This window comes from Cnephaeus nilssonii (genome assembly GCF_951640355.1).
Source record: "Cnephaeus nilssonii genome assembly, chromosome: 8".
In the NCBI taxonomy this organism is placed as follows: domain Eukaryota; kingdom Metazoa; phylum Chordata; class Mammalia; order Chiroptera; family Vespertilionidae; genus Cnephaeus; species Cnephaeus nilssonii.
The window spans coordinates 49,707,447-49,779,535 of NC_137079.1; positions in this window are offsets into that span (position 1 = coordinate 49,707,447).

The following is a 72,089-nucleotide window of genomic DNA, read 5'->3' on the forward strand; positions in this document are numbered from 1 at the left end:
CTGCCTGCCTGCCTTATCACCCCCTAACCACTCTGCTGCCAGCCTGTTTGCCCCCAACTTCCCTCCTCTGCTGGCCTGGTCACCCCTAACTGCCCTCTCCTGCAGGGTTGATCACCTCCAACTGCCCTCCCTTGCAGGCCTGGTCCCTCTCAACTGCCCTCCCTTGCAGGCCGGGTGCCTCCCAACTGCCCTCCCTTGCAGGCCGGGTGCCTCCCAACTGCTCTCTCCTGCTGGCCATCTTGTAGTGGCCATCTTGTGTCCACATGGGGGCAGGATCTTTGACCACATGGGGCAGCTATATTGTGTGTTGCAGTGATGATCAATCTGCATATTACTCTTTTATTAGATAGGATAGAGGCCTGGTACAGGGGTGGGGGCCAGCTGGTTTGCCCTGAAGGGCGTCCCGGATCAGGGTGGGGTTCCATTGAGGTGTGGGGCGGCCTGAGCGAGGGGCCTGTGGTGGTTTGCAGGCAGGCCACGCCCCCTGGCAACCCAAGCGGAGGCCCTGGTATCTGGAATTTATTTTCCTTCTACAATTGAAACTTTGTAGCCTGGAGCGGAGCCAAGCCTGGGGCTCCCTCTGCGGTGGCAGCCATTTGTGTTGGGGTTATAATTGAAACTTTGTTGCCTTAAGCGGGTGGTCCCGGCCAGGGTGTGCGGAAAGCTTTGCTTCCCCTGTTGCCGCCGGCAACCCTGGCCTGCTCTCTCAAGCTCCATTCTGACGCCATTTCTGTTTGAATTTGTTTACCTTCTATAATTGAAACTTTGTAGCTTGAGTGGAGGCTTAGACCTGGCAATGGCTGGCGGAAAGCTTGTTTCCCTCTGTTGCCTGGGAAACCTTGCTCTCTGTGGCTGTAGCCATCTTGGGTGGGTTAATTTGCATACTCACTCTGATTGGATGGTGGGTGTGGCTTGTGGGTGTGTCGGAGGTATGGTTAATTTGCATATTTGTCTATTATTAGGTAGGATTATTGATACATTCAATACAATTCGACATACGAGCTGCTACTGATGCTAACCATGTCAAGTCACACTCGACATCCGAGTGCAAAAGGCTAGCTGAGTGGTGCTCCAGCTGTGGGAGCGCACTGACCATCAGGGGGCAGCTCCTGCGTTGAGCATCTGCCCCCTGGTGGTCCGTGCACTTCATAGCGACCGGTTGTTTTGCTGTTCAGTTGATTTGCATATTAGGGTTTTATTATATAGGATGATAATCACATTTAAAAAAGAGAGGGGGAGGAAATGAAAACAGTTCTGTAATGGAGAATAAAGGAGACTTTAACTAGGGTGATCAAGGAGCTCTCCATGGGCTTCAGGAATGAGAGGTTGGCCTTGGGTAGCTGGGGGTGGGAGGGAGGTGAGTGTGAGAGGTGGAACGAGTCAACTCAATTGGGGAGGTGTAGATCATAATAGAGTTTAAATAACACAGCACTTTGGGAACTATATGGAAGAATTTTAAGCCATCATTTTTAAAATTCTGGTTTGATTTTTGAAGAAATCACTCTTGCTTGAAGCTGAGTGATTTTATGTGTAGAGAAAATATATTAATGTACTGGTTTGAGAGTGCTAGAGAGGGGATAGAAGCAGTTATACCACTTAGTTGTTTACTATTAGGAGAAGACTAGAAGAGTAATAGGTTTAAAAGCAGTTTTTATTATGTAACTAAATGCATTTTCCCTGAGAACATGTAAGAACTTAACTTCCTATTAGTATATCAAGGAAACATGTCCCACATAAACAGCAATTTAAATAACTGTCTCTGTCAGAAATTGATTAATCTTGTTTCTATTATTACCTTCCTTTTCCTGTTTCCTTTTTCTTTCCTAATTTGTTTCCCCTTTATTGTCTTTTAATGTGCAGGCATAATTTTGGAAAGACAAACAAACAGAACCTGATTTTCCTTTTGAACAAATGCATCAATTATACTTTTGATTATACTCGAAATCAATAGATTCAAAGGAAGAAGAGTCATTGGTGCACGTCAAATGTTCTCTTAACTGTTAGAATTTTTCAATGTTAAATAAAATATCTTTAAATAGATCTTTATAAAGACACAAAAATTAATTACCCAAACAAAATCAATACAGCTTAATGTGGCACCTGAGTTTCTAGAATCTGCCAATTTCTAATGTTTTGGAAAACACACGTTTTTTTAAATGAAGACAACTCTTCTTGCTGTATTTCTCTTGTTTATACCACAAAAGTGCTCTTCTTTTTTTTTCTCCTTCTTGCTGAAAAGAAAATGGATAAAGGGCTTTTTATTTTTGAAAAAGAGCCTGCAGTTCTGTAATGTATAAATAGTAAATGTTAAATTTGTGCTTAGATCTTTATTGCTGAAAATAAAGTATGCATCATAGAGCACTTCAGACTTGCCTGAATCTTTTTACAAATTACATCTACACTTTCAAATCCCACTCTTGCACTCTTGCATTCTCCAGAGTGATTTTTTTAAAAGCATGAATTTGATGACATTCTTTTCTTGCTTTAATCCTGCAACAATTTACTATTGGAATAAAAATAAATTGCAAAGCCCATAGTCATTCCTACCTCCCCAATCTCATTTTCACCACCTTTCTCGGTTAACTATGGCCCAGAGTTATTGGTTTGCTTCCAGCCTATTTCTTGAACACTTTCCACTCTGATCCAGGTTGTGTGTTGACCAAGTTCTTTCACCCACAGACTACAAGTTGAAAAATTCTGCATTGACAGCTACCAGCAAGCAGCCTAGTTCTTACAGAAAGTGTAACAAGCTTTGAGGAATACCTAAGTGTCAGCCTCTAGTATTAGACTACTCATTAATTGTCAATAGCCCTGTGTATTGGCATCATCCTTATCTTGCTGATGTGCTAATCCATATCTCTGTTTGAAATGCATCTTGTTTGAAGGCCTTTTCCAAACCATCCAAGCAAGATAATGCAGGTCTTATTCTCAATGTTCAACCTGTCCTAGTGCCTCCTTTTATTTTCTTCACTATGCTTATTAATATCAAAATGTGTGTCTTTCTCTTTACTTGTACATGTGTTTATTTTCTGTCTTAATGCAGGGCAAATTCAATACTCTGCTTGCCCATCTCAGTTTTGGGAGTAGGCTCAGTAAGTCGTATGTGCTTAATAAATATTGGTAGAAAGATGAATAAAGAAAAAAGAATAATTAGATTCATAATCATAATGTGAAGTTGAAAGTGGGCAATTATTTAAAAAGTATACATCTAGCTCAGAGGTGTATGAATCATAATCAGTGGGCAAATCAAGACCGCTGCCTGATTTTATATGGTCTGGAAAGCTAACAAGAGTTTTTACATTTTAAAGGGTTGTGAAATAAACAAGGAAAAATATATGACAGATTACTTACTATCTGGTCCTTTATAGAATAAGTTTGCCAACACTTTTCTAGATTAAGTTCTCAATAACGCCCAGTTACTTGAATGGATTCAGATTACTTCCTGCTTCAATTTCCTCACATGAATAATTGGGGAATTGGATCAATAGAACTCTTAATTTCATTTCACTTTAGACTTTTCATAATCCTTCTGAACTGTGAATGGAGTAAGTATAGGTAAGCACACGTACTTTCCTTAGTGTACTGGGGTGTAGGGGACAGAAAAGAGAAAGTGAATAAGAATAAGATGTGAGACTTTATGAAGAACAGTGTATAAAGCAAGCCATCTCTCCAGATAAGATGAACCACTATAGTTACTGTCTTTTTTCTTTTTTAAAATGTATCTTTATTGTTGAAAGTATTACAGATGTCTCTTTTTCCTCCCAGTGAATCCTTCTAGCTGGCACCCCTCACCCCCACCCAGGCCTTCCCTAAACTATTGTCTGTGTCCATGGGTTATGCATACATGCATATAAATTCTTTGGTTAATCTCTTCCCACCCACCCACCCACCTTCCCTCTGAGATTCTTGAAACAAACCCTTTGGAGGCCATGGTGGAGGAACAGCAGAGCCCAGTGACTGAGGGCTGGACAGCAAGCCAGGGTCTGAAAACCAGAATGTGTCCAGCAGGTTTCTGACTTTGTCAAATTATAGACCCTCTTGATATCTTAACTTCCTCATTTGCCAATGAGAAAAGTAATGAGTTTTACTACAAAATGTTTTTAAAATAAAATTATATTAGATAATATAAGTAAAACATTTAAAACAGTGACAGGTTCATCATAGGTCATCAATGAACTGTTAGCTAATATTTATATCATCCTGGACTAATTTTCTTCCCTCACATCCCATATCTGATATAACCATTCCTGCTATCCTGCTGTCAAGCAGTAGGCTTTTATTCAGTCTTCTTGTGTCCACCCTTAATCTGATTAGTCTGCTTTGCTTAAAACTTTCCAGTGGTTTCCAAATTCATTTAGAGTAAAATGTAAAGTCATTATAATGCTAATGGGAAACTACTGAACCTGGGTTCCCATCAGCCTCTGGGGTGGCTTGACCTTCGGATATGCAGGCCTTCTCATTCTGTAAGCCTTCCTGCCACTGTGATGCCTCAAGGCCTTTGCACAAGCCTTTTCATTCACCCTTAATTACAGGACTTATTTTCTTTTAATCTCCTTAAGGTACTTATTCAAAGGTCTCTTCTCCTCCAGGTCTTCCTGACCGTTTTAAAAATTATACACCACACCTAAGCACACATACACCTGCTCTGTCCAACTTACTTACTTTGATCATCTCTATAACACTTCCTTACTATCTGATACACTATTTATTTTACTTACTTAATTTTGTGTATCACTTCATCTATACTAATAAAAGGGTAATATGCAAATTGGTCACGACACCCTCACAGTAACAACCGAACAGCAGGCTGCTGAGGGACAACCAAATGACTGACCAGCAGGCTGCGTGGGGCAACCAGGCTGGCAGGGGGAGCAGTGAGGAGTGACCAGGCCAGCAGAGGGAGGCAGTGAGGGGTGAACAGGCTGGCAAAGGGGGCAGTGATGGCGACCAGGCCAGCGGGGGCAGTTGGGGGTGACCAGGCCAGCAGGGGGGGCAGTTAGGGGTGACCAGGCCAGCAGAGGGGGCTAGTGAGGGGTGACCAGGCTGGTGAGGGGGGCAGTTGGGGGTGACCAGGCTGGCAGGTAGGGCAGTTGGGGGTGACCAGGCTGGTGGTGGGGGGGCAGTTAAGGGAGATCAGGCTGGCAGGCAGAGGCAGGTAGGGGTGATCAGGCTGGTGGGGGGTGCAGTTAGGGGCGATCAGGCAGGCAGGCAGGTGAGCAGTTAGGAGCCAGTAGTCCCAGATTGTGAGAGGGATGTCCAAGGGGTCCCGGATTGGAGAGGGTTCAGGCTGGGCTGAGGGGACCCCAGCCCCTGTGCACGAATTTTGTGCACCGGGCCTCTAGTTAGTATATAAGCACCATGAAGGCAGTGAGTTTTAGTCAGCACTTTTATTGTTTTATTTTCCTGCTTTATTTACATTGTTCATAATAAATTAGGTATTTAATAAATTTATGACAAGTAAATGAATGAATAAATTATTAAAAGACAATTTATAGATTTATTTGACACATTCCCTAATCTCTTACCATATGCTAGGCCCTAGATATGTAGAGTTTAGAATGTAAAACTTGCTTTCATGAAGATTGGTATGTTTTGGTGAAAACATACCAATCTTCATGAAAGTAGTGGAAAATGTGAACCTCCTAGTTCATAAGTTGATGCTCAACCACTGACCCACACCAGCCAGGTGGTCTTTGGTTTTAAAGGTTCTTCCTCCTCCTTATTGTTGTTGTTTTTTTTTAATTTTAAATTAACTATTACCTTTTTTCTGAGCCGTTCTCTGGAACCAGTTAAGTAAATACCTATTTCTATTGTGTGGAGCCTCAGAGCAATGGAAAATCAAAGACTTTGTTCACTTGGAGGTTACAGGTGGTGAAAGATAAGTCTGTTTCATTTTTATGTATTGTTCTATGTGAGTAGACAAATGTATGAGTGATCAGAGATTGGTATAAGAAGACTGAAGTGCATTGTTAGACACTAATTGTTACTCAGGGGTTTCAGGTAGAAAAATCTAAAATGCTCCAACATTACAAACTTCAGATTCATTGGGGTGACATAAGCAGCATCTGTTTCCTTGCTGCAGAATGAGATTCCAACCTTGTTAAACAACTGGAGCTCATGTCACTCTCAGGAGATGTCTGAGCTGCTCATTAAGGAATGTAAAACCATCAGAATAAAAGGAATAATCATGATAAGGTAAAATGAAAAAATAAATTAAGGCAGGAACTAAAATCTAATTAAGACGACTAAAGATGAAAATATAACACGAGAAAATTCACATTCCAAAACCAGGAAGATTTTATATAGACATAGCCAAGCTCCTCAATGGCACAACTGTGAGCCATCAATCTAACAGGGAAAAAAAAGTACCAAGCTTAGATACAAGGTTATAAAGCACATTCCTTAATGAGGTATTTATTAAACTTTAAGGCCTTTATGGAGTGACCTAGATTGTAGCTTTTAATGCTGAGAAATTTAGATTGCTACAGTTACCAGATGGAAGGTTTAAAATGCAAGTGTCATGACATCTCTGATTATCAAATTGTACATATGGCTTTGCAACATCATTAGTCTATACTTTTACCATTAAAAATAATCTTTCCCCCTTTACTCTTTCTCATCTATATGAGATGGATTTTGAATATTTGCACCCGTGCAAGTTAAATTGATATCTGGAGCAGCCTGGAGTTTAATGGGGGCCAACAAGGCGCTCTCTTGCCTGCCCCCTTATATCCCAATGCTTACTATGCAGGATGTGAAGGGGAAGCTATTAAGGGAAAACAAATGTCATCTCCTTTATGACTCTCTGTAGTAAATTTGATGTCTGCTCCTTGGTTACTCATTCTTATCTTTCTAGTTTATGTTCTATTTGTGCCGTCGAGACTGGTGGTGGTACGAGAAGGCGCCGCTGAATTCTAAGCAGTCTGACGAGGTAACGCTGGCTGTCCTCACTGGAAGTGCCATGCCGAATCAGTCAAGGGCCTCTTTCCCCTTTGCTGGTTTTGTGCCTCCATATCTGCTTGTGTTTGTGACTCATGACCCTGAACCCGATGAACAAGGGGTGGATCAATGATCTGACCCTTGGGCATTGAGTGTTGGTGGTGGGTGCCTTTGCCCTCTCGTCTCCACACCATCCCACCTACCAAGTCTTGCCTATCATCTTGTCCCTTTCTGGCAACCCTGGGCAGGTCAGAATCTTCAGTGAATGAAGCAGACCTTTAACCAGAAAACAAACATTGGACTCTGTGTAGCTACTCACTCACTTTATGAGATATTCTCTTGATGTTTCCCTGATGGAAAGAAAGGCGAAGAGATAACTTCTTCTTCTTCTTCTTCTTCTTCTTCTTCTTCTTCTTCTTCTTCTTCTTCTTCTTCTTCTTCTTCTTCTTTTTTTTGAATCGTGCCCAAGCAAAAGGCTGTCACTTGTCTTCTTCCATTTTAACTTCTATTCATCCAGCCAAGTGGTGACAGAGGAGATGGTAGAGCTGTTTTTATTGTAATTGCGCCTATAAGATTATCCCCAAGATTTAGCTATCTCTAACAGTGGTACTTTCCTACCCTTACATCCTTGGACCCTTCACACATTTTGTTCTCAACCAATTCCAGGAATCCCACCCAGCACAACTCTGTGTACATAAATTCATTTAGTCATAACAGCAATGCATAAAGTACTATTGTGATTCTATCCTAAAAAGGAGAACACTGATAGTCCTGTAGCTAGTAAAAGATAGGTTGAGATTTAAGGAAAATTCAAGACTAATCAAACACAAGTTCTTTTCACTTTATCTTGCTATATCTGGGAACATTGGCTCAGCCTTCAGAACATTTAAGAGGCTCATATTTGAAAGGGTTGGAAAGGGATCTAAATGTGATTTCTCCCAAAGTGTGGACTTCTTCTCCAGGGATTAACAAATGGTAAAGAGAGGGATGTTTATTAATAGTATCTAAATAAAATGAGTAAAGTCTAACATGGATTTCAATTTGGGCTTTTTTTTCTATTTTTAGGAGTTGTATATTTGAAATGGGTATTTAATCTTTTTTTTGTGCTCAAGTTCTTCACTTGTAAATAGAAAAAGCAATAGTTTCTATTTCATAGGATTATTGTGAGGAGTAAATCTGTTATATATAAAGGGCTTAGAATGCTGCTGGGCAAAGAATAAGCTAATTTTGTTGTTATTATTATTATTATCACCCCATTTGTACAGAAAACGTATACTATCTTGCATACAGATGGAGGCCTGAGCATTCGGACATTTTGGTACCAACTCCAAAAATACCTCAAACTATGTGAGCTTTGAAAGGTGTTGCCTCTTTATAAGGATTAAATGGAGGAACTATAGAAGCCTACTCTATCTGTACCACTGCCCATCGTTTTAGAAATTCTTATATATTTTCTTTTCTTCTGTTTAAAAATTTGGGTCATTTTTAAGGATACAGCCTTTGTCCATTTTGGCTACCTAGTTTGGTATAACTGTGGGTTGCCGTGTTCTCATTTCCCACTACTATCTCCACAATTTCAGACCAAGCTTTCAAAGAAATTTTTGCAAGACTGCCAGTTGGAATAAGTAATTAACATTTTAGCTCAGCTCTGAAAAGGAAAAACAACTGTGGCATACGAACTCCTGCCAAACTCAGTTCTCTCACCCAGAAATGTCTGAAATACTCATCAGGGTACTTTCAATTTCACTAAAGGAGAAAAGAAAAAAGGCAAAAATGATCAAAATGGATGTTTACCTCCTTATCCCTATCAACTGTTGGACAAAACTAAGGTGGAGAAAATGAGTGAACTAAAGTAGCATGTATCTACATGGACATCTCGCTAATACAGTTTTGAGTGAAAAATAAGTTGCAAAAGTATATAGGTTATAATAATAAAATGTATTTCAAAGGTTAAATGCAAACAAAACCATACTTGGTGTTGTTTTGTGATAAATATGTAATAAAATTTAAAAACACCTATGGAGCTAATGTATGCCAAATTTCAGATAAGTTTGTGGGTTTTTTTATTATTCATTTGTTGGGTCACTGGAGGGAAGGGGGAGAAGGGGGAGAATAAGAAGGGTAAAGGGAGTCAAATACATGGTGATGGAAGGGAGTGGACTTTGGGTGGTAAGCACACAATGTAATATACAAAAGATTTTACACTGAATTGTACTCTAAAACTTATATAATGTTATTAACCAATGTTACCCAAATAAAGGTAATAAAACAATTGCAGATAATAATTGTCTTTTGTACAGTGGGGGCAGAGGAGGAGGCACAAGATAGATTTTGTCTTAATTTTTACTTCTTAATTTGGTAGGGAGTTTGTAAACTATGTTCCTTTTTTCGTTTTTCTGTGTCAAGATTGTTTTAGTTACTCTAGGATTTTTTTTCATTTACACTTAAGTTTTGGAACCAGTTAGCCATTATTCACAAAAAAGAGTTATTGAGATTTTGGAATTGCATTAAATTTCTACATCATTTTGGGGACACTTGACATGTTAATAACCTTGAGTCTTTTCATCCATGAGTGTATATATCTCTCATTTATTTAGGACTTTTAAAAGTTCATCTCATCCGTGGATTAAAAGACTGTGGTACATCTATACAATGGAATACTATGCAACTGTAAAAGAGAAAGAACTCTTACCATTTGCAACAGCATGAATGGACCTAGAGAGCATTATGCTAAGCGAAATAAGCCAGACAGAGAAAGATAAGTATTTCATGATTTCACTCCTATGTGGAATCTAATGAACAACATAAACTGATGAACTAAAAGACACAGAGACATAGAAACATCTAACAGACTGTCAAACTTCAGAGGGAAGGCAGTGGAGAGCAGGGGGGAAGAGATCAACCAATGAACTCGTATGCATATATGCATAATCCATAGACACAGACAATAGGGTGGTGAAGGCCTGGAGGGTGGGAGGGGGCTGGGAGACGTCAATGGGGGAAAAAGAGAGACATATGTAATACTTTCAACAATAAAGATTTAAAAAACAAAAAGTTTATCTCAGCCACATTTATTGTTTTTATGAAAAGGTCCTGAACAACTTTTATAAAATAAAATCCTACTAGAGGCCCGGTGCATGAAATCCGTGCACTGCGGGGGGGTGCGGGTTGTCCCTCAGCCCAGCCTGCACCCTCTCCAATCTGGGAACCCTTGGGGGATGTCCAACTGCAGCCTAAACCAGCAGTCAGACATCCTGCTCAAAATCCAGGACTGCTGGTTCCCAACCATTCGCCTGTCTGCCTGCCTGCTTGCCCCTAACTGCTTCTGCCTGCCAACATGATCACCCCCTAACCACTCCCCTGCCAGCCTGATCAACACCTAACTGCTCCCCAGACGGCCCAATTGCCCCTAACTGCCCTCCCTTGCCAGACCAATTGCCCCCAACTGCCCTCCCCTGGCAGCCTGGTCACCCCCAACTGCCCTCCCCTGCCATCCTGGTCTCCTCTAACTGCCCTCCATCCCCTGCAGGCCCAGTCGCTCCCAACTGCCCTCCCCTGCCAACTTGGCCACCCCCAACTGTCCTCTCCTGCTGGCCTGATCGCCCACAACTGCCCTCCCCTGCCGGCCATCTTGTGGCGGCAATCTTGTGACCCACATGGGGGTTGCCATCTTGTGCGAGGGTGTGACGGTCAGTTTGCATATTACCTCTTTATTATATAGGATGGCTGTGAATACTATTTTAAGTAGTATTCTTTAAATTTGTTTTCCAAATTTCCATCGCTAGCATATAGTTATACTAGGGGCCTAGTGCACGAATTCATGCACATTGAAAGGAACTGTGGGCTGTGAGGCTGCAGTAGGCACGGGGGCAGGTTTCGGCCCCTCCTGCCATGGCCACCAGTCCCCTGTCTGCTGGCAGCCCTGCTCCCGCTGCCACCGCTCCCACACACTGATGGCACTGGCCCTGCTTGAACCCGCTGACGGCGTGGAGCGATTGGGGCTGGTGCCTGCAGCGAGTGTGAGCGGGGCTGGCACTGTCAGCTGGTGTGAGCAGCGGCTACTGCCTCGATCACCCCTCAGGAGCAGGGGGAGGTGGAAAAGCCCTCAAGGATGATCAGGGCCGGAAGCTGCCACTTGCACCTGCTGATGGTGCCAAGTGATTGGGACCAGTGCCGGGCATCAGCAGCGGGTGTGAGTGGTGGCTCCGGCACTGGCTGCAAGTGGGGCCGGCACTGGCAGTGGATGCGCATGGTGGCACTGGCGCCGGCAGAGGCTCACTCCGATGACAGCGCCTGGTGCCATGCCTTGGTCTGTCGCCCTTGCTCACCTGCTCTACCATCTCGCCATGGCCAATGCCCACCATGTTCCATACATGCCCGCTGGTGATCAGCACACCTCGTAGCAACCAGTTTTTCAGTTCAGTTGTTCCGGTTGTTCCGCCCTTTGGTCTGTTTGCATACAGTAGGTCCTCGGGTTACATTGGAGATCTGTTCCTGTGGTGTGACATAATGCAATTTTTGCCGTAAGTTGAAACCCACCTACAGCACTCACATGGAGCACATACACAGCAGTAATGAAGTGAAACAGTAAAAAAAATTTAAAAGAAAGATAACAACTCCTGACCATTACTTATGGTAAATAAATAATAAAAAACATAAAGCACATATGTACATATATCGAAATGACGAAACTTTTTTTTTTATATAAATAAATGGGAGATGGTGACGTAACCATGAAATGACGTACATCGAGTCTGACATAACCTGAGGACTGCCTGTATTAGCCTTTTATTATATAGGATAATTGATGTTGTATTCTGCAACATTATTGAATTCATTTATTAGATCTAGTAGGTCTTTTCCCCTATCAATTTTAGAAATTTTTTTGTCCTTTTGTGTTATCAGTAAATAATAAAATTTTTATATTTCTTTCCTTCAACTCATTATGCCTTTTATTGCTCTGTATTGTGACTAGTAAATTTGAAAATGTAAATTACTCAAATATGACCCTTTTATCTTTACAGTGGTTCTCCCTAGGCTATCTTATCTGTCTTTATGATTTCAAGTTCAATTTCTATCTCTAGTTCAAACCCTTATTTTCAACTTTATACACGTATTTCTGACCGCTTATCACTAATCACCATCTGAATATTTCATAGCCATCTCTAACTCATTATCACAACTGAATTTACTTTCATCTCCCCAAGAACTAAATGCTTTTCTTCCCCTGAATTTAGATCAGTGTCATAACCAGTAATTCCATAATGAATTCTTGAAATACATTTTAATTTCATGGTTTACTAACACCATTACCCTTTCCACAGACACACTCTTACTCAGACACAGACACAAAGTTGTTTAGCAAACACTTTTAACTTACCCCTTAATAATTTTCTATTCCCTCCTTTTTTTCCTCTGTGCTACTCAACATAATTCATATACTTATTTTTATTTGTTTGGACTATTGACTACCAGTAGATTTGTCACCTCATCCATCCTCCATATTAGGAAAGTTATGAACAAGAACTTTTACATACAAATCTAGATGTTATTTTGTTTCCAGAAAAGCCTCAATGAACCCTATTTATATTAGAATAAAATTCCAATTCTTAACTCTGCATAGTATATTTAGGCAGGGATAACAGAGAAATTTAGAATACAAATGTCAAAGTTCTTCTTTATTTTATTTTATTGAATTTATTGGCATGACATTGGTTAATAAAATTATATAGGTTTCAGGGATACAATTCTATAATACATCATCTCTATATTGTACTATGTGTTCAATACCCCAAGTCAAGTCTCCTTCCATCACCAATTTATTCCCCCTTTATCCTCTTCTACCACCTCCCACCCCTCCTTTCCCTCTGGTAACCTCCATACTGTTATCTGTATCTATGAGGTTTGTTTATTTTTCTCTTTGATTAATCCCTTTGCCTTTTTCACCCAGCCTTCAACCCCCTTCCCCTCTGACAGCTGTCAATCTGTTCTATCTATGATTCTGCTTCTATTTTGTTGTTTAATTTGTTCATTAGACTCCAACTATAACTGAAATCATATAAACTTCACATAGGATAGTGTGTTTGGCCTCCAGATTTCTCTCTGCCATTTTCCACTCTACACCAAACACTAGAAGTGGACTATTATGGTCAATAGACCTCTTGGTCCTTTGGTTTACTGTTGGGTTTGGCTAATATGGAGATGAGGAGCACTGCTAAGACATAAGTGAAAAGATGGAGGGCAACTTTGGGTTATGTGTTCCCCAGCTTTATCCCTTGGACTGACTGTGTGCCTCACCTGTCATGTTTACCCCTACATCACATTGGCTTTGGCGCACAACACTACCTCAATGGTTGGACTTAAACCTGTCTTCACTTTAAGTAGTTTCTTTATTGAATGCTTTTCAGATTATTTAAATTGGGTGTATAATCTGCTTCCTGTAATGATTATGACACTCATAAAGGTAAAAGAAAGGTTGGAAGATAATTGTTTCTCTTTCTAACATAAATTAAAATACTAGTTGGTCACTATATAAAGACATGGAAAAGTATTACAGTTTCAGGTCTTGTTCATTGCCAAATTCATCTTATCTCATTTCTACATCAGACTCCAACCATATCAGGCTAAATGCAGACATACTTTTTGCATGCACAATATTTTACCCTCTATCCTATTTCTTTTCATAGTAGTCTGTATAAAATATGCTTAAATTACACCCTGGCCTGACACTAGCCATTAATGTTTCTCTTTAATCCATAATAAATTGAACATAACTCTTATCCCCTTATTTTCTATAAGCCAACCATTGAAGTCAGCTTTTCAAACTAGATGAGACTTTCTATTTGGGAAAAAATCAGCAAACATATTTTGACTTTTGTATAACCAACAGCCATTAAATAAATGTTAATTTAATATTCATATAGATAAGTAAATATCTATGAATTCATGTAATACAATTTTAAAATATTTTGTGAGCCCTGAATTACTAAGTTGGCTATTGATATTGAGAAACTTAACAAATAAATTCAGATATCTCTACCTGCTTAGTTTATTACAGATAGCCTTAATGAAACATATATAAGACTAGAAAAGTGCTAAACTTCTGAATTTGATAATAAAATAGAAGAGAACTTTAGAGAACATTTAAGGGCAATGCATTATATTGTTGATGAATCATAAGGTAGTGCATTTCCATGAAAGTTAGAAATGCATCAATACCCAAGAATGTTATAAGGATTCAAAATGATGTAAGAGACAAGAATAAAGAGTGAAGTCAGATTCCTGACTTCCTGACTGATTGTGTTCATTGCAGCTCTCATGTCATTCCAGTACCTGGGACAAATGCCAGCTTAGCTCATTTTATTCAGTATCCTAAATTACTCCTAAAGTTTAGTCAAACACTCTTGTGCTTGAATTGTTAGCTAACATGTTAAGCAGTCCCTTAGATGTCTGATGAGCTCGACCAGTGCCTCTTCTTTTCAATGAAGATAACAGAATAATGTAGAATAATTATAGAAAAATAATTGTATAGGTGAGATTATGCTGAGATTATAATATTCAGGGAGAGAAGCTTTGTACTAGTATTCATAATACAAAATCCTATTACTTAAATCCTATATGAATTTTTGTTCTGGTTTTATTGTTGCTATTGTTTTTAAAAAATCTTTATTGTTGAGAGTATTACAGATGTATCCTTCCTGTACATTTCAGGTGAAATAACTTCAGGCAACAAATTATATTTGAATAAATATCCTGTTTTTCATCCTTGGCCTACATAACTATAAATGACCAGAATAAATATATAACTGTTAACATATAAATCTAAAATTGAAAAATAATATACACACTCCTTGAAAGATAGAGATGAAATCCTTCACAAACTTTCAATAATAGTTATCAATCACATTATGGTCAGAGATACACAGATTCATGACTCTCAGAGTTGAAAATGATTGCAGATGGCATCTACTTCATGATGTAAATTATCCTTCCTGAACTTAATTTCTAGTGACAGATAAATTATTACTCCATTTAAATCCAGCAAATTCTTAGAAGTCTTTATTATTTTCAGCAACATTTATCTTTCTCTAAATTATACCCATTATTAATTGATTATACAACAAATCTAATTCTTCAGACATGTAATAAACTTTCAAATACTTAAAGATAGTGTTCCAGTAAAATAGTCTGAGTTCACACAAACATATATCACTAGAGGCCTGGTGCATGAAATTCATGCACTCAGACCGGGTGGGTCTCTCAGCCCGGATTGCGAGAGGGCGCAGGCCAGGCCGAGGGGCCCCACCGGTGCACAATCGGGACTGGGGAGGGACGTGGGAGGTTGGCCAGCCAGGGAGGGACCACTGAAGGGCTCCAGGGCATGTCTGGCCCTTCTCTCTCAGTCCCAATTGGCCGGACCCCAGCAGCAACCTAACCTACAGGTTGGAGTGTCTGCCCCCTGGTGGTCAGTGCATGTCATAGATGGCAGTTGAGCGGCCTTAGCATATCATTAGCATATTACACTTTGATTGGTTGAATGGCTGACTGGACGACCGAACACTTAGCATATTAGGCTTTTATTATATAGGATGGTTTTTTTATGTTTTACCACCTGACCATCATCCTCAGGACTTACTTAGTTTGTCAATAATCCACTACAACTTGGAGTCATGGAACTGATTGTTTCATGCTCAGTGTTCCAAGATTGTCTAGTGTAAGAGATATGAAACAAAATTAATTACTAGAAATTAACCAGATAAATATGTTTATTCTAACTTTTGTAGTCAATGTGTTTCATTAATGTATCCATTAGGATCCAATCCAGAGAGAAAAACCATGGTACTGAACAGGGAAAGTTTAGTATAAAGAATTGTACACTTGAAAGCTAAATCATTTTCATAACTAATGTCACCCAATAAATTTAATGGAAAAAAAAGAATGATTGATTATAACAAAGGATTGAAGTAAAGAGGTATTGGCTAGCAAAAAGTAGGGAGAAGTAAAAAGAACTCTAAAGAACATGGAAAGGCATATAGGATGCAGAAACTACCTCTAGGACTGGGCTAGAGCGCTCAAGGAAAAGTTTCTCCCATCCCTCAAAACTTAGATCTGCACTGGCACAACTTGCTGGAATTCCACCCTCTTAGTCCCAGGGAAAGCCATTCATGGGAAGGTTTCTCATTGCTGGCAGTTTGCTACAAGACCACCCAAGGAGAATGTGTTGGCCAGAGTTCTACAGACCAATCTGTACTGCAGAGCTTGGATATTGGAGTAGGTTCTGGTATGCAGGAGCCTAGAGCTGGAGAAGCTGCACGTTTCTGGAGTCTACTGTCGAAGAACTGTGCATTGCAGGAGCCTAGAGCTGGAAAAGCCAAATGCAATGAAGATGCTGGGCTCTGGAGAAGTGTGTTTGCTGAGGAGCTTTCTGAGGAGAGCACATAGGAATCAGGAATTAAGGTCCTGCAGCATTCCTCTTCTGAAAAACCATAATATGCCAGATGGAAAAGAAAAACATTTTTAAAGTTCAGCCCCACTTTTGCAGAATATGCAATCAAATTTGGATTTTGACCTGAGGGGGTAATAAATTGATAACTGGCATTCATAGGCATATAATTTTGAAAATGAATATAGAAAAATAAATGAGAGGGTCTTTTCTTCTTGGGGAAAAATCTATCAACACAGGGGGACAATTTTTTCTCTTTCTTTATATATTTATCTCTCAATCTCTGCCTTTTAACTACACCTCTCATTATATGTCTTTGTGTGGTTCTAAGGAATATATGTGTATTATATATGTATCTATACATATATATGTATATGTATATATACACACATGTATATTCCTAGATAAATAATAATCAGCGAAAAAATATAAATAAAATGAAACACCTACTTTTACTATTGCTATAGTAAATATAACAAATGTATTAATTTCAAGATATAATTTTCTTATTTCATATTTGTGTGTGTATTTAAAATACATCTATACTCTAAGTGTTGGTCTAAGAGAAAACTGGTTACTTCTTTCAGATTTACTATTTAAAATACCATTCTCCAGGGGCAAGAAAATACATTTACATATGATATATCAAAATGATCTTATGTATCTTCTGCATTTTATATTGAATCTTTCCTCCATTGGAGATTTTGATGCACCTCCTATGCGGTCTCCACCTTTAGAAATGACTGTTATAATGAGCAACTGTCAGTCCATTAGGGCTGCTATTGCAAATACCATGGACTGGATGGCTTGTAAACAGCAGACATTTATTTCTCATAGTTGTGGAGGCTGAGTCGTGCAGATGACGGTGTTGGCAGTGTTTTTGTCTGGTGATGACCTACTTTCTGGTTCATAGGAAGCCCTCTTTTCTCTGTGTTCTCAAATAGTGGGAGGGGAGAACTCTGTTCTCTTCAGCCCCTTCTAAGGGCACTAATCCCATTTATGAGAGCTTCACCCTCATGACTAATCCCCTCTCAAAGGCCCCATCTCCAAACACACCCCCTTTGGGAATTAGGTTGCAAATATCAATTTGGGGATGGGAGACTAGTGTGCTCTATCCCTCAGCTGTATTTCACACACATACTCACACACACATAAATAAATAAACATATATTTGCCCCTTAAAGGAAAAAAGCTTAAAACACATGCCTTTAGTATCCCCTTTCTCTGTGGTTGCTTTCATGTTTTATTTGTTTAATTTTAATTTTTCTTTATTGATTAAGGTTTTAGTATTTTAAATTATAATCAGCATTATGTTGATAAATTTTAATCCTGTACTATTTTTATGTAACTAAAAACAAGAACACAAATAATTTTATACTATCCTATATAATAAAACACTAACATGCAAATTGACCAAACGGCAGAATGACCAGCAGAATGACTGGTTGCTATGATGTGTGCTGACCACCAGGAGGCAGATGCTCAATGCAGGAGCTGCCCCCAGCCCGCAGGCCCCGACCAGCAGCAGCAGTGGGGGGCAGGGCTGATGAGTGGTTGGCTCCAGGCCAGCCAAGGCAGGTGCAAGCAGGGTCCTCAATCGCCCTGATGGTCACCCCACAGATCGGCCCTGATCACCGGCCTGGCCTAGGGACCCTACCCGTGCACGAATTTCCTGTACTGGGCCTCTAGTTACATATAAGGAAAGCATGGTTACTATCAACTATAGCTGGTATGTGTTTCTGATAACAAAATATTTAATTTAATTTATACAGATGTTATCTAGAATAATCCAATGTTATCCAGAATGATACAATAATACCTAATATATGTGGGTATATTTTATTATATTACATACTTTTTGCCTCTTAGTCACTACCTTGAAGTGATTATAATAGGAAGATTTTATACTACTATGACAGTGAAAAATGTCATTCCAGGAATGAATCCAAACTAATAAAACTGGTTTCTCATATAATCATATTTTTAATATCTCAAAATGTGTCAGATTCTACCTCATTTTGAGTTCCAATTTTAGGTTTAATGATCCTACCTCAAATTTATTTTAACACTCACCTTACTCTATCCCTGTAAAAATATGACCAAATTATTATTATTATGGTGAAATATTGGGCCCCTCTTATAAGCTGTATTACCTGAACTACATGTTCTCCTACTGAATGGAACCAGAATAAATCAAATATTTGCTTTGGGATCTCCTGGGAGGTCCAAGATCTGTTCAGACTTACTGTTTGAGTCCTGAATCTGACTACTTGCCTCACTTAAAGAACAATGCATGAACATTTAGGTAGTTAAACATTCAATAGTGTCATCTGTTTAAGATTTAAGGTTATTGGACAGTGGAAAATAAGAAACTGCAAGAAGGTAACACTCAGAAAAGTAACATTTTTTTTCCTTTAAAAGGACTAACACTAAAGAATATTGGTCAGAGTTTATGCTTCCTAGATATTTATGCTAAGTAGATGGACTGTGATATTTCCAGTTATTCACATCTTGCAGTTATTCTTTTTTTTTAAATATTTTTTTTTATTATTGATAGTATTACAAATATCTCCCATTTCTCCCCCTTTCTTCTCCTCCTCCAAGCTTGGACCCTCCTCCTCCTCCCAGGTCTTCACCACCCTATTCTCACGTCCATGGGCCATGCATATAAGTATATAAGTTCTTTGGTTTATCTCTTCTTGTCCCCCTGACCCCACATTGAGGTACTATGGAACACTATGCAGCTATAAAAAAGAAGGATCTCTTACCCTTTGAAATAGCATGGATGAACCTGGAAAATATGCTAAGTGAAATAAGCCAAACTGAGAAAGACAAATATCACATGATCTCACTTATTTGTGGAATCTAAACAAAATGAACTGACCAACAAAATAAGACCAGAAGCAGAGAGGCATGGAATAGACTTGCAATTATTCTTATGAATCCTATCTAGCTCAATCGTGTGAACAGGTAAAAGTATTCTAGAAACCACTCAGCTAAAAATGGTACAGTAGTTTACACATGAAGATTTTTATAATGTCTTGGTCTGACAACAAAAACTAGTGGTTGCAGTTCACTTTGAACATTCTGACAATGCACATGAAAGAATTAAAAATTGTTAATACTAAATTACTTGTCAATGATGGCTGTGAGAGCTATACTATAGCATGCAACATGTGATAGTATTTTTAAAGACATGTAACATAATACCATGCTTATTCGTACCTTTTCATATGGTGGCTCGTGAGTTAAAACTATTACTGAACTGGCATCACCCTCTTTTGTACTGATGAGGCAAAGTTATAATGACTGCCAGCAAATACAGGAAACTCTTTGGCTTTGGTTCATGTTAAGCTTGTCTCTAACCTTACTTACAGTCAGTTGCACTTCTGCTCTCCTGCATATCATAACTCTCCTGTGTACATAGCATCTGACAGATACCCTTGTAGGACAACATATGCATAGCTCTAGCAAAATTAAATTTTGATGTGCTGATACAGATTTGGTAGCATGAGTATGATGGGTCTGCTCTACCCTCTGTGCAAAGAAACACTCTGATACACAATGCATGAGAAAAGGCAACTGGTTCTGTAAAAGGACTGTCCCAGGGAGAGAAAGATCTCCCCTACTGGCCTCATAAAAGTGTGTTTAAGACTTTCTGCCTCTCAACAGTATGAAAATCACAATTGCATGGAAGTTATTACCCAGGAAGAGTGTACCACATGACTATATTTTCATACATGAATGGGGTGGCTACGGGACAAAATACCCTGACTTAAATGTTCACTTTTCTCCCTCCCTTTCCCCTTGCTCTGTGTTGAGAGGCAGAAAAAAAGATGCAGGAGTGCAGTCCAGACCCAAATCTGCAGACAGAGGAAGGTTGGATGTTGTCTAAAGAAAGACGTTGGGGACTTGGGGCACATATTATGACTGGTGAATAATCACAGATTTTTTTAAGAAAACATTTATCAATAAGAGCCTTAGCTTTTTAATATGATGTTTTCAGAAGATTTAATACTAATATTGAGGCCTATGGGTAAGAAATATATCATCTGTGTATTTAAGCAACTCCTAAAAAAAGTTTAAAAAATTGTAACCCCTACAATTAATCTAATTTGGTTAGTATTAGAGAAAAAGTATATTTATTTGAAACACAGAGCATTCAGACTTCACCCTGATGGCAAGCCTGGGAAATTTTTTTATACTTTCATGATATGGCCAATCTGATAAATGTTCCATCTACCATCTGAATCCACCTACCCATAAAAGGACAAATGTTGAAATTTTAATAACCTAATATTTTGAGAAATAGTATAAAATGGTACCATTACATCTTTCATGTATCACAAATGAGAGGCAGTGAACTTATGGGAAATGAATTTCTGAAACTATGCAGAACCTAATTTAAATCTTTGTCAAGTATTTGAAGCTCTCTGAATCTCAAAATTGTTCTCATAAAGTGGAGATTATATTTCTGAACCATGGTTATTGTAAGAGTTATACCAAATGTCTGTGAAATTTTGTCATAAGCTATACAAATTTATCCTATATAATAAAGAGGTAATATGCAAATTGACCCTCACACCCTTGCACAAGATGGCTGCCTCCATGTGGTCAAAGATGGCCACTACAAGATGGCCAGTAGGGGAGGGTAGTTGTGGGTGATCAGGCCAGCAGGGGAGGGCAGTTGGGGGGGGGACCTGGCCTGTAGGAGAGGGAAGTTAAGGGTGACCAGGCTGGCAGGGAAGGGCAGTTGGGGGCGACCAGGACTGCAGGAGAGGGCAGTTAGGGGCAATCGGGCTGTCCGGGGAGCAGTTAGGTGTCGATCAGGCTGGCAGGGGAGTGGTTAAGGGGCAATCAGGCAGGCATGCAGATGAGTGGTTGGGAGCCAGCAGTCTTGGATTGTGAGAGTGATGTCCGAGTGCCCGTTTAGGTCGGACATCCCTCAAGCGGTCCCAGATTGGAGAGGGTGCAGGCTGGGCTGAGGAACCCCACCCCCACCCCGTACATAAGTTTCGTGCAATGGGCCTCTAGTAAATTATAAATATATACAATAAATATATGCAAGATATGATGATGAGACCAAATAACACATTTTCATGCCTACATATACCATTAATCTATGCTTAAAAATTAGGCCGAATGAGACTAATCTTGGATATGGTTTAATTTATCTTGTCTGCATCACTCTTGAATGTCTAGAGGATTCATAACAGTACTGTTTATAGTGTACTTTGAATATCATACAAAAATTTGTTGATTTCTATCCTCTAGTGTCAGCTTTATATAGAAGAATATTGAAATTAGTGTGTTTTTTAAATATGTTTTTTTTTTTTAATCCTCACCTAAGGACATGCTTGGAGAGAGGGAAAGAGAGGGGGTGGGGAACATCAATCAAACCCACAACCCAGTATGTGCCCTGACTGGGAATCGAACCGCCAACCTTTCAGTGCATGAGATGACACTCAAACCAACTGAGCTACTCCAGCAGGGCAAAATGAGTACTTTGAAGGGAAAAGTCTCAAAGGAATAATTTTGGAACATGGGCATTTGGGGGAAAAATTGCAGACTTCAAATTCAGCTGACTGGGGGTTAAAACTCCACTCTGTAGCCCAGCCGGCATTGCTCAGTAGTTGAGCCTTGACCTATGAACCAGGAGGTCACTGTTCAGTTCCCAGCCAGGGCATATGCCTGGGTTGCGGGCTGGATTGGAGTGCAGGAGCAGCTGATCAATGATTCTCTCTCATCATTGATGTTTCTATCTCTCTCTCCCTTTCCCTTCCTCTCTGAAATCAATAAAAATATACTTAAAAAAAACCCAACATCTCCACTCTGCCACTTCATAGTTGTTTTTCCTGGGGCTGACCACTTAAACTCTTTATTCCTAAAATTCAGTTTCCTTATCTGCTATAAAATTATTTTTAAAAGAGAGAATTTTAATATCTCATTGAGTTGGTATAAGCATGTTATAGAAAAAAAGTCTCATATTTATCCTTTCATTCAGCAAATATTCATTGAGCCCCCATCGTATCCCAGACACTGGTTCTCCAACAACATTGATATGAAGCTCAGGATATTTATTTCATGCCTCTCTGGTGCTGTTATACATTTATAACAAACACATATAAGCCAGGATTCTCTTTATTTATCACAATAACATGGCCATAATTTTAATTATAATTTGAATGATGCTACAGATTTCAGCATATTTGCCCAAGCAGGAGCTACACAGATCAATTAGGTTCATGGTAATTTGGGTGTTATTATTAGCCTTGTTTAGCAAAGAAAAACGTATGATCTCAGGCTTATCCAAAAAGAGTACATTGGGAACTTGCATTGAACTTGTTTATATAACCCCCAGAAAGCCTAAGTGAGCAGTAGGAGGAGAGATTTTGATGTTTGTATTCTGGAGAATTGTCTTTTTCATTTCTTTATACTGTCAAGGCCCAGGGCAGCCTGCTCCAAGATATCCAAAAATGGCATATTGATTATTCTGAACTAAAGTTACTTAAGAAATTGCTTGTACAAGAAGAAAGCCCTGACCTCTCTGTCCCCCTAAAGGCAGCAGATAAATCTCCCACGTGAGACGTGCCCTCCCTGCTCCCAAGGGATGAGAGACAACCTTACCATGAAGTAAAGAGAATCAAGAGTCCCTGTATCATTTTAACCAATGTCATCCCAAAATTTAATTTTAAAAAGTCAAGAGTCAAAATGAATAAGCCTTGTTAATACCTTTACTAATTTACTACACACACCCAAACTTTGTTTAGATTCCTCATAACTAACCAATACCCAAATCCTTTCCAATGACCACCAACTCCCTTTGCCTGTCAAGTTCTCATTTCTTTGTCTAAAACCTATAAAAAGGTGTCTGGTTCCATCATTTATTTGAGCCTCACTTTATGATCTGAGCATCATGTCACGATTCTTCTGGGCACACATATTAAATGAGCTGTTCTGTTAATCTAGTCTTGTGTCAATTTTATTATTTTATTATTAGTCCAGCTCTAAGAACTAAAGAAGGGAAGCGGAGCGGGGGGGGGGGGGGGGGGGGGGGGCTGTCGGAGGGGGAGGGTTGGAATTCTGTCCCTCAACAACCACATTCAACTTGAAGAGTAAATAAGAAGTTCCGCTTTTGGGGATTCTCCCAAAATTGCAGGTGTACTTTCTGCATTCTGATTGAAGGAAGCTATTGGAATGTCTGACTAAAAGTAATTAGCGGAATACACCAGAAGAAGCCAAAGGGAATCTTTAAAGCAAATATCTGGCCCTTTAAGACTATTCTGCCATATTGTAAATGCCAGTCTTGATGTGGGTGAGCTGATGAAGGAGAGGGATTTCAAATGTTTTTCTGAAATTGTCAGCAGAGGTTTACTTTAATTCTAGTTGCAGAGTAAGCTTCTGCTGTATGAAGATTCCCTCAGAAACGGAAATGCTTTAGTAGTGTTATCATCACATTTCATCCTTCAATGAAAATCTGTATTACAACCCAACTGCATAGTGAAAACAGAATTTTTAAAAAAGGGAAGATTTTTTTTTTTACATTGATAATAACACCCCTTAGAATCAAATGCGTTTTAATTCATGGGCTTGTTCTTAAAAGTGCTAATCACTCTGTCAGGATTTGACTTTTTAGATTTACTCTTTCTAAGCACCTAGTTGCTGTAAGTATGCATTGTTTTTCTCCAAACAGACTTCATATGGATGATTAGTTTCTTACTTAAATTACTGCCCCATTCCAGCCTTGCCTCCAGAGATGATTACAGGCCACTCTGATGTGGGATTTAGGAATTTCAAAACTTTTCAGTAATAGATTTAAAGACAATTTCAGCTACTCCCAACAGATGGCTAATTACATCTATTGTGTGGTGATTTAGTTCTCAGAGGCAAACTTATTACCCAGTTCTTATTTGGAGAGAGGACAACTCACTATTTCCATGATGTTACACTAAATTTGGAAGGAGCATTAGAGATAATCTCCAACTCCCTCCTCATGAAGATGGAAGAATTTACTGATAAAGTAAGTGGGTAAATCACTTATGAGAAGAATATAACAAACTAAAATTGTGGGTCTAAATATGTGAAACAGCATACATATGTTTACATGTAGGGAGGAGTGCAACTTTAAGTTTTTTAGAATGAGGTCAAAGAAACAATCAAAACTAGGTAAAATAAAGACATATGATACATACTGTGAAGATTAAGGAAAAGATTCCTCATTTATATTGGAGTTGGGAGGGCCTGTAGGGAGAGTTCTCCTGACTTATCCTGATCACAGAGCCCAACAGGAAGAATTCTTTGTATATAACAGCTCCCCAACTTCCTCTTATCTTCTATAAAAGTGTTTCTTTTATTTCTCAGGACTTGCACATGGCTTGCCATTAGACTAATGTCCTGAATTGGCATTCTTTGTTATGGTGGGGGCGGGAGAGGGGAGGCAAAACAAAACATTTTGCTGGAGAGATATCAGTGTATTTCTACCATACAGTGATATCAATTAAAAAGGACTATTTAAATTTACAAATATCTCTTTCCATACTGGGAAAATCTGGGGTATCGGCAAAAGAAGTAATGTTTGATCTGTATATTGAAGAGCAAGTAAGATTCTGATAAGCAAAGATTAAAAAGATGTGGTAATATTTTAGGAAACAATTGTGTTAGCCAAGACATATGGGGATTTTATAAGGAAAGCACAAAGAACGTTGAGTACAAGTATCCTTGAAGATATGGCACTAAAAACTAGTGAGCTGGAGGACAAGTTCCATACTAAAGAATTTGGGTTTTATTCTATAGGAAGTTGGAAGTCATTGAAAATATTATTGAAGTAAAGGAGTAACACAATCAAAGCTTTACTTTAGAAAGAAAACTCAACTGCAAAAACACTTCCATTACATACATACAAAGAAGGATGTGGATTTTTTCAGGCTAGAGTGTAAAGCAGTGTACTGCAAATGGGAGATATTTTTGAAAACATGTTTGCCATAAAATGTCTCCTGATATTCTACTGTATAAATAACTGTGATAAATAATACTTAACAAAGTTTTGTCTACCAAATTGCTTAAAAATCATCTCCCTCTCATTGCAAGTAGAGGCACATGTTTATATTCTGTGAATCCTTGGCTAAAACACTTCAGAGTTTTTAGCTAAGCTTTAGAATAAGAAGCTAAAGTCAAATTAAAAATATGAATAATAATTGCCCTAGCCAGTTTGGCTCAGTGAATAGGATGTCAGCCTGCAGACTGAAGGGTCCCAGGTTTGATTCTGGTCAAGGACACATGCCTGGGTTGCTGGCTTGGTCCCTGGTGGGGGACATGCAGGAGGCAGCTGATCAGTGATTCTCTCTCATCACAGATGTTTCTATCTCTCTATCCCTCTCCCTTTCTCTCTGAAATCAATAAAAAATTCATTCAAAAAAATAAAAAAATGAATAATAATGATATTAATAGTAATGATATTAATAGTAATAATAAACATCAGATATGTCAGGAATTATCATGAAGTGTGTTTATAAGTCAGCATAGATATGTGCTTTTCTTGCAGGATTTAAATGTTCTCTCACAACCGTATAATAGAAATATTATTAATGTCTTCCTTTTACTGATGAGTTTACTAGGGCTTGGAGACTAGTGATATAGCCTAAGGTCACAAAGCAGCCTAGTTTGTAGAAGTGCTCTACTCCCTCCCTTTCAAACTCTTTGTAACTTAACCTCTAGGAATGTTTTACAGGCTTGGAAAGATGCGGATAAAGACATCTCCCTATGACATCTGCCTGGACTATCTCCTAAAAAGCAAACAAACTTTTCAAAGACAAACCCCCCTGATGTCTGCTCAATTTCAGCCCCCAAATCCTCCTCCCTTCCTTGTCACCTAGCAACAGCAGCAAAGGCTTTAAAATGGGGAGCCACTTTTTGTTTATTGTCCTTGTATTGATTAGCAATGCACTGACCCCTTCCCTTCAGGAAAAGTAAAATAAACTTTCTCTCCATATCTATCTCTTCTTTCAGTTGTGAATTCTTTCACAACCCGCATCACAGGCCAAAACCCTAACAATAATCAAACAAAATCCCCTTGCCAAGAGATGATCATTTATATTATTGGAGCATAATTTATTTACTTACATAGTCACAAGCAAGGAGAAATTTGAAATGGTATTCTATGTACAAATGTATCTTTAAAAAAATCTTTATTGTTGAAAATATTACATATGCCCCTTTTCCCCCCATTGACCCCTTCTAGCCCATCCCTGCCTCCTGCCCCAGGCCTTCACCACCCTATTGTCTCAAATGTATCATATTTATAATTTAAAAAATTTACCCTTTCTTTTCTTTCAGCAAAATTTTAAAAATTTCTGTTTACTTTTTGGGGTGAATAATGTTAAAATAATTATATTTATAAAAATGATTACTTGCTTTCTTCTAACCTCAGTGAGGCCCTTGACAGCATATGATTCTCATGAGCAAGTTTCACTCTTAGATTTTAAGATGGCTATCTCCAAAACATCATTATAACCTGACAGGGAAGAGAAAGGTTGATGGTATGCAAAGCCACCTGTTTCCTGAAAGAGGGATCTCTGACACACCTTCTAAGGGCACGGAAAACATTTTAGAAGGATAAGTTGCAGTATAAGCAACCTCCTCCACTGTGCCTAGACCTTATGTTCAGACTTTAGATATTCCACATGATGCTCTATGCAAGTGGAAATTCCTTCTCCTAAGTGATTTACTCACTTACATTTCACCTCCCTCATTCTCAATATTTAATCAATCAATAACTTAGGTGCATGGAAGTTAGGTGATTTCCTAAGATCACGTAACTTGTAAGTTGAGAAACTAAGTTTGAAATACAGACCTATCTCCAGAACTTGAAGTCTTTGAACTTTTTAGCTACTACTTCAATGTGAAAGATGTAATGTGTAAATGAACACAGGCCATAACATCATTAAAATCAGGAACATTTAACCTTATAATACTACTAATTCATATATTTTGGAAGAAGATGCCATCTGGGGCTTTCACAACTGGAGAGGAGAAGTCAATGCTTACTGTCAAAGATTCAAAAAACAGGCTGATTCTCTTGTTAGAGGCTATTAAAGCTGGTGACTTTAAGTTGAAGCTAGTGCTCATTTACCATTCCCCAAATCCTAGGATTCTTAAGAATTATGTTAACTCTACTCTGCCTATGCTTTGTAAATGGAATGAGAGCACATCTATAATAATAAAAGTGTAATATGCTAATTAGACTGGACAGCCAAATGACCTTCCAGACATCCTTCCAGATGACCTTCTGGACAAAGCTGTGGCTGTGTGGCTGTGAGGGCTGAGGCAAGCTGCCGCGGCTGTGAGAGCCGAGCCTCTTGCACGAATTTCATGCATTGGGCCTCTAGTCTGTTTATAACATGATTTACTAAATATTTTAAGGCCACTGTTAAGATCTATTACTCAGGAAAAGAGATTCCTGTCAAAATATTACTGTTCATTGGCAATGCACCTCATCACACCAGAGCTTCAAACAACAAAATTAATGTTGTTTTCATGCTTGCTAACACAACATCCATTCTGCAACCTATCATGAATCAAGGACTAATTTTGACTTTCAAGTCTTACTGTTTAAGAAATACATTTTGGCCTGGTTGGTGTGGCTCAGTAGTTGAGAACATTGACCTATGAACCAGGTGATCACGGTTTTGATTTCCAGTCAGGCCACATGCCTGGGTTGCAGGCTAGATCACCAGTGTGGGAGGCAGCTGCTCTTTCTCATTCATGTTTCTCTCTCTCTTTTGCCTTCTCCATTCCTCTGTGAAATAAATAAAAATATATTAAAAAGAAATACATTTTGTAAGGCTATATCTGCCATTGATAGTGAACCCCTGATGGATCTGGGCAAAGTAAATTGAAAACCTTCTGGAAAGGATTTACCATTATAGATGTCATTAAGAACATTTTAGGAATAACATATTTTTAAATTAAAATATGCATTTTTTTCCAGACATAATGCTATTTTACACTTAATACGAAATGTATTTGTGAAAGATCATTATTTTCAAGCCAAAACAACACAAACTTTTCTGTCAATTGAGCAAGCAAGGAGCTGGGATGGAGTGGAGTGAGGAGTGGAGAGAGAAATACAAAGAATTGAGACCAAAGTTCTATTTACCACATATTAGGAATTCTATGCTTTAAATATCTCCTTTCCTTTTTTTTTTTTTTTTACTGTTTATAGGCAGCTATGGAATGAATAGCCTTTTTCATCTCTGAATTCTCCCACAATTCTAAACATAAAAGAGTCCTGAACATTTTCAAAAACCCTAGTGACATTTGGAAAAAGTCAGTTAGCATAAGAATTAGTTATTGAACATAAGTTGCTGTGGTAAGTAGTGGTAGAATTAGGTTTTTGATTGTACATTTTTCAAACTTCTTATAAGACTGTTAAAGACTTATTGGTTTGTGTGTTTTAAATTTTCAAACCTGCCAGAAAGTTTTACTTTCTTAGTTTGTCAAGCTTAAGAAATGCTTTAAATATTTTAAAAATTTGGAACATAATATGTATTTTCAACACATTCAGAAATCAAACACACTTACCCACACAAATATGATTTGCATATTTTGATTAGCTTTAACATATTTCAAACCTGAATTGTTAATAATCTTTTCAGTAATATAAGAGATTGATTTGCATAGAACCGTGGTCGGCAAACTGAGGCTCGCAAGCCACATGCTGCTCTTTGGTCCCTTGAGTGTGTCTCTTCCACAAAATACCACAGCCTGGGCGAGTCTATTTTGAAGAAGTGGCGTTAGAAGAAGTTTAAGTTTAAAAAATTTGGCTCTCAAAAGAAATTTCAATCGTTGTACTGTTGATATTTGGCTCTGTTGACTAATGAGTTTGCTGACCACTGGTATAGAATACACTGAAATAGAGAAAGAGTAAATAATTATATATCAGGTCAGTCATTAATTTGTATATATATATATATATATATATATATATATATATATATATATATATATACTGTATACACACACATATATCATACAAATATCAATGATGTTAAAACTTTCAAATCTGGGTTACTCTTGTGGAAAGTTCATAAAGAAGGAAATGAAGCATACAGAATACATGCTAGAAGAAAATGCTTTTCTAACAGAAAAGAGGATTAATTGTTAAAAGACAATGAAAAAAAATAGGATCAGCAGCTGTTGAACCTTACATGAGTTCATGTCATATTTATAGCTGGATATTCAGCCTGTAGATTTCCATAAAAGTTTTAAATATGCATTGAAAATGAGGGATCATTTTCAGCATGAACTCTACCCATTAGTAATTTACAATCCATTTTACTCATTCATATTTAAATATGGCTGTGGGAATTTTAAATATAGCCAGTGTTTCTCATTATACTTAGAAGTTTTAGATTTTTTCTACTACCTGTTTATATCTGTGGGTGGCTGTAAGACTTTCTGCAAAGTTGTGACTAGGTTTCCTGAACTATTGTTTAGCAACATGTATCGCATGCAGTAAGTGGAGTATATTCATGATGACAGGACACCTTTAACATTGTTGATTTTCTTATTGGAGTTTTTTTTTGTTTGTTTAGTTATGTAAAGTTTTCTCCAAAAGCTTGGTTTCATTTGTTCATTGACCTACAATTGATCAGAATAACTACAACTACTAAATCAATACTAACATGGGGTGAAGCTCTCTTCTGGAATATCAACTTATTATCAATATTAGTGCAAATAAACCTTCAATTATGCAGCATGTGTGGCTTTCAAATATGTTTTTTTTCTGTGTTCCACCTCAGTCTAGCTGTAAAACAGAGGACAGTACTAATGGAACATGGAAAGATCGAAGGAGGTGCTTCACCTCAGTCACTGCCAATGCTGTCACACTTGATTCGTCCAGTTTCGTCTTCTGTTCTGTGGTTACTTCACTTGAAAAATGAGGGTAATGGTTTACCTGATTATGAAATCCCCACCAACTCTGAAATTAAGTCTCTAAGGAGCAGTCAGTAACAAAGCTCTTAGAAAATAAATGGTTTACTAAATAAATTAGTAAGTCATAGAACCTGAAATACAACTAAGTTATCTGACTTATTTTTTAACATTCTGATAGTAAAAATTACCAGAACATCTGTAATGACAATGGAAAGATGATAGTATATTTAATTTTTATTTTCTTGTGTTTCTTTGATATAAAGTGTTATCATTGGCTAAATTAAATAAAAATCACACTGAATCTAATTATTGGCTAACATGTGCCAGAGAAAATAAAGTAACAGTGTCTAATACTTGTATTACACGTTTGCTGTTTATAAAATACTTTTTCTATTTATAAAATACTTTATCCAAAATACCATGCTCACAAATACAAGATTTCAATGATAACTACATGCAGTAAAAGAGAATATTCTTTCACATAGATGTTCTGATTAGATCAATAGAATGATCTGAATTTGCTCTTAGAGTTTTAGAATGTGAAATTTACGTAATTATGCTAACTTTTTAAACATATTATAACATTTCATTATTTACAGTCTTGATTATACAGTGTTCATTTAAAAAATATATATTTTTTATTGAACCCTGGCCAGTGTTGCTCAGTGGTTAGAGTGTTGGCCTGTGAACTTAAGGGTCTCAGGTTTGATTCCTGGTCAAGGGCAGGTATCTGGGTTGCAGGTTCCATCCTGGGCCCAGGTTGGGTGCATGCAGGATGCAACGAATTGATGTGTCTCACATCATGTTTCTCTCTCTCCCTCTCTCTCTTTCCCCCTCCCTTACTTCCTTCCATTCTCTCTAAAAATCAATGAAAAAAATATCCCCAGGTGAGGATTAACAATATATGTATTTGATTTTATATATATTTGATTTTATTATTTTTTAAAAAATATCTCTTTATTGATTTCAGAGAGGAAGGGAGATGGAGAGAGAGATAGAAACATCAAAGATGAGAGAGAATCATTGATTGGCTGCCTCCTGCATGTCCCCTACTGGAGATCAAGCCCACAATCTAGGCATGTGCCCTTGACCAGAATCAACCTGGGACCCTTCAGTCCACAAGATGACACTCTATCCACTGAGCCAAACCAGCTAGGGCTATATTTGATTTTAGAGAGAGGAGAGGAGAGACGAACATCGATGCGAGAGAGAAACATGGATCAGTTGCCTCCCCTAAGCACCTTGATCAGGGACTGAACCCCATAACCCAGGTATGCTCCCCAACTGAAAATCAAAGTGGCTCCCTTTCAGTGCACGAATGACAACCAACTGTGCCACACTGGCCAGGGCTACAGTGTTCAATTTTTATCTGTAACAAGAAAACATAGGAAATAACACAGATGAATAATGACATATCTAACTCACAAACTTGGTTTCAGACAAAAGATCCTCAATCACAAAATACGCTTAAAGGAATTTAACAAATAAAAATATTGAACTCTTGTAATTCTAGATTTATTAATAAAAGATAACTGATTCTCAAATGTTTGAACATCTTCCTATATACTATTATGATGAAAATGTTTATTTTTCTATCTCTAAATCTATCTAGAATTAGTGGACAACTTAATAGACAAGTACATGCAACATGTTCTCAAAGAGGACATGGTCTGGCATATAAAATAGAACTTCAGCAATGATCCCAATGAAAAATAAGCAAGAAAAAAGATGGTGACATGAAAATAATATCCTTTAAGATAGAAAAAGAGGTCACAAAAAGATAGCAACATTTAAATAAAGATATAATACAAATAAGGTTTAAATCCACATTAACAATAGAACAAATCATTTATTTTAATCCTCACCCAATTATATGTTTCATTGATTTTTAGAGAGAGAAGGGGGAGAGAGAGAGAGAGAGAGAGAGAGAGAGAGAGAGAGAGAGAGAGAGAGAGAGAGAGGTGAGAGAAAAACATGGATTGGTTGCCTCCCAAACATGCTCCAACCAAGGGTTGAACCTGAACCTAGATATGTGCCCTGACCAGGATTGGAATTCACAATCTTCTGGTGTACAGGACGCCACTCCAAACAACTGAGCCACCTGGCCAGGGCTATAATATCATCTTTTAATAAATGTTTTCTTGACCTGGTTTTGAAGCCTTCACTAGAGTCTAATCAATTCTCCTTCTTGGGAAATTAAATTGTCACCTCAACCACTTCCTATATTGGGCTTTTACATTCTGGGCCATTATGCACTTATCCTACTTGCCCCAGTGCCAGGTACCAGAGAATAGGAACAGCCCCTATACTCAAGAGCCTGCAAAATTATTCATATTATCCAACCCAAAGGAACTGTCAAAACCAAGCTAACCCTACCCTACTTGCCATCTATAAGCTGTCCCTATAGCTCTAGCTTGCTGTTCCTTTGTAACATGGTATAACATTATTTTCTTGACAAAAGAATGTAGACAAAGAGGGGAAACATGATTATGTCATGGAGGGAAAATTCCTCTTCTACCTTCTTAAGTTCTTGTGACTGGACTAATAATAAAACTGACACAACTACTGGAGTAATAGGAGATAAAACCAATATAATTCACTAGAGGCCCGGCGCACAAAATTCGTGCGTGGGTACGGTCCCTAGGCCTGGCCTGCAATCAGGACCATCCCTCAGCTGGCCCCGCCCCCCCGCCGCTACCCACCCCCGGTTCCCCGGGTGATCGGAACCTGATGGCTGGGGGAAGGGACCGAGAGGTCAGCAGTTCCCTCCCGCTTGTTGGCCCCACCCCTGCTGCGGGTTGCCCTCTGTGTGTGGGGCGACTGGTGGGGTGGGGGCCTTGACCTGGCACCACCCACATCCCCCGCCACCCACCCCTGGTTCCCCATTTGCCATCGGCCGATTGGAGCCTGCTGTCCGGGGAAAGGGACCAAGAGGTAGTCATGTGCCTCATAGTGGCTGGTTGAGCGGTCATTCTGGTTGTTCCGCCGTTAGGGTCAATTTGCATATTACCCTTTTATTATATAGGATGCAATAGGAGAATCATAGGTGATACTTTTAGAAATGATGAACCAGCTATTTCTTTATACTTTGGAGACAAACAATAAATTTGTGAGGAATTGACAGGACAAAAATTAAGTTAGTGCTTATTAGATAGGCATCTAAGCAAAATTTGGGAACTCATTTGTGAGTAATCTTAACAAAGTACTTTGGTAGTAAATTAGAAAAGAGACAAAAAGATTGTTTATACAGGCTCTTTTGCTCTGGATTCCTTAACTCTAGTGATAGGGTGTCTCCATGTGCAGGGCACCTATAACATGGGAGATTTATCTCCTGCTTTTATTGGGGCATGATAGATGAGGTTGGACAGAGAGAGAGAGAGAGAGAGATCAGAATGTTTTTGAATTGACAGTTTTTATGTGACTTTAAATCAAAATAATTAAGATGCAATTGTGGGATATTTTGGGGCAGCCTGCGTTAGACCCCAACAAGTGAAAACTAGACCTATATCTAGATATATTATAACAAGTTTTTGGACTTGCAATATTAAAGACTTTTTTTAAAAAATCACAGAAGAAATAAAAATAAATTTACTGAGAAAAATAAAATCAAGTGGCATCTCACACTAAATAATATTTCCATGTAGTTGAAGAAGTATAGGACCCACATTTTTCACATTTAGTCAACAGTTTATTTTTTGTGTATTAAAAATTAAAAATCCTAAACTAAGTGACAGAAATCATACAACTAATTAAACTTGTAATATTTTACATATGTGTGTGTATATATAGAGTATTCATTGCAGTTTTGCCTGTGTTTCTTTTCTGCTTTTCTTAGGGAAAAAAAACCTTTACTAAAGTCAGTAAAAAAGTATAACAAAATAAGAGATATGGAAGAGGGCCCACCATTATATTAAAATTATAAGAAAGCAAGTTTTAAGTATGGAAATAAAATTAAAACTAAATAATTGCCTTTAAAAGTACACAAAACATAATTGAAAAGATTTTTATTTTCTTGGAAGAGAAACTACAAAATCATAAAATAATGAGTTAATAATATCAGCCCAATGTATTTCATTTTATTTTATTTAGTCTGAGCAGGTGATAACATTTAAATTTAGTAGGCATCAAAAATGCCACTTATTTTATGACTTTAAAATTTAAAATATGAATAATAGATATTTTAAAATACCAAAACCAAACTATCTTCAATAAAAGGAAGCTGTTCAATTACTTAATGTTGCTGAAAACTAAAGTTAATAAAGTATATAAGCCAAGGTTTCAATTAAGACTTAGCAAAGAATAAAACAAATCTAATGATACTAAAGCAAGAGAAAAAAATAGAAATAATAGCACATTGAATAAAAAAATATAAAATAAGAGAAGTGATTTAAAAATCAAAAGACAGTTCTAAAGAAACAATAACTAAAACAACTTCAGACAATATAAATCCAGACAAAAGTACACAAAATCAAGAAGGCATTTACACAGATATGGGGAACATTAAACTGTTTTGCAATTAATGTGCAATGGTTTATGAAAAGAACCTCAAAAATTCTGTTAAAAAATTCTACCTATAGTTGATGTTGAGTCGATATGGGATTTTAAAGCACCATCCCCAATATATCAATTCTGAGGAAATCTTAACACCTATCTAATGTGTTGTAGAATCAGCTAAGGCATCATAAAGTATCCATCAGCTCATTTCAGCTTCTTGATTTTCCCAAATATTGATCCTAAGATAATTTCTTAATAAACTTTTGCACAGAGGTGATGGAAAAAAACAACAACATATCATTTTTCTATTCATCAATTGCTAGTTTGGTAATATGGAAACATGTTTAGCATAACTAATGGCAAAGTTATGATATTACCTCTCCCTGTTTTCCACTATAGATAATTTTCATTTTTTTAGAAATTGCTAGTTTCTTTTGTGTAAGTATTTTGGCAAATTCTTATTATATTTGGACTCATCTATCTAGTTCTGAATCAAATATTTATTATGAGAATTAATCTTCATGGAGAATTCTGAAAAAAATATATACTAGTACATACCCTTCATCTGCTATCAATTCTTTTTTTTTCTGCCTTATTTGTTCATTTTATCCATGCATCTATTCAGTAAATGTTTTTAAAGCAAGTCACTCATTTCTCTCTAAGCATCATTTTTTTTTTAACCCGTAAGATGAGAGCAATCGGATGGACTATAGGGTTTAATGGGTATTAATAAAACAGAGCTTAGCAGGGCTTCGTTAGCTCCTGGGTATTGTAAAATGCTAGGTCTCAGGAACAGGAAACCAAAAGTGGATGTCTTTTGACTTTTGGCATGTGGCAGACATCGCGCCAGAACTGGGGACACAAAGACCAATGCGACACAGTCCACAAGCCCCGCTAGCCCCAAGGGTCTCCTAGACCAGGGGGGAGACAAGTTCTGTGGCAGGGAGCCCTGGGAACACAGGGGTCACCCAGCACAGCCTACCAGTGATGGGCAACCTTTTGAGCTTGGTGTGTCAAACTTCGCCAAAAAACTGAGCATAACTCGGGTAGTGTGTCACTTTGAGGAAAAAACATTGTTTCGCAAATGTTTCATCCTCAGGAGCAGCAAATGTTTCATCCTCAGGAGCAGCAAATGTTTCATCAGAAATGGCTATGCGTGTCAGTGCTGACACGCGTGTCATAGGTTCGCCGTCACTGGAGTGGGGATCCTGCAAGGCTTCAAGGAGGAAGCTTCTCAGCTGAGACCTGAAGAAGGAGTTTTCCAGAAGAGGGACTATCGCAGGGATAGGAGTGTGTGATTGAGGAGCAGTCCTGGTCCTCAAAGCTTGTGTTTCCCTCTTCCTGCTCCCCTCATCCCTGCAGGAACCCCCATGGCTCTCACCAAAGGAAGGTGACACTCAAACTCTTAATTCGTAATTTTATTTTTTGTTTCAAGACAGAGCAATAGAAATCATAGTTGCTTCTTAAGGTCTTTTGCAGATATGTACTTATCAAACTCCTTTGACATTGTGCCAAACATCTGTTTTGAGAGATTTTATAAGGCTAAAATCTGAATCTTTGTTTTAAGGATACTGTGGAGTATATTCTGATTCACATTATGAAGTGCCACATAAAAAATTTTTTTTCAAAAAAAACAAAACACTGTGCTGTTGAGAAATTTTTGTGTGTTATTAGACACTGAAAATTTGATTATTAATGGTGATTCTTATTTTACTTTGCCTTCTATGAATCTAAGAACCAGATGTTCTACTTACCTCAAGAAATGGTACTTGTTTTCATATCTTTCAGCTTGTGCTTTGACACTACACTATCCTTATATATTTCCCTGCCCTGATTTTTCTATTCCCTTATTTTCTCATTTTAAAAAGATCTTAAAAAAATACAACACAATCTCATTATGTTATATGCTTCCCAGCAAAATGTTCAGGATGTCAAAATAACAAGTAGACATAAAACAATCAATTATCATTAGAATTTTTGACCAGCTAAAGAAAAAAAGTTGTAACTCCCCAGACAATTAGATGACATTTTTGTAGTTTTATTTCCTATTATACAAAACTAGAGGCCCGGTGAACAAATTCGTGCACAAGGGGGGGTCCCTCAGCCTGGCCGGTGATCGGGGCCAATCGGGGCATCTCACCCAGTCCTCGATTGGGGCCAATGGGGGCTGGCCAGCCAGGGAGGGACTGAGGGAGAGCTCCAGGGCATGTCCGGCCCTCTCGGCCAGTCCTGATTGGCCAGATCCCAGCAGCAAGCTAAACTACCGTTTGGAGTGTCTGCCCCTTGTGGTCAGTGCACTTCATAGCAACTGGCCAAGCAATCCACTGTTTGGTCGAACACTTAATATATTATGCTTTTATTATATTGGATAGTGAGTCTGATCTAATCTTTTGAATATTTAAACTGTTTTTCTACTCTGAAAAACTCCGATTTAAAATTATTCCCTTCTTGTATTTTTTTTTCAATATATGTGGGAGTCTGTACCAAATTAGGGGCACTTTAAACATCCTTATACATTATATGACATATATATATGTGTGTGTATATATCTATATATATCTACATATATATATGATATTGGTATTCTTGTTTATAATATTGATAATATAGATACAGGTATTTTAAAACTCCAAGTCCATGTCCCACAAGGTGCAGTATGAAAAGTCCTAGGCAGAAATTACACTTAATCATAACATTTGAATGGACTTGGTGGATTAAGGAAGAGTTTTGTAAAAACTGATATTTATGAAGAGGAAGAAGAGTATTGGTGGCCTGAAGAATAATGTGGAGGAGCCAGAGACAGGAGACAGCAATGAAAGGAGCTATTTCCGCCCCCACCCCCTGTGGCTTCATATTCTAGGAGCAAGAAAACAAATGGAGAGGGAAAATGGGCACAGATGAGGATGGGGGTGGTAAGCCATAAATAGGAATATGAATAATATCTTTAAAGCATTGAGGTTGTATCCATAGATTTTGTGCAGAGGGTGACATGATTTGAAGTAGCCTTTAGGAATATTCCTTTGGCTACTCAGACGGACTACCTTGTAAGAGTGCAAGAGAAAAACTATTAGGTGGCTGCTTCAGTTTTCTAAGTTAAACATAATGTCATTGATAAAATATCCTAGTAAACTTATTTACTGTGGTCTACTTATCTTTCATTTACTAATGACCTACAAATACCAAGTTTTGAAGCAAAGCTGGCTAACTATGAGTCAATATTTAGCACAACTCCTAATTGCATATAATTTAAAATATTTGGTGGTAATGGCTTAAAACATCCTATATAATAAAAGGGTAATATGCAAATTGACTGAATAGCAGAATGACCGGAAGGCCCGTGGCCACTCCCCCCTGGCTGGCCCGGCCCCTGAGCGGGCACCCTGACCCCAATTGGGAGCAGGGCTGGCCAGCAAACCACCCGCGACCCCTCACCCCGGCCAGCCTGCCCCAGATGGCCCCCATTGGGTGGGCCAGCTGGTTCCCCCCAGTGCACGAATTCGTCCACTGGGTCTCTAGTGTAAATATAATCATATATGTAAGAAAAAAGCATTGTTTTCCACTTGAATTAGAAATCTCAAAAGTTTCCCATGAAACTTTTAAAAAACTGATAATATGAGAACAATTTGTAGATTATTTTTTTCTAAATTTACCCACACTATCTAAGTATTAATTTAATGAACATTTAATTCTATCATCTATAGTGTAGATTCAAAGTGTTTTAAAGTGTGGAAGAAGAGAGAAGTGTCAAGTGCCTGCAAGTGTTTTTATAGTCTCAAAGTTTAGAACAAATATTACCTATGGAGCCTAACTGTCATATTCTAATTTAATCTGCAAAATGCCAATTCAATTTTGATAAGCACAGTCCTCTAAAAGAAAATTAAACAATTACTAGAATTTTAAGTGGAATTTAGTTTAATAAAGTCTCAGTGTCATAAGTCATTATTCATGTATTCTGTCTTTTGTGTTTTCCACTTGAATTTTATGGAAGATACTTTAATTACCCCAATATCTCTTTTGAATTGTTTTTGTATTGAAGCATCAAAATAAAAAGTAGAGATGTTATAGTAAATGCCACTGTATGGCTTTGTTTTTAGAATGGAATATATTAAATTTATATTTAAAGAGTATTTATAATTTATTCATATAAATTGAAATGAGTAAGAATCTGAGAAAAAATAAGCTCGAGATGCTTAATTTTCCTCTGCTTATGTCACTTTTGTTCACTTAAGTTTTGTTCACATAAGTTTTTCAATATAGAGATATTCTTGATGATAATAGAATACAGATTTAAAATCGATGTTAAAGATATTAAAATAAGGTCATTAACTTTCTGAAACACGATTTTCACTTTCAGGGGGGAAATAAGATTAATGTACCTGTATTTCTGGGAAGGCAAGTATCAGCAGAATATTTTAGCATACTCTATCTGGTCCACATAAAGAGCAGAATAATTTTCACTGATATCGATGGATTGTTCAACACCAGTTGAACAATTCCAGTTCATTGGGGTGTTATGTGAGTATAGCGTTTTTAAATGGTGATCTGAAAATATCTTTTAGTAAAGATTATTTCCTGCCAGGAAGATCCACTATGGCTGGAATAAGTAATTTCTGTCCTGCTTGTGAAACTTGATCATGTATTTTATGTGAAAATGAAAATAGAAGGATTGAATACTAATTTTTGTGTGCCCTGTGCCATCTTACATGCTTCTGGAATCTGATCAACAAGATAAGAATACCCTAATCACAAGCAATTGAACAGAAAAAACTGGCATGCATTTGTAGGATAGCTGCTTCTATTGAATGATATTTCTTTTTTTTTTTTTAATCCTCACCCCCTCTCAAGGAAGGGAGGGGGAAGAGGGAGAGAGGGGGGAGAGAGAGAGAGAGAGAGAGAGAGAGAGAGAGAGAGAGAGAGAGAAGAGAAACATCAACGGAGAGAGACTTATTGATTTCTTGCCTCCCACAAGCACCCTGACTAGGGGTGTGGATAGAATCTGCAACCCAGATATGTACCTTTAACTGGGAATCCAACCACTGACTGTCAGGTGGGCAGGCTGACGTGCTAACTACTGAGCAATGCTGGCCAGAGCTATTCAATATTTCTAAATTATTGAGGAAATGCTGGTGGGCCAGTGATATAATCAAGACTCTGAGCAATTAGTTCTGTATTTAGAAAATCTGACACACTGTCACCATAATTTTTGATACATATATGTAAATGTAGGGTAATTCAAGCATCTAGTTTTACATATATATGTATAATGCATATGTGTTGTATAACTTCAGATATTGGTTTTTAGCATTAGCACTAAGCCTATTATTTACATGTATTTTTTTTTACTAATCACTGAGCTTCTCAAAGAAAGATTGTGTCTTATTCACCTTTATGTTCACTGGACTTAGTCTTTGATATAGTGGGTACTCAGGTGATTTTTTTTTTTTTTTTAAAAGGAATCTTTCCAAAACATGAGAATTTGTTTTAAAAATGTTTCTGAGCCCGGATTTCCTGACATCTAAGTGAAGTTAGGTAATTGTTGAATGAAAATGTGACTCATTCAAATAAAACTAAAGATGTGTCCTGTGATTTCCTCTTCTCTACTTTGTCACATTAATCTTTCTTTTGCTGAAAAATGCTTATTGAATCATGCACTTTTTCTTTGTTACAGAGATACTTTTAGTGAATGGGGAAAGAGTTTTCAATACACAAGACAGCTCTTGTACATGTTGTGCTCAGTATTTGCTAACCTGTTGTATCATGTTTGCATTTTATTTATAAAAATAGCAAATTTCTTGTAGTATTTTATTGACTTTTGTGTCCCATAGTACTTCCTACTATTTGATATATATTAACTGTTCTTCAACTTAGTGAATCAATGAGTATGTGAATGAAACCTTGAAAATAATGATAAGCTATTTAAAATTGAAAGCTAACATGCATCTGTGAGTTAAGGGTAAAGTATTCTTACCTGCTTCCATTTAAGGGTAAAATATTCTTTTTATGGAAATACTAGAGGCCTGGTGCACAAAATTAATGGACTGGGGGAGGGGTGTCCCTCAGCCCAGCCTGCAGCCTCTCCAATCTAGGACCCCTTGGGGGATGTCTGACTCACAATCTGGGACTGCTGGCTCCTAACTACTCACCTGCCCACCTGCCTGATTGCCCCTAACCGCTTCTGCCTGCCAGCCTGATCACCCCCTAACTGCTCCCCTGCCAGCCTGATTGACACCTAACTGCCCTCCCCTGCCAGCCCAATTGCCCCCAACTGCCCTCCCCTGTCAGCCATCTTGTGACAACATGGGGATGGCCATCTTGTGGTGGCCATCTTGTGATGATGTGGGAGCAGCCATCTTGTGATGACATGGGGGCAGCCATCTTGTGACACTAGGGCGTGAGGGTCAATTTGCACATTACCTCTTTATTATATAGGATTGTGCACATATGGCATGATCAAGACTCTTAATAACCAGTCATAGGGGGAGATAATCTGTGCAAATGTCTTTCTTGTTACTGTGACTTTCAGGCAGTAAACTTCTGTGTCCAGTCAAATGCAGAGGGTCACAAGGCTTTCAGAGACGGGAGGAATCTGGCTGGGTATTTGTCATATCCTCACAAGGACAGGTGGGGGGCTCAATTTAATTTTATAGCACTGAATAAAAATGCTACAGGATTTGGATTATTATTTAAATATAGTTTCATTATTGGTACTAAATAAACATATATTCTTAAACATTTTAATGAAAAATACCATGATTTAGAGTTTGTTTTCATCATGTTGTCAAAATTTAAAACCTAATTTTCTAAAATAATTCATAATTACTTCATCTTTTTACTCCATCTGGAGGATAATCAATATATAAGCATATGAACCAGCTGCTGCCCCAGTCATGGGGCAGCTGCCAAGAGTGACCCGGGCTCTTGTCCAATAGCAGAATCCCCAGAAAACCCTGCAGCTACAAGGAAATTGGTACAAACAAGTGCAAATACAGCTTTCTTTTTACCCAGAATTTTCACATATTGGGATCTAGGTATCTTTGGGTCTCTTGTTTCACTCTTTACACCCATGATTTTATAACCAAACAACTATTTATTAACTTCCTAATTTACATGACAATAATACATATAATTATTTAGAGGATATAAATATAATGTCTTTATGCAGCACTTTTTTCTTGGCTTTCCAAGGCATGCCTAACAATATTACAACACTAATATGAGTACAATGATAGAAAGAAACATAAAGTACATCTACTATGGAAAATCCAGTTAAAAAAGGCATGTGGATTTGTCAGAGTCCTAAATAAAATCTTGGAGGATAATAATTAAAACAAAGTATAATATAACATAAATTAACTAAATAAAGATTCATGACCTTTCAACCTACTTTTGTAATTAACCAGACACAAAAATAGATTATAGGTTAAGTTCTATAACTATTGTGTTATAAAATTGGCAAGCAGAGACTTGATATTTCTCAGTTAAAAAATAAAAAGCTAACAAAACAAGCACTTTATATGCATCATTTCAGCTACTCTTTTTAACAACCGTATAAGCAGGTTTTTATTATTTTCATTTTATAAAGCAGGAAATTAACATGCACCAAATTAGATAACTCATTAGTTCTGCAGCCGGTTAATCTCATGTTTTCCCACTAAACATTACTAAATTCCTTTTTAGGTTTTAAAAAAAATACTGGCATCATAGCGCTTTTTAATCCCTTAATGCCATATTTCAGTGCCAACATTCCAAATAGAATTGCTTGGAATAAAACAAAACCCACACAGTTATTAATATCTTGAAGGAGTAGTTTGGAAAGGACAGGTTATAAAATCTCATCACTTCCAAGGTGGGAATTTGAGAGTTAATCTAAAATTAAAAAGCTCATGTGTGGCCTGGCTGGTGTGGCTTAGTGGAGAGCATTGATCTACGAACCAGGAGGTCATGCTTCAATTCCTGGTCAGGGACAGGAGATAGCTGATCAATGATTCTCTCTTATCATTGATATTTCTATCTCTCTCTCCCTCTCCTTTCTTCTCTCTAACATCAATAAAAATAAATTAAAAAAAAAAGCCTAAGTGTGAGGCAACAAGTATTTATTTGGAATCCAAGAATTGCAATCCTAGAAGCACAGATTCAGGCAGAAACCCAAAATGTGTCCTGATTATAGGGTGAAGGCAAGGAATTTTTTTGAACAAAGGAAAGGAATAATTACATGAAAAGAAGAAACCAATTCTTATTGGTGCTGAGTTACTCGTTAGCAATACATGATTGGTTACTGATTCCATCTTCAGATGGAGTGTCCATAATCATTGGTCCATGTGATCAGGATGTCATCAGTCCTAGCTTTACAAACAATTGTTTGTAAGACAATCTTGGTTTGGTGCAATCCAAAGGTCTGGCACAGTTCAAAGAGTCCAAAAATTTAAGGGGCAACACGTAAAAGGCAGTTTTTCAGGAATGGCTGCTCTGGCCCATTTAAAAATGTACTTGCCCTAACTGGTTTGGCTCAGTGGATAGAGCATCGGCCTACGGACTGAAGGGTCCCAGGTTCAATTCCAGTCAAGGGCATGTACCTTGGTTTCGGGTACATCCCAATAAGGGGTGTGCAGGAGGCAGCTGATGAATGTTTCTAACTCTCTATCCTTCTCCCTTCCTCTCTGTAAAAAATCAATAAAAATTTATTTTTTAAAAATGTACTTAATGTCAATTTTAACATGAGTGACTGGTATTCTTTTGCTTACTTTGGTTTCTTGTTAATTAGTTGCTTGTTTTTTAAAGTATTTCTAGGATTTAAACTTATTTTTTATAATCCGGCTTCAAATTTATTGCTCTTACTTCCCTGGAGTAATCTGCTTCTTGGTGATAAAACAGGAAAGAAGGATATGTTGGAATGGTTCAGAAAAAGGGCTACCCTCTTCCAAACTTTTGCTTTCCTTAAAAGAATGATGAAATGTATTTCATCTGTTATTTTCAATTTCAGTTCCAATAGCTACTTGACTAAAACTAGGCATTTCAAGGGAATATTTACTTTAATTTTCAAAATGTGCCATATGTTCTATGAGCTAGAATTTATCATCAGAATAAATTAACTTGGTTTTCTTTACTCCCTGTTCTTCAAGATCCTGACTTGAAAAACAGATAAATATTATTTATAAAGATTTTAGTTGAAATTCTCCTTGGTCAAATTATGTTAAGTGCTGTTACATAAATTCAAGAATTCACAAGTGCAATATTCCTTAATTTGGTCGTAATAATAATTTCACTTTTTAAAATTTTAGATTCCTCTTAAAAATTAATGATTACTAAGATTATACTAATTTTCACTGTTGCCTAGCTTATCCTGAATAATTTCTAATGTTTAGTGTATTCAGATTCTGTACTTGGTCCTTACTTGACTAAGTAAAACACTTTCTGCCTAATTTTATAATTGCATATATTTTTTGTATATCTTCCTATCTCTCTACTCTTTCTTCTCCAATTTTTTTTCTGGAATTTATGTGCTTGCTCCCTTGTATTAGTCTTTAGATTTAAAAGATCTTCCTTTATAATGTTTCATATTTCTCTCTCTAGCCCTACTCTCATCTCTATAGCAGTCTTACATTTCTGGATGTTTTCTGTGTTTTTGAATTGGATATTATTCTGAAAGTTTAGATTCAGAATGTTCTGATTCAAACGTATCTTCTCCTCATGCCTTCCTTGAATAATTTTTTTTTCCTGTTAAAACTTTATCTTTATTAATGGCACTATTATTAACGGTTGAAGTGTGTCCCTGAAAAAGAAATGTTGAGCCCTGCTGGTGTTGCTCAGTGGTTGAGGGTAACCTCTTAAACAGGAGGTCATGGTTCAATTCCTAGGTCAGGGTATGTGCGGGTTGTGGGCTTGATCCCCAGTAGGATCAGAAGGCAGCGGCACAATGATTCTCATCATTGATGTTTCTATCTCTCTTCCTTCCTCTCTGAAATCAATAAAGATATGTTAAAAAAAATAAAGAAAAAAATGTTGAAATCCTAACACCCAGTGTTGGAGAATGGGAATTTTTGAGCATGCTTCCAGAGAGGCCGTCAACTATGCCCCAGATAGAGTTGTCAGTGCTGACACTAGGCCAGGCCTTGAGATATGGTCTCATGGCCCCTTCCCAGCATGTAGGCCTTCTTTCATAGAACACTGTCAGCTTTCTGAAGAACTGGATGACCCTGTGAATAACATGGTCGCCAATGGCATGATCCTGACGTTGCTTAGGAAAAACTGTTTTGTCTTGGGTTGCTTGTTCTGCAAAAACAGGATGTGGGCTTAAAAGCAGTCCTACACAAAGGGTCGCTGCTGCTCTCTGGACTCCCTGCATGGAGAATGGCAGAGCAGTTGCCCGGCTAGCTAATAAAGGCTCCCTAAATTTTAATTTGGTCTGGACTCCAGTGGTCGTTCACTTGCGTTTGCTCCACAACATTTGGAGACCCCAGTGAAATAACCAGCCTTTGCCTGGTCCTGTGACTGGAGCCCACCAGGGTCCCCGGACTCTCTGACCCAGGGGGAGATCTCTGAGAGATGCTCCTCAGCCCTGGGACTGGTAGAGGTCGGAAACCCCACCTGCTAAATTTCCTGATTGACTCTGATTGGAGCCACCTGGATCTGGTTCTTACCGGTAAGAAACTTATTTCTGGTTCTGTGGGCGCCCATTTAGGGTCTCTGAAAGGCTGGACGCAGTGCTACTTCCGAGACCAGACGGTGCCCGGCGATCCTCAGTTGGTTGTCATTGTCTTTGTTATTCTGTGTTACTATGGTCTAATTGTCTCTATCATTAGAATGGGTAAGTCTACTTCATGTTCTGTCTGTACTCCCCTGCAATGTTTTTTGAAAAATTTTCAGGAATTCAAGGGCGAGTGGATGACTACGGAGCCTCCATTCCCGCTTTTGTTTTACAGAAATTTTGTGAGCGGGAATGGCCGACTTTCCCATATCCCAGTGAGTGGAAGGGGGAGCTTGATCACCTCCCCAGGAGTCAAAAACTCAGACTGTCTGGTGTATAAATGTAAGTGTGAGAGTCTGTGTGAAAGATAGTGCAAACCCTGCCTTAGGGGGAAGGCAATAGAAAACTTTTGATTGCTTTTCCTTGGTTTATAATTTTGCTCTGTTAATTTAAAATTTTGGAATTCTAGGGTTAATTTAAGGGTATAAAATTTGTGAAGGTTGCCAATTTAGAGAAGTTTAAACAAAAGCTTGTTGGGTTAAAACTGCTCCGGAGCAGGTGTGAGAAAGGGTAGAGGCGGTGGAATTCACTCTCAGCCCGCTGAGATAGAGAAGCCATAGGCTGGGGGATAGGGGATGGTTGGAGATATCAGAAGTGGTGAAGGTTGAGATCTGGGGCCTTGAAGTAAAGAAGAAAAATCTGGGAGGGAGAGCAGCTGTTCCTTAAGTGTAAAAAGCCTGGTTATACAGGATCTCAGACCACTTGCCTTGTTTCCCCTGCTAAGGACAGAGTAAATGGTTAATGCAGAAAAGGGGGGCCGTCGGCTGAGACAGCAGAGAGAGAGAGAGGTTTTTGTTGATTTTGCTGGCTACAACCTGCTCTGCTGGCATCCTTGGTTTCTTGCTTATCCGAACTATGCTAGACTCAAGGATTTCTACAGAACACAGTGGATCTTCCTCTGCCTGTTTTCTCACTGTCCGAGCCTGCAGGGTGGGGTTACTGGGTACTTCTTGGGCGGTGGTAGAATATTCAGCAAAGGAACTTAAAGATATAATATCTTTAATGTTACAACTAGTTTAAGTTTTACAAATCTCTGTCTCTCAAAAAGAAATATTTTTACCTGCTCTTATATTTATCACAGAAGGTCTAAGTCATAAATGTTAATTCTAAGAAATTCTGGCTGTTTTCTTTTTAGGAATTATTAAAGGATTGTTGAGGTTTCAAAGAATAAGGAATACTGAGTAGGAGGTCTGAGGCATGGTTATGCATTTTTAAAGGACACAGAAAGAAGGCTTAAAGGCTAATTTAGAAGTGTAAAATTTATATAAAGGTTGTGTATGTGATAAGGAGAAGAGAACTGTTGAAAAGAAATCAAATAATACAGACCAGTAAGCCAGGAAGAGTAAATAATTTGCATTCTGCCTCCCTAAACAGAGGGTAAATAGTTATTCCAAAGTACTTAGGGAGGGACTGATAAAAGAAATCTAACAGTTACTGTTTGTTATAATACATTCATAAAATATAACTTTGGAAAGTCCATAAAAAGGACTGGCAAGGAAAATTCTATCTTAAAGCAGGTCAGTATATTTTTCTCCTTATACAATTCCTCTGAAATTTGGCAATACATTTCTTTGCATAAATTCAATAAGACCGGTTTCCAATAGCGGTTTTATTAACCAGAAACTTTGACTGGAGTATCATGTTTTAAAGAGCCCTGCCTAAACTCTGAAGACTTGAAGCCAATAAGGGTGCCTCAGAGAAAGCCTGGTATCCTGCTTGGTAGTCCTGAAAATAGCTGGTGCTGGAGCATCAGGCCCAAACCCTACCATCACTGGCGGTTGGTCAGAGTAGAAGGGGAGCAAAAGGGCGCCTCTGCGTCCCTGCGGGACCCCCACGCACTCTGAGCCGAGACGAGTAGGAGGGCTGAGATGGGCCTTGAAGTCTAGGGCATGGGCCCGGGTAGAGCCACTACAGGGGAGGACTTCACCTAACTCAGCAGATACTACAGGCAGGCCTGATGGCAGCTGGATGGCTTGGCTTCCTGACCCTATGGGGCACATTAAGATTCAATCATGAAATTCCGGCAAAGGTAGTCAGTTACCATTCCTGTTATGTTTATAAAAACAATCAGGCCAAATTAAATACAATAGATAAATTAGTCTTGATTTGGCTCTTTTAATAAACATAGAGGTAACTTTGAGGAGAAAAATTCTATTTCAATAGAAGTTATTAAAACTGAAAGGTTTTCTTTCCCTTCCACCAGACCATTTGTTACAGTTTGTCTCCGCCAGGTCACAAACCCACCTCCTTCTGTGCCCAGGCCTCATTGTCCCTCTGACAGACAGCAAGGATCTCTTGGCTCTGAGAGTAACTTCTGACCCGCCTCAGCGGGAAGTAGCTAGAAGAGCCCACCGATGTCCATTTTCCCTAAAAGAATTCAGAGCCAGGATCCTTGAGGTAATATATTAGGCAGTTAAACAGATATGAGCAGAGCAAGGATGATGGGCCAACTAGCACTACCAGATGTAATTAAGTCTTTCCATCTCTACCTATGTGAGACAAGGGGACTCCCCAGAAGCAAGAGGGAGCAGACTGCAGATGAAGAAGCCCAGGAGACTGCCCTAAAAACAGTGGGGCCTCTACAGATTCTAGTGACTCTTCCAAACCCTGACCTACCCACCTCACCAGCTTACATGGAAACCCAATCTAGAAAAGCTAAAATCCATAATCAATCTTTACTCAAGTTCTTACAGGCTTTACAGTCTACCCAGAAAGCAGTCCAGAAGCATGTATACCAACTTCTGATCCAGTCCATCCTTCCACCCTGGTGACTCTGACTGACTCCTACCTGGAAAGGACCACCCCCACAGCAGTCAAGGTCGATGAGATACTGATGTGGCTTCATCACACCCAGCTTGAGATAGCCCAGGCAAAATAGAGAGCCCAGGACTCTTCGGATGCTCTAAAGATTAGTCCTGGCCCTCATTCTGGGCCCTTATCTTATAAACAGGCCCACTGACTTTATTCAGCAGAGAATTAATTCTATCAAGCTTATAGTCCTCATGGGTCAATATAACTCCCTCACCAACAATGACCCAAAAGAGTAAATGATTTGACTCATGTACATAAAACCAGTGGGGAATGTTGGAGAGTGGGAATTTTTGAGCATGCTTCCAGAGAGGCGTGGATAGAGCTGTCAGTGCTGACACCAGGCCAGGCCTTGTGATATGGTCTCATGGCCCCTTCCCAGCACGTAGGCCTTCTTTCATAGAACACTGTCAGCTTTCTGAAGAACAGGATGACCCTGTGAATAACATGGTCATCAATGGCATGATCCTGACGTTGCTTAGGAAAAACTGTTTTGTCTTGGGTTGCTTGTTCTGCAAAAACAGGATGTGGTAAATGGGCTTAAAAGCGGTCCTACACAAAGGGTCGCTGCTGCTCTCTGGACTCCCTGCATGGAGAATGGCAAAGCAGTTGCCCAGCCGGCTAATAAAAGCTCCCTAAATTTTAATTTGGTCTGGACTCCAGTGGTCGTTCACTCGCATTTGCTCCACAACACCAGTACCACAGAATGTGTTATGTTTGGAAATAAGGGCATTGCAGATATAATTAGTTAGGATGAGGTCATTCTGGAGTAAGGTGGATCCTTAATCCGATATGACTGGTATTCTAAAAAAAAGAGAAATGGTTGGATATAGACACATAGGGGAAGCCCATGTGAAGAGAATGAGTATACAGAGAGAAGACAGCCCTGTGACAACAGAGACAAATATTTGAGTGACACATCTACAAACCAAGGAATTCCAAGGGTTGCCAGCAAACACCAAAAACCTAAAGAGGCAAGGGTAGATTTTCTTCTACGGGTTTCAGATGTGTATGGCCTTGCTGACCCCCTGATTCTGAATTTCTAAACTCCAGAATTGAGAGTACAAATTGCCACCCAGTTTGTGGTACTTTGTTAGGGTAACTGTAGGAAACTAATATAATCACCCTCTGTAATTCAAATCTCAAAGACATGGTTTACCTAACTGTCATCCGTTCACAAATCCTTTCAATTTTGTTTTGGCAGTCCTTTGCCCATCTTACTCACAGGTTTTTTATTATATACTACCCAATTAAAATCTCAGAAGACTGTGATACAGTGATTGCATTAGCAGAAGCAATTCTTTTTAAAAAATCCTCACCTGAGGATGTTTATTGATTTTGGGGAGAGAGAGAGAGAGAGAGAGAGAGAGAGAGAGAGAGAGATTACTTCTCTTACATGTACATGTTTGACCAGGGACCAAACCCACAACCTTTATGTGTGCCCCGACTGAGAATCAAACCCACAACCATTTTGATGTACAGGACATTACTCCAACTGACTGTGCCATCTTGTTGGGGCAGCAGAACAAATTCTTTGAGTCCTTGGTTCCATACTCTTATGTAACCTATGTATTGCTCTTCCAGTGCGATTTTGGGCTTTACCATGAGGTGTGTTTAAGTTCAATGGAATGCTGGGGATTATAGTTCTAACAGTCTTAAATATGCTTGAATTTTTTGTACCTCTGCCTCCACTTTCTCCATGAGAACATGCCTAGTTAACCTATTAGAGGATAAAAAATATATGTTTCAGTCACCTCCAAACTGTATGAGACAACCAACTGTCTACATGTGGACATGTTCAGTGAGACCTGAAAAAACTACTCAGTTGAATAAGCCTAAATTGACAACTTGCAAACTCTGAATCTAAATAAATGCTTATTGCTTTATTAAGCCACTGAGTTTTATGGTTTGCTTACCCCTCCCCCCCCAACACACAAAGATTATTTATTATGCCGATAGATAAACTAATACAAGGATCGCCCTAACTGGTTTGGCTTAGTGGATAGAGTGTCAGCCTGTGGACTGAAAGGTCCCAGGTTCGATTCTGGTCAAGGGCATGTACCTTGGCTGCAGGCACATCCCCAATAGGAGGTGTGCAGGAGGCAGGTGATCAATGTTTCTCTCTCATTGATGTTTCTAACTCTCTATCCCTCTCTCTTCCTCTCTGTAAAAAATCAATAAAATATATATTTTTTAAAAAAAGAAAAGAAATGTTTAAAACAAAACAAAACAAAACAAAATAAACAAAAAAACTAATACAAGGATCTACACATCATGCTTAAGGGAACTATAACTTAGACTTTTCCTTCTCTTCCAAGATTATTATTTGTTCCATTAGTTCATTTGCCATATCTTCTAGCAACCTCAATGGTTACTAGGAGTTTGGATTATGGCTTGTGTGTAATTAATAACACAAACCATTTATAGTAATAAAGGTATGTGAAATGGGATTTTCCTACTAGGTGCATAAAAAAAAAACTGATCTTATGAAATCCCAGAGAAAAAAACCTCAAATATAAGAAAAAGTTATTATTCATAAATTATGAATGAGAAATATATATATATTTGTATTGTTTTAGAGATCTCTTCTTAAATATAGTGATGCACTTAGGACAATAATTTATCAACAAAATTATTATCTTATAAATAAGTCAAGAATACTATAAAAATTATCCTCTTCTGGGAATCAAAGTAGAAAATCTAACATCAAGTGATAGTGCCAGGAAATACATTTATATTCCATATTGTGCAAATCTTTATATCTATAAGACTAGAAAAACTAAATTATTTATGAAAGTGTCAATTTTTATATACTGAAATACCAATTTGGATTACAAATTCATGAGTATATGACATCTTATTGCAGAGTAAGCAGACACTCTAGTGATTAAGAATTCCCAAAGTAACTGTATTTTATATTTATATTTTTTAATAGATACTAGCCTTTAAAGAATTATATGCTATCAGTTATTATTATTGCCTTCTCATGTTCAGACAATAAAAATTCTAGGAGAAACTTTCATATTTTATCATCTATATATATAAAAGCCAAGCGACTGGAACACTGGAAGGAATGGTCGCTATGACGTGCACTGCAGCCCTGATCAGCCCTCCCCCACCCTGATCAGGGGTGGGTCCTCTTCCCCCAGCCACCCCCTGTCACTACCCCTATCCAGATTGGAGGTGGGGCCAGCCAGCTGACCTCCCGCAGCCCCCACCCTGGCCAGCTGACCCCAACCGTGCACAAATTTGTGCACCGGGCCTATAGTTATATATATATATATATTAAGTTAATGAGATCCATTTATATAATTTAACTTACAATTGTAACTATATTTTATATATGCAATTATATTTTTAATATATACTTTTTATTGATTTCAGGGAGGAAAGGAGAGGGAGAGAGAGCGATAGAAACATTAATGATAAGAGAGAATCATTGATCGGCTGCCTCCTGCATGCCCCCCACTGGGGATAGAGCTTGCAACCTGGGCATATGCCCTTGAATCAAACCCAGGACCCTTCAGTCTTCAGGCTGTCACTCTATCCACTGAGCCAAATCAGGTACAGCTATATATGTAATTTTTTTTTTAATATTTTATTGATTTTTTACAGAGAGGAAGGGAGAGGGATAGAGAGTTAGAAACATCGATGAGAGAGAAACATCGATCAGCTCCCCACTGGGGATGTGCTCGCAACCAAGGTACATGCCCTTGACCGGAATTGAACCTGGGACCTTTCAGTCCGCAGGTTGTACGCTCTATTCACTGAGCCAAACCGGTTAGGGCTATATATGTAATTCTTGACTAACCATTAGATTTTTAGCAGTGAGTGGCACATAAGAACATTTTACATTTAATTAACTTTCTGTGCATAGGATTTAATCCTCTGTATTTGAAACGTGGTCATTAGTTTAATTTTATAGTCATGTTAATAAGGTATATTTTTGAAATATACTAGCCTTGGAAACTGTCTTAGAATTTTTCATATTTTGATAAAGCAAAGGAGAATAAAACATACACAAATTTTCCTTTCTCTAGTATGGTTAGCATTATCCATTATGCTACTTTATATTTATTCACTCATCATTTAAACAAATATACATTTATTGAGCATATACCATACCTGTCATTCTTATATATATTTCATATATATATATATATATGTACACATATGTATAGTATATACTTTATACATAATTATATTTATATCATAATAAGAATGAGTGATTTATTTAACTCTAATATAATTAATTTTAAGTAAATTGCTGGAATTATTTGTAATTTAATTTTGCTGCATTTAGGTAATAATGTGAATTTATCTACATAAAATTGTGCTAAAATATAAGAAAGAGGTGCTCCAAACTCTTTGTTTTGTTGAATTTTCAAAAGTTAATAATATGAGCATTCTCCTCTGAGAAAGCAGCCAATAAAAAAGAAAGAGAGAAAAAATATAGGGGATGCACAATTCTAATAATAACCAGTTTGGGTTTATATTCAATTAGATTATTTAACTAATTTTTTATTCTATTTTTTTTAAATTTATCTTTTTAAAAAAGTCTTTAGTGTTGGAAGTATTATATATGTCCCCCCTTTTCTCCCATTGATCCCTTAACTTGTTTTTTTAAATTGGCCCAACATATTTCATTTTCTCTAGTTATGCAAACAACAGAAGCCCTGAAATGCACAAAATGTTATTTAATCCATTGGAAATTTATAAATCTACTTATGCACCATACAAAGCTAGTAGTAGAATAATTAATGGATCTTTTTGTGTGAAAAGCTGGATGTGTTACTTTATTCTCATTTAATTTTTTTCAACACAGTGCAGTCTCTTAAAATTTTTTTTTGTAGTTTATCTAATACCAATTCCTCTATTAAATCATTTAAAATATGTTTTATTATTTCTTTAGTCTCTTATTTACATTTGATGGCATGCTTTGATAATATTTCAACTAAGAGTACACAGATGTGAATTTGGTGTTGATTTCTTTGATTTTTATTTTCTGTCTTATGAAAACTTAACATCTTTTTAAAAATAATATATGATCTTATCCTGAATCTTTTTAGAACTTAGTATCATTGCAATGGAGGTATTTTGCTTATACATCTCTGTTAGGAAATGCAATGCAAATATTTAATGAAGTTTTTGATGTATTTGACTCCATTATCACTCTTGCTAAACAAGGGAAGTCAGTAGAATGAAAAGATTCCATGAGCTTTAAATCCAGAAAACTTAGAATTTGAATTTAGCTGTGATGCAGTACATTGAACAGAGATGAGCCTTTGTTTCCTCATGTTTAAAAATAAAGCGGGGGATGGGGATCATAAATACATATCCATATGAAGTTATTATTAAGTGTGAGTTAATACATATGAAAATATCAGTTTAATGTTTGCTTTGTAATCCAAATTTTAGTCCTCCCCCACACTTCACATGAAAAAGAGGTTTCTATAGTTTGTTCTAATGAAACCAGACAAAACCATCTGGGATTCTCTCTAGAAGGCTAAGCTACCTAGGTTCTATCCTATATAATAAAAGGCTAATATGCAAATTGACCAAACAGTGGAATGACTGGTTGCTATGATGTGCACTGACCACTAGGGGCAGATGCTCAACTCAGGAGCTGCCCCCTGGTGGTCAGTGTGCTCCCACAGGGGTAGCGCCGTTTAGTCAGAAGCTGGGCTCACAGTTGGTGAGCGCGGCGGTGGTGGAAGCCTCTCCTGCCTCCGTGGCAGCACTAAGGACGTTCGACTGCTGGCTTAGGCCTGCTGCCCATGGGAAGCGTCCCTAAGCCCTCAGTTAGACATCTCCTGAGGGCCTCCTGAACTGCTAGAGGGCACAGCCAGGCTAAGGGGACCCCCCCAGTACACGAATTTCATGCACCGGGCCTGTAGTAGAACAATAAGGCAATTTAGCTCTCATGTGGAGCCATGATAGAGACAGACTATCTTCCTCTTTTTTCATCAGATGCATTTCTAAATTCTCACAGTACAGCATTTCTCTGTGCATCTTTTCACCTTAGGTATCTCTTTTATTTAGGTATACTTTACATAGTTGTATGCACTAATTTATTGAAATAAAATCTTGACAGTTTTCTCTCCAAATATAATTTTAAAAATAGGGATATACATTTTATCTACCAACAATGCTGAACCTCATATTTAAATGAGTTTTGCATTTATCTTAGCAGAGTTCCTGAAATATAGATAAATTAAAAAAAATATTGGGATGAATGAGTGATATTATTAGTGTAATCATTCAGATATAATGATAAACCATGTCTTGTTTTCATTCCTGATCACTTATTTGCCTGAACAATCCTTCAATATAGTAGAATTAGGTCACCTGTTTTATATATACATATATATGTATATATATATATATATATATATATATATATATATATATATATATATATTTTTTTTTTTTTTTTTCCCTGACACTGGAAGCTTAGCAAGGTAGACAAGTAGTTCATTATATTTTGCACTTTCTAAATTCAAAAGATTCAAATCAAGTCACACATAATTCAAACTCACCAGGTTGTGTTAAAATGAGGCTATACATAAATCCATTCTATAATTTTAACACATAAAATTATTCTATCTTTGTCTGAGTATAAATAATATCTGGTTTCTTGAGAAGTTTTATTATTAACAAACAAAAATATTGTATGTATGGATGAAATGCAAATCATGTTTGTGTACAGAAATTGGTCAATGAAGCAATTTATCTCTCCTCATTAAGTTGCCAAAAATTGACAAATGTGTTGTTATATATGTCTATGTGTACATGGCATATCCTTGTTATTTTATTGTTACATGTATTCATAAAGAACACTGTTTAGAGTTAGGTTCCAAATATTATAAAGCACAATGATGAGAAATGTGTGAGCTATTTGGAATTAATGTACTACAGTTCTACATAAGTGATGATAATATTAGCAGAGTGTGAACCTGAAATTGTTTTTCCAGAATTGGGAATGATTTTTTGCTGATACATCCATATTTTATCAGTCTGTCTCTCTCATTAAAGGATACATCAGTGGTAGGTTCTGGAAAGGAGCAAAACCACTGGCCTGCTCAAGGTTAAAAATCAAATTACAGTTTCATTAACATCAGAATTTTATCATGCAAGCTAACAAAATTGAGTACAATGTTATCAGGTGAGATGCTAATACCAGAGAAGAGAATAGATATCCACTAATATGGAGATTGATTTGTTGAGAATATAAAATTTAGAATTGGAATAAATCTTAAAGATCATCTATTTAATCAGTTCATTTTAACAGATTAGGAAACAGATTCTCCCATACCCAAGAAAATATGTATCCTGTTTGAGTGTATACATCCCATAGAGCAGTGATGGCGAACCTATGACACGCGTGTCAGCACTGACACTCGTAGCCATTTCTGATGACATGCGGCCGCGGAGGCGGTCGCATGCCGAGGATGAAACATTTACTGCTCCTGAGGATGAAACATTTACAAAATAATGTTTTTTCCTCAAAGTGACACACTACCCGAGTTATGCTCAGTTTTTTGGCGAAGTTTGACACACCAAGCTCAAAAGGTTGCCCATCACTGCCATAGAGATTAAAGACAGAGACAGGAAAACTAGAACTCAGTTGACTTAATTAGTATTTGATTTTCTGTTCTAACACAATTTACTTTCAGAGAACATAATGTAACAATAAGATTATCTACACTAATAAAAGGGAAACATGCAAATTAACCATCACTCTGCGATACCAAGCCACGCCCACCAGCCAATCAGGAGTGAGTATGCAAATTAACCCAACCAAGATGGCGGGGCCATGGAGCTGAAGCAAGCACGAGGCTTGGGTTGCCCCCGGTGACAGAGGAAGCCAAGCTTCCCTCCCGCCCTGGCCAGCCCTGACCTCCGCTCAGGGCTACAAAGTTTAAATTATAGAAGATAAATAAATCCTAGATACTTGCTTCCAGCTGGCCCTGGCCTCTGCTCAAGGAGGCGCTGAAAAAAAAAGAAAAGAAAAAGGAAAAAGGAGGGGCTGGGACCTTGGGTCACCAGGGGGTGATCAGGCCAGGATGGGATGGCAGGGGCCATTGGGAGTAAGCAGACCAGCAGGGGGGCCAGTTGGGGGTGAGCAGGCTGTCAGTGGGGGTCAGTTGGAGGTGATCAGGACAGCGGGGGGGGGCAGTTGGGGGAGTGCAAGCGAGTGGGGAGAGGAGATGGGGTGAGCAGGCCAGCAGGGGGGGCAGTTGGGGGTGATCAGGCTGGTGGGGGGCCTTTGGGGGCAAGCAGGCTGGCGGCAGGGGGCAGTTAGGGCGAGCAGGCCAGCAGGCAGAGTGGTTAGGGGCAATCAGGCAGGCAGGCAGGCAGGTGAGCGGCGGGAGCCAGCAGTCCCAGATTGTGAAAGGGCTGTCCGACTGTTGGTATAGGCCCGATCCCTGTAAACTGGCAGTAGGACATCCTTCAAGGGGTCCCAAATTGGAGAGGGTGCGGGCCGGGCTGAGGAACACCCCCCCCATGCATGAATTTTGTGCACCAGGCCACTAGTTTATTCTATAATAGCCTTGCTTAAACCACTCAGATTTTCTAGTTTTAGCTTCATTTCTTAGGGATTAAAGAAACCCACGGGAAGCAGTGTATTGGAGGGGAAGGAATTCTTGATTATGAATCTGAAGTAGGCCAAGAGATGAAGGATCAGAAAGATGACCACCGAAAGGACATCACTCTCTTTGTGCCAGGCCTGCTTATCCACGTTACCTTACACAATCCTCACTGCATCACAAAAGGTAGGGATTATCTTCCAACTTTTAGAGTTGAGAAAATGACAGCCTTTTCAGGGTCACACAATCAGGAAGCAATGGATTTGGGATTACAGCAATTGCTGTTTTTTGGAGTGTCTGAGAAGGCGTATTTGCATATATTATACCTAAATTTCATGTCAGCTCCAAAAGAGAAGTTCAATAGCTCCCTTACAGTGTCAGAGAAAGTAAGCAAGAGATCCTGAATTTAGACTTTGAAGAGCCTAACATCTCTTGATGTTCTTGTTTCTAGATCACACCTGAGTTTCATTGTTATTTGATACTTTGCTGCTCCCAACATACATTTCTTTGAATGGTGGCAAAGTTATTCCTACCCTGAGAGTTGCTGTATGAATAATTCAGAAAACACATGTGAAAACGGGTTTTGAAAAAACAATATTAATACATTTCTCCTGGGTGTACATGAAATTGAAATATATAAGAAAAGAGGTTCTGTTGAAGTTGTGATATTTGTTGCAGCCCCCAATTTACTGCTGCTCTCAGAATAAGATCAGACTTTTAAAATCATGTCCTTGGTAGTTTTAAACACTTAAACAATTAAAGGATGTTTAAAAATCTTATGTGTACATTGCTTTGTAGCCTTCTGCTACTAGAAAAGATGCAGCATAGTCTTCCAGGACTTGTTTATAGAATACATTTTCAAAGTTTTTCATTGTTTCTCAAGAATATACATAATCGCCTGGCAAACACTGAATTCTGCCTTTTAGTTGCCTTTAAAACATTAATTTTCATCTTATAAATAAATCTTTAATTCACTTCAAAATTAATTTTAATCTCTACTGTTGTATGGATTTAAATGTCTTTGACAGGGTAAAACTTCTATATATTTGAATCCAAGTTATATGATTAATTATACTGTTGTTTCTTTGCATTTCAAACCATTCTCATTTAAGTCTGACATTATTAATCAAGACATCAGTTTCCTTATAAGATTTTAGTAAGTAAGGAATTTCTTTAATGATTGAGGATATTTACTTTCTGTATATTGTCTTCAAAGATCATCATTTTTTTAATAAAAGCTGCATTATACCTAATATGCTGATATGCACAAATATTTATATGAAAGATGATCCCTTGTTTGAAAGAAGATAGTAATGTGCTAAAACAATACACAAAATATGTTTATATGTGTTGTCTCATGAGTAATAAAAACACATATTGTTACTAATGCTTTTTGCTACAGAAAAATTTTAAAGAATGTTCACTAAGTGAAATGTGACTCATTGAAACAACTCTGGCTTATAATCTATATCTGTGACAGTGAGTTATGACAGAACTCCATTTCCAGGTATAAGCCATATTGCTGTTTGTTTGCTTTTATGGTCATGTTTTTAAAATTACTTTGAACAGGATACTAAGACTGCCTCCATGATTTATGCTTTTTTTCTTCTTACTATAAATATAAAATTATATGCTCCTTAAGGCTGTCCTTCAGATTCCATAAGTAAATGAAAGTTATTTAAAGTAATTTGTTTTTACTGTGGATAATAATTTTACTTATCATAATTAACATTTCTTTTTTATCTTTTTAAAATATATTTTTTATTGATTTCAGAAAGGAATGGAGAGGGAGAGAGAGATAGAAACATCAATGATGAGACAGAATCATTGATTGGCTGCCTCATGCACACCCCACACTGGGGATTGAGTCTTCAACCCGGGCATATGCCCCAGCCGGGAATCAAACCATGACCTCCTGGTTCATAGGCCAATGCTCAACCACTGAGCCACTCCGACTGGGCTAACATTTCTCTTTTAGATACCCACTTTATAAGATGCCCACTTCAGAAGTCATTATTAAAGGAAACATGTTTCATTATGATTTCCCTATGAGTTATCTTCCCATTTGGTTTGAAGATTTTGTTTCTCAAATCATGATATTTGTGGTCTTCCTATAAGAGGATCCTCGTGAGGGAAAGTCTATGACATTGGGCATTCTGAAGCAGAGATAAAGTAGTTCATGGGAAACTAAGATGATGACCAGAGAGCTTTCTGAGAATGATCTGTGGGAAGTGGCAGTCAACTCTCTGATGAACCCATAGTTGTCAATGTTAGTGTTGGATAGATTCACTTCAAAATATTTGATTCGTCATATTTTGCTCTATATAAATGTTTTAATCCTGAGATCTCAAGCAGGACTCTCTTGTCCTTGATTTATTAACAAAACAAAAAAAATACAGCAATAAAGCCACTTTTTTTATTATTGCTACTAAAGACTAGAGAGCTTATTTGACTACTTATAATGTTGCCAATCCAACAACTTAATTCAAATGCCTGTTAATTTCACTGAAATTCTGAAACACATTCACTTTGACCACACCATATGGGGCACATTTGAAATATTACTCAGGGTTTGGTGCCCAGGATTATTAGGCATCAGACACATTCTTATATTCTGCCCTTGGCAATACTGTGAGAATTACCCCGGGGTCCTCTGGATAATCACAGTGGACAGCCTGAACTTCACTGGCCCCAGTATGCCTGCAGGCCCAGCCCAAAGCAGGCTACACTCTCTTTGGAGTGGACCCAGAGTCATCTCTGTATTCCCTAGTTTCTAACTAAAACTTTCCCAGGTACCACTGCCATATGTCACCTTTAAATTAAAATACGAACAGTCTTATGAATGAAGAGAATACATAACTATCTCAAAGTAGACATTTGATTGATATCACATACATAAATAAACCAAGAAATAAATTATTAGGGCTGCCATCACACTGTCCTTAACCAATGGAAGAATTTTGCTTGTAAGTCCATGGATTGCAGATAAGTTTCTCAATTATGGCTTTGGTAATTTACACAGAACCTTAGGAAACAAATCACAAATAGTTGTCTCTATCACAAACATTCTACAAAACAAAATAAAAGTACATTGACTAAAACGTATATTACATACATGTTACATGTTATGATTGCTTGGCATATTATGAGTTTTCTTTCCTATATAATTTTTTATCACTTTTTAAAATTTCTTTATTGATTAAGGTGTTACACATGTGTCCTTATACTCCCATTACTCTCCCTATTCCCCCCTCATGCCCTCACCTCCCTGGTATCTGTGTTCATTGGTTAGGCTTATATGCATGCATACAAGTCCTTTGGTTGATCTCTTCCCCTTACCCCCACCCTCCCCTACCTTCCCTCTGAGGTTTGATGGTCTGATCGATGTTTCTCTGTCTCTTGATCTAATTTTGTTCATCAGTTTATGTTGTTCATTATATTCCATAAATGAGTGAGATCATGTGATATTTATCTTGCTAAGTGAAATAAGCCAGTCAGAGAAAGATAAATATCCTATATAATTTTTAATAGTTTTTTTTTTTTAATTCTCACCTGAGGATATTTTCCCCCTTGATTTTTAGAGAGAGTGGAAGGGAGGGGGAGAGACGGAGAGAGAGAAACATTGACGTGAGAGAGACACATCGATTGGTTGCCTCCCACACATGTCCCAACTGAGGTTTGGGATTGAACCTGCAACCAAGGTATGTTCCCTAGACTGGAATTGAATCCACAACCCTTCAGTCCAAGGATGCTGTAACTACTGAGCCAAACTGACCAGAGCTTTAATAGTTTTAATGATGCTTTTGTAGCATATTTTTTACAAAAGAGGTTAACAGACTAGATTTATGATGTACATTTCTCTATAGAAATCAATTGTTTTTTTTTAAATAACCTACTTCCTTAGCATAATAGCTAAAGCTAAAAGGCAGTGTTATCAATGTGCTTTGTAATTTGCATCTGAGTATTTGAAACCTAATTTTAAACAAAATTAGATAAGTCTTGGAACTATAAACTTTGTCATGATTTACATTCCATAATACATTGCCAAATAGGCAAAAAGTGTGTACCTTCAGTGAAAGGGCAAACTCAGAAAATGGTGCATCAATGAAAATACTCATCACAATACAACTATTTCACGGTGTTTCATCCTAATGTCTAGCTTTACAAGGATTTTAGACAGAGGTTTAAATTATTCTGATGAAATTCTGTAAGAACCCTAGGTTATTATAATTAGATTCAAACCTCTTAAAACACAATACTTGTACATAATGGAGGTTTTTCTCTACATGTATGCAATGGCTTTGCATTCTGCATTTTCTGTTTTGAAAAATAACACTAGTATAACTTTTGTAAGGTTACTGTTATTCCCACTGTAAGCTATCATTGGCAGATAACAGTTCCCTTAATAGTGTGAAAAAGTAGAAAAAAAAAAGAATGTGATCTTTATATCCTCCCATCTCTGAAATCGCGCAAATTCACAATAAATATACTTATTCAACTAGCATTTGTATTTTACTTTAAAAATATGAAATAGTATACATTTCTAAAGGATAGTTGAATTCATCTTTATTTTTAATTGGTAATACACATATTTTCAAGGATATGTTCCTAGAAGACACAACAGAAGTTTCTTAAGTACTTTATCTACTTTTTGGCTAATGTTTTTGTTTTGTTTTGTTTTGAGTAGCAAACATCATGGGCCTGAAGCAGTAGGAGTATATCTGTTCATTACTAAGTACAATACCTTGGACTTGACCACAGGCTCAAAATAATTACAGAAGTCATCACCTCACAATCTCCTGGAATTAATATTTGCTCAAGGATAGCTGGGCCTCAGTCAGTAACGAAGATCATCATGTCTTGTAATTCTGTTTCTGGAAGAAATTTGAAGAATTCTGTTTACATCCTACTCTCAAACTCCTACTTCAACTTCCCCTTCATGTCTTCAAGTAGATGTTCCCAAACTAAGGTTACCTAAATAGTAGTCCATCTAATTGGCAGTCCAGTAAATAACTCCTGAAATTTTTTTCTGGCTCTGTTTTCCATAGGGAAACTAGGAAGTGCTAAGATTTTCACCCTCTGGTTATTCTTTTAAAGCAGTGCACTTATCATGAACGAATTGTACTTTTTCCCCCCACTTGCCCCACTCTCATCTATAGTTATCATTGCCTCCTCAAAGAGACACAGAGACACACACTGTCACAACACCATTTATATCCCTGGCTCCACAGCTGCTCAGATGGATGTTGACAAATTTTTAAAAATACATTTTGCAATAATGTTGATAGACAGCAAAATATTGTAAGATATATTTTAACTATTATTATTTAGCTGCCTAGAGAGAGAAATACAGAAAGAAATACTCATTTGGAGGGCAGGTTAGTGATTAATAGCAATAATAACTTGTGCAAATTAAAAAGAGAGATCATTAGGTTATTGTTTCAATAATTATGCTTTTATGATTATTATATGTATAAAAAGATTAACATTATACAGAATATCACAAAGTAACTTTGTGTCTTTAATAATACTGATTATTACTAATAATCAGAGCACCAACTTTACCTGAGTAGTATGTTAGGCACTATGTTATGCAATTTACATATATTTTCTCATTTAATCATAACAATAATCTTATGAAGTTTTTATGTTCATTTTAAAGAATTGAAACATAAAACAGCATTGGAAGATTGTCATTTGCCCAAAGTCAAATATTAGAGCCAGGACTTGGAACCATATCTCTTTGATCTCATTAAGAAAATTCTCTTCTCAATCTCATTCAGATAAACACTAACTTGCTCAGTGATCTAGTCAGCCTGCCAAAAAGCCACTCACCTTTTCACTCAATAAGTTACAACTAAAACAACAATCAAGAATTGATTGAAATCAATGAAATAAGAAAAACATTTCCATGCTTTGGAGAAAAGAAGATTTTTTTCAATCATTTTCAAAAATTACTGGCTAAAAAGTTGATAAAACAAATAACCAATTGAATGCAAAAACCATTTCCTGTATCCATATTTACATAATACAGTGGGGGTGTTTATTCCCTTTGCTCTTGCCTTCATAAAGAAGAGTGACTTTTTGCTTTACTCCCCAGACAGAAATGTGTGGGAGAAATACATCTGACTAACGCATTTGAGAAAAGAAATGAATGTAGTTGACTCAGTGCCTCCTAGCTTTCCTTTGTGCCCAGCTGCTCTGTAGGCCGTGTGCATCCTCTGCAGGTCCATGGAGTAGGCTTAGACAGTCTGATCCTTGCCCTGGAGGGGAGGTGTGCAGACCTCCAAAGGCACTAGATGCTGCATGACTAAGTACCTAATTCTGGAGTGAAGGATAAGAAAGTACATTTTGCCCAATTAACTAAAGTTCTATTCTCCACTCAGTGTTATCAATAATTAACCTAACATTTTACCTTTCATTTTTTCTGATCTATGTCTTATTTCAAATCTGTGAAAAATAGAAAGGAGTGTTTATTATTGGGTTCCAGAAAAGCCCAGCATTTTATAACATAAAGCTGTGAGAATATATAAAATCTGGTATTTGATGACCAAACATGATTGAAATTTCTGATATAATACTAATGGAAGGCCTTAGAGAGTAAAGGTCATGAGGCATTTGAATACAGCCTTTCACAGTGACTTATCCATAGGGGATTCACTGTTTTTTAGAGGTTCAATGTTGTTTTTAATGGGCCTTTGACTTATTATCTGTGGGCTATACTGTGCTTAATAAGCAGGAAAAGAACTCTTTGCAGCTGACACTGATCTGACCTAAAGCATGGGATGGTCCCTCATGATTGAACATGAGCCCACCTAAACTGACACAGACTTTATCTAGCAGATAAGTTATATTGAACAAAAGGAGACTTTGAGACCTACTCTATACGAATTTAAAACAAGCAAAAAATCATTAAACTACTATTTAACTCATTGAAATGTAGTTCAATTTCCCCTGCTTTTCTCAGCCATGACCTCAGATAAGAATTTATAATTGCAAAGACAGTTAAATTTCCACTGAGAAGTCCAGAGAGTAGCCAATGTGTGAGATCCACAGTGTAAATCAGAAGTCCCACATTTTGTTAGTCTTCTTGTAGTGTCTAACTACATGAAGGGTTGAGAAAAAATTATCTAAGGGTACTAATTTTTAATAATATGCATATTCTCTTGAGCCAGATCCCCCTCACTTGGTCTCAAATAGAACGTGGATTGAATTATTTCCAATATTCAGGTTAAAGTTTTAGATTTTGGAGATCCAGATTGTGGTTCCATCTACATAAGAACAATAGATCTAATTTTACAAAATATGATAAGAAAAGAGGCCATTGATTTATAAAGAGTATGCCTTCAACTTTGATTGAGGACAACAAAAATGTCAATAAAATCACTGCAAGTTCAAAGATGCAAGAAGACAATTTTTAAAGCCTGCGCTGGGAACATTCTGCCTTTAGGAATCTCATTTCTCAGGAAATTCAGGAGTGATTGATTTTAAAATGCTTTGGTCTTGATATCAGGAGAAGTGAAGAGTAAAAACATAAATATAAGCTAATTAAGCTTGAAGAGGAGAGAATTTCCACATGAGAAATGTTGTGATTTTAAAGGAGAGGATATAGACATTTGAAAGCGGACAAATAAGATTGTGGAGGTCAAGCCAGACAGATAAGAAAGCAGAGGAAAGACACCTCAGTGAAATTAGTTTTAAGGAAGGTATTAAAAAAGGGACACCTATTTTGGTTTCTACCAGATCAGAAAGTGTGGCTGGGTTCCCAACCAAATAAATCACTAAATACCAGTAGAAACAAAACAAGATCTCACTGGGAACTTCATCTCAGAAAGAGTCGCAAACACTTTGAAAGATATAATCTTAAAAGATTTAATTAGAGAATTTATAAAACAAGGTGAATTATAATTTGAAGGTAAGGACTAAGGGGCAAGAGAAATACTTAGAAATAGGAAGGAGTTAAAGAAAACACAGGCAACTTTGAGAGGAAGAGATAGTAAGATTATCGTATATAACCATACAATTACTAAGTGAGTTCCAAGGTGACCCAGTTATTGTAGGAGGGGAAGTGTGGCTTGTGCTCTGAGGAAACAGGCACAAAAGAGAGGAGACACCTTGAAGGAGAGCCAGGCTGGATAACAATAAATCATAGTCATCCGTGGTCTAATGGGAAACCATCCCCCTGGTGAAAATATTCAGAGGAGCAACATGAAGATATATAATACTATTCCTTTGACTATTCATTGATTTTTGCAGACCCAGAATTTGTTCATTGGCCTTATCTAACCAAGGGCGTCATAAAACGAAGCTAGAGAGTTCTCTAGGAAGTACCAATGTCTGACACCACTAGAGGAAGGGTAAAAGAAGTCTTTATATCTAGCAGAATTGCTTGCTCTATAGGTGAAAAAAAAAAGTGAACTCAGGTAGGTTACACTGCTAAGAACTCAGTTGAGCCTTCCTCAAGGAAAAGGAGGGGGAAAAAAAAAGAAAAGAAAGGCATAGCTTCCTACTGCAGAGAAAGAGAGGGTAGAAAGACATGCTACCGGAGGCTAGAAATATTCAAAAGATGAAAGGAGAAAGATGGCGAGGGTCCCAAGGTATGTTGTGTAGAGATATTGGTCACAAGGAGGCTCTTTTTGCTTTTTTTTTGTACTATGCCCAATAACACCGGAAAGAAAGCGATCTCAAGATCTGGGAACTGGGCCACCAGCAGTGCAAATTCTCACACATTGCTAAAAGGCACATATGCCTCAAATGCCACTTCCTGAGGGAGGAGACAGTCTGAATAAGGGGATGGCAGGCCGGGCAGCAGATACTAAAGAGAGAGCCACAGCCCAGCCCTCAGAGTGGGTTACATACCCAGTGTCTCAGAAAGCGACTTTAGCTCATCATGTCAACGAGTCTAATTTTTGGGAGTAAATGTCTTTGGCGTTAACAATAAATTTTTTAAGTTTTATATTTATATTTGGATAAAGAGATTCAATTTTTGGATTGTGGTCTTTTCTTTTGCACAACAGGAGGGAGCTGAAATTCAAATCTAGAGAATGTATGACTACTAGCAGACTATTTCAATAACTATTATTTAATCTCACTTTTTATTTCATCCACTACTATTTAATTTCATCTCATAATCTCTGGTGAGATACATTGAAGATAGGGCATGTGCATAATTTGTACTGGGGAACTGATTGAAAAGAAATATTCAGTTTAAGGTTTAGCAAAGCCTTTAAGTTACTTCTACACCAGTGCTTCTAAAACTTTAATGTACATAAGAATTACCTGGGGATCCTGTTAAATATAGAATAAGACGATCTGGGTTGGGTCTGAAATTCTGCATTTCTAACAAGTCCTCAGGTGATGCTGACGCTTCTGATCTGAAATAGAAAGGTTGGTCCTAATGCATTTCCAAACTCTCTGGGGAAGAAGCTAACTTCCTGCCATTGGCATTAGGGGGGGGGGCTGCATGAAATTGGGAAGAGGGCTAGCCTGATCAATCACCCATCTCTTCCATGAAAGTGAGCAGCTGATCATACAATTGTTTAGCCTATTTGTTCCCATGTCTCATATTGCCGTGAAAAAGGAACAAAATTCTTACCTTCGAATCCAGGAATAAAGGTATGGGAAGCACACATACAGCTCTGCTCTGCTCTCTCCCTCTCCTCTAGCTAATGATAGAGAAGTGGCACACTTGTCCGACTGGCTCAGGGAGCTCCAGGTTCTCTTGTGTGACCACCTAACTCCGTCAGAGGATAAACTTTTCCTCGTCAGGAAGGGCCATCTTTGTTCGGCTTTGTCAGTACTGGGTGAGTCAGTCTGTTTAACCCTCAGGTAAAGCGTTTCAAATCCAAGTGGCATATTCTTAAAGCCACATTGACCAAGCAGCTTTATCAGTAATAATGATGCCGTATTCTTCCCACCCATCTATCTCCTCTGTCTTTATTTCTCAGTTAGTCCTAAATTCAGGAGGGGAAGATAGAGGTGGTCCTCAGGTCTGTGCAAAAGACCAACAGTAAGTACAATGTTACTGAAATGCCTCCTCATTTGTGCTCCTCTATCACAGGACTGGTTTCTCTCCTGACTCCACCTGCCACTGGGCTGAGTCATGAGACTGGACTGAAGTAGGGAGAAATAAGATAGGCTACTCCTTTCTAGCCTCAAGAATTATCATAGGAAGAAGGAAGATGATGGTAACTCGTTAAAGTTTCCGTACTTAATTGTTACTTTGTCTATTAAGTCCTAATCTTAGCAAGGCACATGTTTTATTTTATTTTTTCCTATTTTATTTTTAAATTTATCTTTATTGTTGAAAATATTACAGATGCCCCCCTTCTTCCCCACAATTGACCCCTTCTGGCCCGCACCCACCCCCCTCCCCAGGCTTTCACCACACTATTGTCTGTGTCCATGGGTAATGCATATATGCATATAAATTCTTTGGTTAACCTCTTCCCACCCACCCACCCCCACCTTCTCTCTGAGTCACTCTGCTCCATGGCACATGTTTTAAATGCAACCAGATATGCTCTGGGGAATCTGAGCGCATAGAGCAAGTGTCCTGATGCCATTTAACTAGCATGGAGAAAGTCACGAGTCCTCTGAAACACCTTGGCTCCCACCTCAGGGCCCTGCCCACCAAGGTGACTGAGAAATCCCACAGGTAAGAAATGAGAATGTGGGGAGAAGCAATTATTTAAAATACAGAGACAATTCTCTAACTCCACTACTAACCTATGTGTAACGAACAGGCAAGTGAGTGGTAATTGCTTAGTTCACAAAATAAAAAGAAGTCACTGAGCACATGAATAATAATAAAAAAAAAAACACAGGAAAGAGGCCAAGGATTGGAGAAAAGAAGGCTGTGAGTGTGAGGACTTTAAGATGAAAAACAAAAGGACAAGAACCACGGGTATCTGCAAGTCCCACAAAGTGCCAAACATCACCTATCCAGGGGCAGTGGTGATTTGTCCAGTGCTCACACCAGACTAGCCCTCATTGCAGGAAACAGCGTAAAGAACATGCATGAATCTGTACTCTTAACCACGACAAGGACACATTAAGACCCCTCATATACACATTGCCATTGGCGGGTAGAGAAAAGAGAAAATGATCGAAAAGAGACTCGTTAATATGAAAGGAACTGTCTGCTAGTAAACCAGCACTGGAGGGGAGTTGATATGAATAGACTGTTTCAGCCGAAAACAGCTGTGATATTGTCATCTGAAATATCTGTTTCCTTACGGGTGGTGTGAGGTTCATAAGAAATATCAGATCAGCTATGGAGTAAATAAGTAGGAGCTACATTTTTTATAGTGACCAAATACAAACTAAACTGAGAATGGAGGTGGAATGGAGATAAGAGACAGAGGAAGAACCCAGGATATTGAATCTCAAACTAAAGTTTTTTGAGAAATGGACAACAAAGAATATAGAAGACAGGAAATTATGAAAGATAAGAATTACTAAAAGCTAAAGAGAAACATAGATCTTAAAAGTATTTTACCAATCACACACACAGGCACAAAATTTATACCTTTCTATATTGCAGTGAAATTTAGGGTGAATAATATAGAAAAGATAAGAGAATTTATAGAGGAGAAGATTATCAAGAGGGTAAAGAAAACAAATGGACCTCATAATTCTTATCAGCAATACTGTATGTTAGAATACAATGGAGCAAGGACTTTCAATTTCTGAGGAAGAAAGTATTTTCTACCTAGAATTGAAAATACTGACAGATTATTAATAACATCTAAGTCACAACAAAGCCATTACTAATTTCAAAACTGGGAAATTTATTTCTGGTACATCCTGTCTTAGGAAAGTCGTTGAGTATGTGCCTCAGAAGAAATGAGGAATAAGTCGAGAAAAGATTCTGAGATGCAATCGATAGTGATTTCAAACCTGTGGATAAGTGAAAAATTCTAGGATGACAATTAAAGTTCTCTGAGAGGAAGGTCATGGGCATGATGAAAATGGTATGCATCCAGAATTGACACTATAATTGAAAATTTAACAAAAAAAATCCATGTAATAAAACAATAGATTAAAAGGAAATGTTTAATTAATAACTAACACATTTGCATATCAATATATCACTTACTATATATTATAATTAATAATTAATATAGTAATTAATATTAATAAAATGTACATAAATGAGGGTTCAAATATAAAGCAAATTAAAATGTTGCATGGTTTTGATGAACTAATGGCATTTATGTTAGTCCAGAGGGCCAGAGAAACAGATGCCAAGGTAGCTTTAACCTGCAAGGATTTTATTAGGGTAAGTTATTGTGTGAGAAAACGGGGAGGAAGCTAGAGCTGAGACAGCAATGGAAGTCTGAGTCCTAGTGCAGAAGAGAGGAAAGGAAGGTGGGATGGGAGCATCCTAGAGTGCTGAGCCATCTAAGGAAGAAGGTACAGCAGGCCTTTAGGGAGTCCTTGATCCCTTTGAAGCTATGAGGAGTCCCACTTGGCCCAGAACTGGGCCTGCCCATACTCAGCCTGGCCTCCGTGCAAATGCAGGGATTTCAGAGCACAGCTTCTGGGGTCCTTGGTTAACACATCCCCTGCAGTTGAAGGTTTGCAGAGCTCATTCTCATTGGCTGCCACAGAAGGCTAGAATCATTGGATCCTTGGAATATTCTGTTTTGACTGCCCAGTGATCATGATATTGCAGTCAAAGAAGAATCACACCACATGGATTTGAGGTTAAACATATGACACAGTCATAATGAAGCTAATACTCGCCAATTGTTGTAAATGTAAAAATCAATCCCCACACAAATTACAAAAGTTAATGTGGTTACAGAAAAGCTGTTGTCTTACAGATGCATAAATAATGTTGTAAATGTCAGAAACTGAATGGTAGAAGAGGAGCAGGGAAGTGAGTAAAGGAATGGGACAATTACAGCATCATCTAACACAGTGCGAAGCCAAGAGGTAATTTCTGTAGTGGAGACAGTAAGAAATGTGGCTTAATTGTTTTTTTACTTCAATATTTTAACAAACTGAAAAGTTAAACTGCATGATGTAATTGAATTGGTAGGAAAAGGAATGAGTAAGTAGTGATATAAATGACCTAAATCTTCATCTATCAGAGAGATGAATAGTGATATAAGAGTATTATCTAGTGTTATGGATGTATTCCCTAGAACTGAAAACAAAAATCAATTTTTAATTTATTACCTCTGCTAGTAAGCCTGGAGGTTAGGAAGATTTAGTTTAAGAAAGGTTTGCACTTAATTATATCACTTTCTGTATATTAGAAACATTTACCTATACGAATTTGATCAAAGTGTTAAGAAAAAATGTAAATCATAATTCTATCATCATGACATAACCATTTTAAAAAATATTTGGTGCTGAGTTTTCATGTTATAATTACATAATTGACCTTATAATGTACATGTTGTCTTGCAAAGTTTTCTTTTTACATATTAGTAACTATAATTATTCCCCCACATTCTTACATATTCTTTAAAATTATTATTTTGACTGCATTCATATATTGTTATAAAAATTTGTCATGAATTGTTCAATATATATGATTTGTAATATATTTCTAACGGTCTCTGTGACAAATTCTGATAAATGGTATTACTATCACGAAGACGTTTCTAATTGAAGATAAATTTGTTAGATAATTTTTCTTTCAAATGTATTTGTCATGTGTTTTCTCCATTCCCAAAAACAATGTGTGAAAGTGCCTGCTTTCTACTTGTTGCTAGTTTTTATTCTCTTTTGCTTTCTGCAGTGGGGATTCCTGGTTATTTCAATTGCATTATTTTTTGTTTGATTATAAGTGAAGTTCAATATGTTCCATAGGTTTACTAATGGCTGCCAGGGAATATTGTCAGGTTATATTTCCTACTCTGATTTTCTATTGAAATGCCCTTTCTCATGTATCTTAACATGCAGATATTTTAAACTTATTATGTGGCCAAATCTATCAAACTTTCTCCTTGTATTTCTTTCATTCCCTTTGTTCCAGTGCATCTGCGAACCTGAGTCACATTTATCTTCCAGGCGTGTTTCCTCGTCAAAGGCACATGCGCACCCTACAGCCCGCATGCTGCACTGAGAGAACAGCACTAGCACAACACCGCTGTGTATCCCACAGTGCGCACGCCTATCCGGCAGGACTCTGTCCACGCAAAGCACCACAGCCAGCTTCTCTGGACACTCATGCTGATGCTTCCTAGGAAATGGTATCAGCAGTGTCAGCCCCAAGGCATTATTGTTCTAGAGACACTTACCCAGGTTTCATATGTACTTTCTATAAATGTTAGCTCTATACACTGAGTGGCCAGATTATGATGATCTCTGAACGCATAATAATCTCGCCACTCGGTGTGTGTGTGTGTGTGTGTGTGTGTGTGTGTGTGTGTGTGTATATATTAGAGGCCCAGTGCATGAATTTGTGCATGGGTGGGGTCCAGCCAGCCTGGCCAGGGGGAGGGGACATGGGCAGTTGGCCGGCCTGCCTGCTGGTCGAACTCCTGGTCGAGGGGACAATTTGCATATTAGCCTTTTATTATATAGGATATACACTGAGTGGCCAGATTATTATGCGTTCAGAGATCATAATAATCTGGCCACTCAGTGTATATTCTTTCTGTTTCTCCAATACATGTCTCCTACCTTCCATAAGCATTCACTCTACATTGTGGATATTGTGCAGTTGGTAACTCATCCCTTTTACTTTTGCATTCAGGTGAATTGGAAACTCCTTTGCCAAACCTGGGTTTAGGACTTCCAAAAAAAAAAAAAAAAGAAACAAGCTGCAGAATTAACACAAAACAAAACATTTTAAAGAAAAAAAAATAGTGAGAAAAGTCACAGAGTGGTAAGTACCTGAGAGCAGATAGCAAATGATTTGTGTAAAAACTAGATTTAGAAAAGTCACTATCCTGAACTTTGTCTTAAAAGGACTTAGAAACAATTATTTAATTGTTCTGTTGAGAATGAAGATTTGACTAGACATATCTTGCAAATTCAAGAGTTTAATCAAGTAAAATGGGTTCAACTCTTTTTTTCTGCGAGAGCAGGACATTTGATAAAATTCAGAATAAAGATAAATCCCATTGTCTTCCATTTATTCAATTGTGGGAAAAGGAGCTCCTCTCCTCAGCAGCCC